At 39.9% G+C, this 72,089-nt stretch overlaps 2 protein-coding genes across 9 annotated transcripts in view; one reads left to right on the top strand and one right to left on the bottom strand.

Annotated features, from left to right (window-relative positions):
- Positions 1–16,861: 16,861 nt before the first annotated feature.
- Positions 16,862–66,645, top strand: col11a2 (collagen, type XI, alpha 2). Of its 8 annotated transcripts, none has more exons than XM_044334973.1 (65): positions 16,862–17,361; positions 31,325–31,486; positions 33,082–33,292; positions 33,495–33,657; positions 34,005–34,127; positions 38,909–40,096; positions 41,464–41,583; positions 43,229–43,444; positions 44,630–44,683; positions 45,395–45,436; positions 45,702–45,764; positions 45,946–46,020; positions 46,538–46,624; positions 46,995–47,051; positions 47,299–47,352; positions 47,532–47,585; positions 48,022–48,075; positions 48,456–48,509; positions 48,756–48,809; positions 48,929–48,973; positions 49,549–49,602; positions 50,197–50,241; positions 50,457–50,510; positions 50,724–50,768; positions 51,359–51,412; positions 51,527–51,571; positions 51,811–51,864; positions 52,063–52,107; positions 52,284–52,337; positions 52,513–52,620; positions 53,663–53,716; positions 53,822–53,875; positions 54,114–54,158; positions 54,486–54,539; positions 55,062–55,106; positions 55,254–55,307; positions 55,505–55,558; positions 56,057–56,110; positions 56,376–56,573; positions 56,775–56,828; positions 57,024–57,131; positions 57,267–57,374; positions 57,653–57,706; positions 57,844–57,897; positions 58,285–58,392; positions 58,524–58,577; positions 58,793–58,846; positions 58,941–58,994; positions 59,129–59,182; positions 59,303–59,410; positions 59,559–59,612; positions 59,724–59,777; positions 59,873–59,926; positions 60,298–60,351; positions 60,683–60,790; positions 60,908–60,961; positions 61,075–61,236; positions 61,358–61,411; positions 61,558–61,593; positions 61,710–61,763; positions 61,860–62,145; positions 62,430–62,542; positions 62,936–63,004; positions 63,177–63,410; positions 64,404–66,645. In XM_044334973.1, the coding sequence occupies exons 1-65, from the start codon at positions 17,244–17,246 to the stop codon at positions 64,548–64,550; spliced, it is 6,507 nt and encodes a 2,168-aa protein (XP_044190908.1). In that variant the 5' UTR covers positions 16,862–17,243; the 3' UTR covers positions 64,551–66,645. The 8 variants fall into 8 exon arrangements, with proteins under 8 accessions (XP_044190908.1, XP_044190904.1, XP_044190905.1 ...); XM_044334969.1 differs by lacking the exon at positions 38,909–40,096 and adding an exon at positions 36,318–36,431; XM_044334970.1 differs by lacking the exon at positions 38,909–40,096.
- A 3,592-nt stretch (positions 66,646–70,237) lies between these two features.
- The window catches only part of hsd17b8 (hydroxysteroid (17-beta) dehydrogenase 8), a 5,971-nt gene continuing 4,119 nt past the window's right edge, over positions 70,238–72,089 (bottom strand). Inside the window, exons 7-9 of the mRNA XM_044335035.1 lie at positions 71,522–71,564; positions 70,613–70,687; positions 70,238–70,499 (exon numbers count right to left, since the gene is read on the bottom strand). Coding sequence (XP_044190970.1) covers positions 70,480–70,499; positions 70,613–70,687; positions 71,522–71,564 — 138 coding nt within the window. The 3' untranslated portion in view covers positions 70,238–70,479. The remainder of the gene's footprint in view (positions 70,500–70,612; positions 70,688–71,521; positions 71,565–72,089) is intronic.

Raw genomic sequence — 72,089 nt, 5'->3', positions numbered from 1 at the left:
TGCTAGGTTTTGGTATATACAGACCAAATATGAGCCAGGGTACACTTAGATGGCTGAACGCGCCTCCTGAGCAGAGCTAAATCTGGGTGAAACTCAAAATGGGTCCCGCATAAAGTATATAATTCTACATCTGAGGGTGGTTGGTCTTGCTTTCTAATCAAGGGAAGATGACAGATAAAAATATGTCAGACTGACAGAGACGCCGACAGAGATGTTTCAGAACGACATCATGGTGCCAGAAATATCAAGGAGATGTTCCAAACCTTAATACAAAACTGGAAAACGGTTATGTATGGAAAATGCGGGATTTTAGGCGTCAATCATGATCCAAACTCAAACATGATGTCACACACGCACATTGTCTGTTTGCCTGGTTCGTTCCAGATCATGTGATTGTGCATGCTACTTCTTAATATGACCGAGTCTCTTCTCTGATGATAAAAGTATGCCTTGTCACTTTGCATGTACACTTTAATGTTCCCAAACACCAAAGATGCAAAAAGTCATCATAATATAATATAGTCAGGGTATCTGCAGGACTTAAAAAGGGCCTTAAAAGGAATTAAAAGGTCTTGAATAGTTTTTCTTGCCTGATGTCGACAGCAACATTAGTTATAACTTTTGTTGCAGGTTGTTGGGAGACGTTATGAACTACATGTGAGACTGGTGCGACAGGAAGCTGTTCCATCGTTTTTTGTGGACCTGTAGCAAATACTGTCACTACTGCTAGTAGCAAAGCAGCTCATCGATCGAATATCGTGTAATTGGTTAATCCATCAGTTTTCTCCTGCGTATCTGCGTCCAGGTTATTTTAATGTTAATTGGAATTATATACAGCTGGGGAGTACTGGCAAAAATGTGAGATAAATGTCAATAAATTCATGTATTATATAATATCATGTATGACCATAAAAAGGGTATTAAATTGCATTCTATGTGGAATTAAAAAGGTCTTAACAAGTGAATTAAATTTGGTGAACACTGCAGAAACACTGATATTACATTGACACATACTACCTGGAAGATGTAAAGAAGCCTGTTGAATCTTATAAAAAGATGTCAGTCTGCAATCAAGTCTGTCGTGAATTTTTCAAAATCATGAAGTACATAATACACATTTTTTGCAACAGTTGACCCACTGACATTTAACCTCAGCATGGATTGTGAAATGAGCTTCAGTTATAAAGTGATGTGACTCAGAAGAAAACTACAATCAACAGCTTCAACACACAATATTCTAGGGGAAATATAAAAACGCAAAGCGTGCAGCAACCTCATTAATGATGTCTTTAGTGTGCGAGCACAGAAGGGAGTGAAATAAATTTCTTGGAAAGATTGCAAAGCACCACCTCTTAATTTCACTGTCATAACAAGAGAGACTGGGCAGCGTGTGTGTGTGTGTGTGTGTGTGTGTGTGTGTGTGTGTGTGTGTGTGTGTGTGTGTGTGTGTGTGTGTGTGTGTGTGTGTGTGTGTGGGAGGATTAACGAGCTCCTGTTTGTGTGCAAGGAGCGAACGTGAGAGCGCTCAAATGTGTCAGCAAGGGGAAACAAGTGTAGACAGAGAAACAGAAAAAGGAAGAGGGAGGGTGGTATTTTTTATTTTGCAGTATCACAGTGATTTATCCCGCCGCCTTAGGATGTGTATGTTTTGTTGGTACAGTAATGGCCCGGATGGGACAGAACTGAAGACAGAGATGAAAAAGCTCTTTGATGGCTCTTCAGAGGACAGAAAGACTGAAATGAGTTCATTGTCACAACAGCTCTGATTGTGTTTATTGCTAGTTTTCACTGGCCTCATTAACCAGCTGTTGTGTCTGTGTACTAATACAGTAGGCTCGCATGTTCAGTCTCCTGCTTTGAAATCAATAATTTGTTTTTTTGTTTTTGATTTTTGGTGCCTCAATTCTTCAGAATCGCGTCTCATCACTCCTTTCCTCTCGGGTGTTTTCACTACTGCTTCCACGGTTGTACTTTCTCTGCAAATTATGTTTGTTTGTTTTTCTTTTTGATATTTCTTCCTTGTTAGATTTTTTTTTTTTTTTTTTACTTTAATTTATGCAGGGAAGTTTTAGGAACACCCTGTTCACTCTCACAGTGTGTGTGTGTGTTGTAAACATTTACACCTGGAAGCCTCCAGTCACATTTGTTGGCAGCAGTCGGGAACTAAATGGTCGGTTTATGCTCGGACAGAACCAGTTCGTTCAACATGTTGGAAATCTAGTGTTCATAGTCGTTCTGAACGGCTACGCTTGAAGGCGGAGGGAAAAGTCAGCCGTCATAGAGAGGCGGGAAGATGTGATATAATTTAGACAGAAATAGTTGAGGAACATTGAAAAAAAACGACTGCTAGAGAGAAGTTAAAACCCTGGATCCTTTCTTACCTCCGCACAGCCGGCAGGTCACGACGTGAAGTGGGTATGAATGCCCCCCCAACACCACCACCACTAGCCGACGTCGAAAAGGTGTCGGGAGAGGGGGTTTCCGAAGCTATAGGCTATATTCGCTCAACCGACAAGCCCTTCTGACTGAATATAATGGTCCCTTAAGGCCCTTGCTCAAGGGCATTAAAGTGGTGGTATTTGCAAACGCTGATCTTGCACTTTATCCACCCAGACTTATCCCGGCCCTGTGAGCTCGGGTATTAAAAAGACTACTTTCCAGGCACACACCCACTTCTATAAACTTTAAACCACCGTTGCCCAAATAAGATGCCTGGTTAAAGGTAATGTGGGCAGAAGGTGCCGTGGGCAGAATTTTTGAACAGTGAATAATATCAGCTCACTTGTGATACCTTAATATCTATTCCCAATCCAGTCCTCAAGTGTCTGTTCGATGAGTTTTTGTCCTGTGTTCCAGATTTGACCCAAATAAAAGGTTCACATTTTCATGAACGCATCATAGTTGCTGAATTGATCCAAATTTCAATTAAAATTGCTGAGTTTATCAAACAAGTTCAACAAAGACCCGTCTGTTGTTACTTAAACCATTGATAGTATAGACAGCAAATGTTTAAGCTTGGTGATTGAGCAACATTTTTTAATACATCTCATATACTAATTATTCTACTGGGATCATTTTAAGCCCTTTGAAGTGTTGGAAAGGCTTAAACGTCCAATCATCTAAAACTGTCCGTGGGAAAATAAATAATAAATTAATTTTTAAGTATCTAGGTGCTCAATAAAACCCTGCCCACCTCTACACTCCATTTGTTCATATCCTCTAACTTGCGTTCCTCACTCTGCCCTCTTTCTTTCTACCACCTCCCAGGTGTCATTTCCTCCTCTCACTGAGCTCTTTTCCCTCCTCGGTGCACTTTGTCCTCTTCCCCTCAGTCACTTCTTTCTCCCTCGCCATTTTCCTCATATCGTTTCTCTCTGCTCCACTACTGTACCCACAGAGAGGGCCCTGGTCTCAGCAGCTTCCTGTCTCACAAAAGACCCCTCTGTCCCCCCCCCACCTCCCCGTGTTTCCTCCGCTGCCACCCCACCCCCTTCCTCAACACCCCTGTGGTACATTCCCTCCCTCTCCCCTGGTGCATTCCTTATTGACCTCGGCCGGCTGAGGAGTCACTCTGTCAGCGGGCCTCTGAGAGTGGAACTGAGCCTCCACTGATCTGTGGAAGCAGCTTTTAGGGTTTTCTGTCGACTACGAGTTTGTCAAAAGGCTTTACGTTGCAAAACAAATCTCACATTAGCCATACACTGTAACTTTTCAAGATGGAGGTCTGTTGGCGTGCTGGCTGTGTTCATGTAAGGTACATTACCTAAACAAAGTTTGGAGGGCATCGGTTCATTCAATAACATTACAACACAAAGCTCGACTCCAAAACGCTGGTGAGTTGTAGCCATTAAGTCTGAATGAAATGTTGGTTTTTGACAAAATAACCAATATAAGTACTGCTTCTTGCAGCTAAAAGCTTTCTTTTCAGCTTGTCTACTCTCAGATCTTTTAATACAGTGATCGCTGTGTCAACTACACAACAGTTTGACACCAACAAAAAGAAAACTTGAAATGAAAAAAGTCAGAAAGTTCCCATTCAGAATAAGCAAAGGAACTTTTAATTTCATTAAGTGCGCAGTATAATCAAACAGATGAGGCTGAGGTGTAGAAACTTTGTCTTATTTGTTATCTTCTTCTTTGAGACCCCTCAAAGAGCACTATCACGCCTATAACTTGGCCACGTACCAAAAGAAAAAGGGAAGTTATCCAATTCTCATCCTTTACCACATTAGTTTGTAGTCAGTGTAAAAAATTATATTGGTGAGCAAAAATAGGAATTGTTGCTATGGTTACCTACACTTTAATATACCTACTGCACTGACTTATAACAGCAATTAAGGATTAACTTGGTGTCCCAAGTAATTGTACTGTGAACTCTTAAATAACCCTTTCGTTCATGTTGCAGCATCAGTGGCCCATTGATAAATCAGTTGACTGTCCAGGGCAAACTTTGTAACCTGACATTTATTCTGCTTTTACCTTGACAAATGCCAAACGCTGTTTGTTGGGGGAAGCTGTGGCTCAGGAGCCACTAATCAACCGGTGGTCGGTGGTTCGATCCATCGTTCATCTTGTCTGTATGTTGAAGTGTCTTTGAGCAAGACACTGAACTGAAGTCGCTCCCGATGGGCAGGCCAGCGCCATCAGTGTGTGAATGTGAATGTTATTAATTGTACTTGTTCTTCTCCTGCTTTGACATGTCAAAATGTCTGCTGTAGAAAAATGTATGTTGTTGACTTTGCTAAGATCTAATGTTCATCTTTGATTCCAGCTACCATTGACTTCTTTGTACTGTAGTTCATGTGTTGCTTGATTTTCAAGAACTGAAGAACTGAATCTCTGTTAGTCGCCTGTTGCTATTAATATTTATACAAATTTACCTAATGGTAAATGTCTCATTTGGAAGGAAACATCTCTGCAGTGTTGTTATATAATCAATTCCTCACGATCAACAGTACAAAACCTCAGGTCACCTCAGCCTAGAAAAGCCCAGTTCAGCAGCCGGTGTGAAAAAGGTCTCAGATCTCCTGGTCTGCTGCTCCGGCTCCTGTAGGGGTTCTTTGTAATGGTCAGCGCGGTCAGGTATAGCAAGGTGTCACACCAACGCCAAAATGACCCACCTGACCTTCGCCTCGACCTCTCAGTGTCCAGCTGACTAGTCTGGGTTACAGCCGGGCTTCGCTGCCCTCTGACCGTTCACCGTTCAACCGACTGAATACTTTCAATACTTCACATACTTGCTGCTTCTCCTCTTTCATCTCTTACAATGAAGAAAACCCACAACAGAGTCTTGTTTGTCAGTCAGAATCATCTCTTCCTAAAAAAAAGGCTTTCCTGTCCTGGCAGAGTCCACAAGGAGATCTTCCTTTACCAAAACAATATGTTATTTTTACAGGCAACTTGTAATGTGTGTTGGAAGCATTCAACATCACCAGGTTTCTCATGAATCCTTTGAGCATTGGAGATTTTTTTTGTGTGTTCAGGATTATCAAAGTAAGTTTATTGCTTTTTCCTCTGAGTGGAGTTTTCATGTTCTCTCTTTGTTTAACTGTGTTTCCTGCAGATCAGGTGAGATGAAGAGTCAAAGTGTCTGTTTGTTAGGATTGGCCCTCTGATGCAGGTCACAATCCGTCCATGATGTTCCCTTTGCCTCAGCCCAAAATATGCTGAGTTAAAGGAAACTCCAATGATTTTACGCATCAAGGTCTTTTTGCAGCTGTTGAAGAGTGCTACTGTATAAGTGGATAAAGTTGTATAAAGTTTTTTTTGAGGCTCCAGAGGGAGCTGTGCAAAATCAGATAAATTGCTTCAAGTGATGTCACTTGTCGATTGAACGAAATCAGGGTGTGTGAAGATAGAAAGAGGTTAGTTTACCAGACAATCTGTAGTCCGCTCCACATCTCTGCTTGAGGCTAACAGCTCCAGTAGCCGCTCCTTGAATGACACACCCGAATCTCCAACCTAACTCTTGCAGCCAAGTTGCATTGTGGGTAATGTAGGTGCCAGGTTTTGGGATAAAAAAGACTCTGATTCTGCTCCATCGATTTACATCTTTTTTTTTTTTTTAAACAGTCCATTGTGAGTCTGACAATGTTATGGCAGTGCAACGCTAAATCGGTGGAGTACTTTTTAAGTATTATTTAAAGGTTCCATGAAATGGTGTTGAGATCACAGTTTCCTTAGCTTGTTGTTCTAACATAAAATAGGTGAATGAGGCAGAAGTTGCGGTAACATTGTGAGGGACTTGTTCAGAAAATAAATTTGGACAAAGACTGGAACATGGAAACTTGCCTGAGCTGTGGAGGGTCCCTCAGGACAGACATGAAGAACTTTTTAAAATCTTGGGCGTCAAGTTAAATATGTGTGCGCCTTTTTATAGTGGAGGCAGCGGATGATTTGCCACAAGAGCCAGGTGGACCGTTAGAAATGTTTTGATTCTTAAAGAAAGAGAAAAAGATACCAAAAACAATGTATTTTCATACATATTGTCCATATTTGAACAGTATAACCAGAGATAACAACACAGAAAAGACATCTTTTTGATAATTTCATGGGACCTTCAAGGGCCTCCTTTGAACTGAGTTGACCTTTGCACACTCATTCTAAGGAAAACTCTGCTCTAAACTTTACTGTAGTCTACTGTCTGCAGCACTGACAGCTGTTTAGGTGACTTCATTTATGGAAAAACCTGCGACTCTTAAGACACAAATATGCAGTTGTGTCATAGTCCCCCATGTCCCACCCAGGGTTTTAGTCAGTAGGTCAGTTAGAGATGCTTCCCTCCATCTGTCCATCCACCTTTTCCTTCCCCTACCTCAATTTTCTTCTGGAGTCTCCATGTGTAAATACCTTTTGATCCCTCCTCTCTCCCTCTCGCTCTTTCTCTCTTTCTCCCTCCCCTCACCTCCTGTCCGCTCTCTCCCTTCTTTATCAATGGCCCTCATTCATTCCCTCTCACCCTCTGCATGCCTGTGTGCCCCCCCCCACCCACCACCAGCAACTCTGCCCACCCTCCTCCTTATTCCCTCCTCTCTCTCTCTCTCTCTCTCTCTCTCTCTCTCTCTCGCTCTCTCTCTATTTCTATTCATTCCTGTGATTTTTCCTGCCTGTACCTTTCCACGGCACTAACGTCCCCTCCCAGGCTGCAGTTTCCTCAAAACTTCATATGCGTCCTATCTCTCTCTTCCATCTTTTGGCTCCGTTTCATTTCGGGGATTTTGGTATTTAGATGCAGATCTAGATGTGGTTATTTAAGGCTTAGGCAATATTCATTGGCATTTATGAGAAAAAAAAAATGAATGGCCATTACATGCTGGCACGCTTATTACAATTTCAGGTATTTCAGTGCTTGTTAGATATGGATCTCTTCTGTCACTGCCTCTGTGTAGCACAATGAAGCTGTTAGTGGACACATTAATATACTCTATATGAAACATGCTCATCACATTTATGTTGAAATTATTTACTGCATCGTCCAGTTTTTTTTTTTTTTTCCTCTTTCTGGTTCATGCTGTATCACCAGTCCCTATAATAGCCTTTTATTAATACAGCTATTATGCATCATCTGGGCAAATTACCTTCTAACAGTGAGTAATTGTGCTAAATTGAGCAAATCTTGGAGTTCACCGACTGCTATATTTAACGTCAAAGACTAAGGAAGCTGCCTTCATACTCCAAAAAAGAATTGTTAAGTGATGAAAGCTGCTACTGAAACACAGGCACACAAGAGAAATGCTGAAAATGAGAGAGAAGGGAACACACACATTGCTTTTTTTTTTTTTTTTTAAGTTGAGTTTATCAAATGTCATCAAATGACTAGTATACTTTGGCAAAATATACTGTGTGCTCATATATAAACTCACACAGACATGCACTGTTATACATCAGCTGGCACGCAAACTTCAGAGCTCAGAACACACCCACTTGTGTGTACCCTTGCTCTACCCCCCCACCCCACCCCCCCTCTCCTTTGCTCCCTGCCTCTCTGCCCGTCATCACCCCTTGTCCTCCCTCCTCCTCGCCTGCCTATTTCGAGGTATGTGGTTAACTGGGTGTGCTCGGTGGCCAGATTCAAAATCACTGACCCATTCTCTGTCTAAATTCCCTTTTTTACCTGGCGCTGCACACCTCCAGCGGCTTCACCAGGCCAAGCTGAGTGTGTATTCATTACATACACATACACACACTCTTTGACCCCACTGTTAGTGCTCCCACTCCCTTTCTCCGTTTCCTCCCAGGCCAGCCCCTGCTCTGATCTATTTCAGTGTGTTGTGGCTAGCAGGGTGTGTGTGCGTTTGCGGCCCTGCCCAGTAAAATACAGACTTTTCAAGGAAGTCAGCAGTATAATATGGCCGCTTTATTGTAATTACAAGGTTCTCCTTTTGGAAATAGTGCACAGAGAGAGCTGCCCACAGGCACTTGCTGAATCTGTCTTCAAGAGCTGATGCCATCTCTTGCTTTTCCTTATGCAAACGCCCTTGTCTCAGTCTCATCCACTCTTGGAGGCTCCTTGCTCGCACTGACCCAGATCTTGCCACACCAGTGCCAGCTGGATATTAGTCAGCCTTTGACATTACAGCCAGTAAGGATTCCAGTGCCGTCTGACTGGATGATGTGTCAGAAATATGTTTGGTGGGTGGCCACGTGTGATGGAGCCTCCCCGCAGGGAAACTTTGTGGGCTCAGAGTTCTTATAACCCTTAAATTACTGCCCATAAAATTATAGGGGTTTATTAATTCCAATATGGTTGACATTGAAGCTAAAATGTGTAATTGAAGGGTTCACATTGACCTTTTGGACGGATTTTCTTCTAGACTGGACAAGTGGAAGCACCTGCCTTTTGATGTCAGGATGTTTTAGGTTTTTGCAGCCTCACCTCTTGGTGAAGTGGTCAGTGGGATGTTTGTTTGAAGGATGATGAAGTCACGCTGCTGGTGGGGGCACACGTGCAACTCCACAATGTAGATGCTCAGCAGATTGTGTGGATTATACTGTTGCTAAGGCAGGGTGCTGCATACTGTATTTGGTCAAGGTTGTGGGTAAAATGGCATTCAGGACATATTGGATACAAAAACTGCACATGGTCAGATTTTAAAGCCAAATGCTTCCATCTAACATGCTGTAACAGCAGAATAACGTTGAGATGGTGTCATAGGTAGCCATATTTAACCAAATAGTGTTCGTATGAACATTTAATCATCTAACTGTGAATATGCTGTAAGTATACTGTTACATCTGAACAATTATCTTTTCTTTCCATTTGGACAATACACAATATAAAGTTGATTAGCACAGATTTAATATATAAGTACCTTTATTTCACCTGCAAAGTTAAATGAACTCAGGCAACTACCCCTTGTACCAAAGGCATAGTATAAAACTGGGCATCATTTGACACCATCCAGATGCTACTTTTACATGTAGATGACCCAATCTCTCACTGTCGCCCAGTAGTTCACACTACACTACAATTGTACTTCACAACTGTAACTGCGGTTGTGATAATTTGTGTTTGAAATGTCCAACAGACACTTGTTTTCCCTCCATAGTTCCACCAGCTGCATCTCCACTGGTCGTTTGTCAAAAACAAAAGTGCATCTTTTTTTTGTATTTGCAGCAGTATTTAGCTCAACACAACCATAGTTATATTGGTTCTTGCAAAAATAGGCTGCAAAATAAATACATCATAAAATAACACAACAGATCGCGTCACCAGGGGAACACACAAGTTCTTACATAACATGGATGGGTTTATTTTATGTTAAGGGTTACTTTCCCATATTTCACATGAGAAACAAGTATATAATACATGTTTATTAAACACAAACAAATCAAAAAAGTCTTCCTCTTCTTCCCAGATTTAGCTGTTAATAATCAATAGATGAAATTTCATGTCCTGTCTGGTCAAGCTGTGTACCTGCAAAAAAATAAAAAAGTAAAATGAAGTAGAAAGAAAAAGATTACATTAAAAGAGGGTTAAATGAAGGCCACTTCAAGTCCATTACAGTTTAAACTTTAAACTCCCCAACAGGCATTCAAAAAGGAGAATTGGCCCAGTCTTCACTTGTCCATTATGCAAACAATTCCTGCATTTACTCCATAAAGAAGGAGGAAATAAATTAAATAATATTAATAGGAAATAATAATAGTACAGGCTTAGTACAAATGCCAAATCTGAGATAGAGATACACATGCAGTCTTGGCTTTTATATGGATGAGAGCAAAGTTAACTGAGGTTGTAAAGAAGGCGTGTAGAAAAAAATGAAAGCTAAACAAATATATCAGTGAATAATGTTGGCGTTTCATACTTAATATTCTATTAAAATCTGACCCCCATGACTGTTTGACCATTTTATTGCATATTTTCCTCTTAAAAAGCATGGCACATGGATATCTGATTTGAGGTGCTTGAGGTCTAAATTTGTAACTCGAAGGTAATAGCTCGAACACCAGCTGTCTCAAATTCACTGGAACCAGGAGAGGAACAGACGGATGAAATAATTTTAGCATCAGCAGCTCTTTGTGGCAGAATGACTCACCACACTTCTTAGAGAGAGAACTGGCAGCGTTACTACCTTTTTAAATAAAAAAATGAATTTACCAAAGACATTAATGGATTATTGAATAACTGTAATACATTCAGATAAACTCTACTCACATGACCGCAGTCTGTAGTGATTCTGTAGTAATAAACAAACAACAGGCAGGACAAATCCCAGCCAGACAACCACTTTCTGTTGTGTCCCTGTTAAAACCATGGATACAACAAAAGAGGTGGTTATGATCCTTGAATATGAATCCTTTGGTATAAATGATTTTTTTTTCTAAAAAAGTGCATACAGTACACACACATGTGCAAGTCTAGCACAAACACATACCACAGATGTCTCTTGGGGTGTCTCTTTTTACACTCTGTGGCATCTACTTTCAGAGCACAAGGAGGCCAGAACCAAACATTCTGTCTTCAAAAAACACTCAGTTCACTGTTTCCAGGAAGCCAAAATAAAACCCAGAGATGCCACACTGAGGGAGCGTTTCCTGGACGAATATCCTTGCAGTGAAAATAACATCTCAGTTGTGAAGCATATACAGTGTGTGCAACAAAAAAAAAAACCTCATAACTAGGCATTTACACAACTGACAAATTCTGGGGTTTGTATTGTTTCTGTTTTTTTTATATTGTTTATTCAATCAAATGCACCGATATTTGGTTTTCTACTCCCTGCTTTCTGTTTTTTTCCACTTTCCTGCTGTTGTGTTGACCTCCTCTGTCCTCGTTTTCTATTGGTTCTGTTGTTTTTTTCATCCCAACAACTTTTATGTTGTTTTTTTTTTTTTCTACATCTGAGAACATGAAATTCTATATTTTCCTTCTGGTCTCTAAATAGTAAAATATAGGTATAAAAGCTATCCAAGCCCTTTTTTCTCTTTCTGTCTTTATGATTTCTGATGGATAATTGCTGCCTAGTTAATGGTTTCAGAGAATGATCACACGACGGCCGCTCCTTCTCATTCCGCATACATCAAAGCTCACCCCTGTACTTTCATATATATGGTAACGTTTCTTTCTTTTCTTCTTTTGGCAGCCTCATATGCAAACTCATGGACATTGCACTACCACTGAACACAACCTAAAACATGCCGAGATACTTATAGCGTGTCCCTTTTCCCCACGTCTGGAATTTACCATCCAGTTATATGTGTATTCTGGGTAAATTATGGGTCCAAAAGGATTTCACAATGCATCAAAAAAAAAAAAAGTGGCTGGCACTGGCAGAAACCTGGAGAGTATCCATGCTGCGGCTTATGGTATATACTATAGTTCAACCAGTGTAAAGATATTGGATGTGCTAATTTACTTACAGTTTTAGATTTAAGCTTGACCATCTTCATGCTAACATATTAAAAATATTCATAATTTCCTTCCTCATCAGTGTAGAAAAGCCCCCCAGAACAGCATTTGGACTCTCCACTTGAAGCCCAACTAGTGAACAGTAGGCAGACCAACCACGCCAAGCCAATGTTAGGATAGATTAGGCTTTTAACTGATGACTTAATTCACCAAAACCATGATTAAACAGTTGAATTAGTGATATTAAAAGAATGTGTCACAGCATATTTTACAAACTTTTTATAAAGTTTGACCAGCATCCATCTAAAAGTCCAAATCTGCTAAATCAAACTGAAATAAGCCACCTTTCAGTCTATTTATTGTGTCATATATGTAATGTATGCATATTTTATCAACCTGATTGCACAACCCTGACGGATCCCTGACACTTAATTTTACTATAATGAGTTAAAGCATTAAAGCCTCTGATTATGCTGAACTAATGTCTGTCCTACCAGACGTTTACTGTTCCTCTCAACAGCTACAACACAGATGCTACACTGACACAAATGTTTAGTTTTGAATGTATACTTGTTTCATGTTTATGTTTAGTCTGCTGTCACAGTTCACCTCTTATCTCCACTGTAAGTGGGGTCCTTCTCTGATTTATTTCTCTGTATGCAACTGACTTGCAATGTGTTCACAAGAAGTAACTCACATATGTTGGACACTCAAAGAGCAGCTTTGGCCACAATACTGATGATGCTGAAGTCATAATGAAACATTATGAATACTGTGAAGCAATGCACTAAAACTTACCTAGCTGCAGGTCGGTGTAGATAAGAACATTGGCTAAATAATACAAAAACGAGCCAACGAGCCGCCATCAGCTCATCACGCATGCCCATAAATGGCTGTCTGTTCCGTAGCCTTGGTTGCTATGGTTGTTGCTAAGGTTTTTGCATGTGTTGTTTGCATGTCCACTCTCATATTTCGGATAGGATTTCTGTTCAAACATATACAGATGTATTTGAGAAGCTGACATTTCGAATACTGAACAGAAAAAAGTGAAATCCTACTACTATAGTAAGTTTATGTAGCTTCTGTAAGTCGGCTGAGGGGAAGCTTCTGGGGGCTAAACAATCAGAAGAGAGTGGGACACTTAAAGAGACAGGAGCTGGAAATGTGCATAATATGTCCCCTTTAAAAAAGCCATTTGATAAAAATATGTATGCATAACTGAATTAAAAGAAGATCTATATTTTGCAAATCTGAGTTCATCAGGCAGGTCCTTCCAGAGATGAGGTGCCCTAACAGAAGATGAGATTATTTTATGACCCGTCCTACACATATACAGTAGATCCAGATGTTTGACAGATCATGATGTAAGAATCATCAGGAGTTGTCTGGTGAATGCACACCAGTAACTAGGTGCTGGTCATAGTAATGGCAAATATCGAAAGGAAGACAACCGCATGCAATCAATATTTCAATCACACTTGGTCTTGTCAGTGTCAGATATACACATCTCACACCTGGCACTCATCCATAATCAGTGACATCATCAACAAGTTACAAGGGTTCACCTGAGTTCATCACAATCACTAAACACTAGAAAAAGTTACGCAAACATGTCAACATTTCATTCCATTTATATTTTTGACAACATGCAGACTATTCTTTTTGGAGTATGTCCCTAAAAATGTTCAGATGCCTCAATCACTTAAAGAGGACAATCTAAAAGTAAGTATTCATGTAGCCGTTACAAAAAATGTATTGTTAGGGGCCCAAGCTGTAGATAGCTCATGATGTAAGTCCATTTTGTAGCTGGTGCAAGTCTGAACTCTGAGTGCAGCTCCACACTGGTTACCTCATCAAAAAATGATACCTGGCATAATACGTTTTAATACGTTTTACATGCATACAGACTTTTTTGCAATTTTTGAGGTTAAAAATTTTCAGAACAAAGAAAATATTTAACATTGCAGTGGTTAAACAGCCTTCTGAGTCGCCTTCACCTGGAAATTATTGTTTTTCTGATATAATGTAAAGGAAAAGTTTTATTCTTTGTCTTTATAATGTTTTCTCTTGCTACTAAAACCCTCAGAGAGAATGAGATTAAGGTTATAACATATACGTATACCACATCCCCCTTCATTACCCCTCAGAGAATCAGACAGAAATCAGGGGGAATGAAATGAAAGGTAGTGAGAGAGAACGAGCGGTATAGAGCATCAAGGGATAATCATGGTTAATTACTGCTTTCTGGTTGTGGAGTCTGCATTCAAAGAAAGTGACTAACCATGGGCTGTGTGACTTTAGACAAATTTACAAGGCAGACGGCTGGGTACGTCTGATAGCTTTGAAATATAGAAGATGCTGTTAGCTGTTAAGGGGCAGGTAGGGATATGAAATGTGCTTTGAAATTATGAAAGGAATGTCTGTTTTAAGTTTACTACTAAAGTTGGTTTAAAGTTTATGTCCCAGTGGTTTGACATCAGTACCAATAAGAATCATTGGTTTAAAAACTTACTGTGACCATATTTTTTTCTTTTCCAGGTAAGTATTGTTTTTTTCAGATATGACAAACAGGATGTCAGTAACACCAGTTGTGTTCAAAATGTTCAGTTATTGTTGAGTCAACACTGGTCATCTTTGAGATTATAGCTTGTTGTGTTGTTGGAGTGCATTATCTTGTAAGGCAGGACACCACATATGGTTGCTTGATATGTAGATTAGGTTGCAGGATATCTTTAAGACAGATACAGTATTATTTGTCTAATTTATTTTAAATTTCCAAATATTAGAAAGGTTTCAAATATATCATAATTTCTATCAACCAGCCAGTTTGATGCATTGCTGTTGGGTTAGAATGGTCATTGGGAAGAATGTTCTGCCTTATTTGAACCCGAGTGGTGCTTGGTTATTAGACTTTTGTACAAATGATCAAGTACTTGTAATTTACTTGATTTTTTCCATTTTCTCAATACTTGGCTCTTCTACTCCACTTCATTTCAGATGGAAATATTGTACTTTCTTCTTCATGCAATTTGTTTTAAGATATATACTGTACTACTAGTTATTTTTCAGATAAGATTTTGCATGAAACAAATATGATAAAAATATAAAATGCATTTTTACAGTATTCAGCCAGTGGCTCCCAACCTTTCTGACTTGTGACCCATCATCATGATTCAGCTGTTTCACCAAATTTACTGTTGGTCATGATCATTTTGAGACCTAAAGATGCTGTTAAAGGTCAGAAAATATTTAGAAAACAAAATATTATGTATTATATTCTATACAAGACCACCAAAGCTTATGCTTTTGGCCAGCTGTATAACCTAATCTATTTGATCATCATAAAACATGGTTTGTTAGATATCGTGTCCTTGTAAATAAATGATTTTGGCTGTACTCAGTTCATGCCGTCAGTCCACAACTACTGGATGGATCTCCATTGAATTTGGTGCAGACTTTCATCGTCCCCAGAGGATGAACCCCACTAACTTTAGTGATCCTCTGACTTTTTCTGCAGCACCACTGTGAGGTTGACAGCAGCACCATCATCAGGTAAAAATTTCAATGTTCCCAATACTTTGGTTTATGACCAAAGAGAGCAGAGCTGATGGCATTCCCGTCAACCTCATCTGTACTTTGTGTTTATTCCTAATTAACAAATGTTAACATTCTAACATGTTAAACTAAGATGGTGAACATAGAAAACATTATACTTAAGTACTGTGAGTATGAGAAGACAATGAAGTAGAAGCACTGCTGGGTCTTTGTGGTCGTCGCATACAAGTGCTCTTTGAATACTTCATGTATACTGTGCTTATTCCATCTTGTGAAGGGCTCATTACATGGGTGTATATATGGTCTCAGTCAAAAATGTAAAATGCAAGTCTCCTTCAAAACGATCCAAGGCACACTGTAGGGTTTGTGCAACATTGAAATGGCTTTATTTTACATGGCAATATGTATTTAAAATGACCAACGCATTGCAACCCACATAGGTCTTTATCATTGTCAGCAGTAGCTTCATTGTGAGTATGTTGGCATGTTAACATTAACTTTAAGCTCAAAGCACCATAATGTCTTTAAGTACAAACTCACAGAGCTGTTAGTGTGGCTGTAGACTTTTAGTCTTGTTAATTTAAGCATGATTGTCCCTTTAAACATAATGAACTGTCAGGTGAAAACATTGTATCTCCAAAATGCAAAACTTTTGTAGACAAAGAAAGAGACAGCTGATGATGGCAGGCACAAGTTCATTACACACTACACTGATTCACAAATAATTATTACTCATCTCTCTGTCTCCCTCTTTCTGCCCACCTGGGCTGAAGCTGCAAAACAAGGCCACGTGGGGCTAACCAATCAGCACGAGAGGAGGGCTCCAAGGATCTAGCTAAAAGGGCGTGGTGAATAGCGCGGACAGAAGCCTGATTGGCTGGCCGGACGCTCACTCTCCTCTGCTGCCCAGCGCGGTGCGCTGTCCTGCTGTCTGATCTACCGTTTACCTGGACAATCCATCATAAAACCAACCTTTTTGAGCCACAGGTACGAAGACAAGAGAGAGGGAAGTGAAAAAGTTGAAGAGAAATACTCTGTTGGCCGTTTTCAGTGAATCGGGATTGTTGAGAGAGAATCAGAGACAAACAGTGACTGCGTGTCCTACACGCAACATTAAGCCACTTGCTCACAGTTGAAAAGAAAGACGCAATTGTTGTGTGTGTGTGTGTGTGTGTGTGTGTGTGTGTGTGTGTGTGTGTGTGTGTGTGTGTGTGTGTGTGTGAGTGAGTGAGTGTGAGTGTGAGGTGAAATATTTGTGTAGGCCTATCATTAAAAAAGTTCAGCTTCCACTCAGGCGCTCCTCCGTACACGTAGATAGACGTGCGCCAAGCGCGCAATTACGCACGCCCTCTCTCTCTCCCTCTCCCCCTTAGCCATTCACTCGTTCACCCTCTCTCTCCCCACACACACATACACACACGCTCTCACTCTTCGTTTGGAGAAAGTAAAGAAGGGGAGAGGGAAAGAGAGAGAAGGGAGAGAGAGCGTGATTCCAGGTCTCTCTCTGCTGCTCTCTCCACTTTGGGTACTTGTACCCAGTCTGACTCAATGGGGCTTTAGCACTAAGGGGTTAAACGTTAAAATAAAAGATATTTATTCACCCCAAACCCCTTTTAGTGTTTAGGTTTTGTGCATTAACATAGACAGACATAGGTAACTCATCAAGGAAAGTCTCCGGGAGAGAGGTAGAGACGTCTCCAGAGGCGTGCCTTTTTTGTCTGTTGCCTCGCAGAAGGTTCAGTCGGGTCCCTCTCGTCGGCTGGCTTTCTGTGAGAGGATAACTTCCACCTTATCCTGCATTTACAGCTCAACCAGGCCGGCAAACTACTGCAACACTATGGATATTGGAGATTGTCCCTTACGGAGGAAACGGAGACCATGGCGCATGGACTTCTCATCCTTCGCCTTGGTAGCCGTGGCGCTCGCCGTGTGCCAAACGACCGTGGTTCGGGCAGGTAAGACATTTTGTCTTATAAATGGTTGTGATGTTTTTGGCCACCTTTAGTGTTTTCCTGTTTAAAACGTCTCCATGTTTCTTCGCTGTTTAACGTGTGTATTAAACATACACTTCATCTGTTATAGGACACTTGCACCTGACATGCTTCTTTACATTTTCCCCAGAAAATAGGGTCAGCAGTTCCCCACCAACTGTCATCCCTTCGTATTCAAATCTGTTTTATTTGTTATGGTGATTTCTGCATATTTGTACGTTTATCTCTAGTTTCTGCACTGCGTCAGACTCATCTTCCCAAAGCATCCCTGGACTACTTGTGTTGTCTACATGGCTCCGAAAGGCTTGAACAAAGCTACCGATCATTAATCAAAAATAAGTCGGGAAATCTGAGGCAGTGATGCTGAGGAAATACGTGTGTCCGATAATGGACCTAGGAGATTTAGGGAATTTTCAGCGCTGTGTCAGTAAATGTCTATCCCCTCAAATACAAACGCAGAAAATAACGACACCAATACTGTTAACCTGTGTGATATTTGTTACTATTTGGAAAAAAAAGTTATCAGGGAAATCTCGTCAGCCTTAACACACTTTGTCCGATAATGGATGTTACGCACATAAACCAGAGGAAGCTGAGAGGTTACAGAAGCTTTACAATCACTTTCTGTTCCAGGAAAACACACAGACGCGTTATTATGTTTCGAATAAAAGTTTGCCTTTTCGGACTTAGTCTTCCTCTCTCAGTGCCTGCACCCTGCTGACAGGTGTCACCTCACCAAATGTTGCGATTATCCGCTGAGCTCAACTATTTCAGCCATAATTTTTTACTAACTTTCCTGACATTTTCCTTTCCAATTTATCCTCCTATTAACTAAATTTCACTATTAAGAATCTCGTTCATTTTTGACATGATGGTGCTGATTTTACGCGCTCCAGCAGCCCCCCCATCCGGAGGGGGCCATGGGATAGGACGGTGCGTAGAGCTGCTTCAGTCGCTTTTTGAGAAGATTTGCGAGCTAATAATCCCACTTAGGAAATGTGTTGGTTTTTTTATTATTATTATTATTTCTCGGAACTGAATGTTGGCCTGTGAGTAAACTGATCTGCGCACATAGAGGCTGCAGCAGGGACTGTGGGAAGTTGGCTCGGTGTTTACCAGTTCAGCCTGTGCACCAGTCCATCCATCACTGCCTCCAGGGAGGGATTTCTGCATCTAGTTTGCAGGATGTGACAAGACGTCTGTGGAAAGTTGATTTTGCGTTTTTTCCCTCTGTGAAGAACGAAAGATTATATTTATAATAGTTTTATGACGATGATATTAACAATAAGAAGACTAGTAAAGATGTTACATAATACTGACACCTTTTAAGCCCAGAGGATTTGTTAACTTTCTTCCAGTTGGTAATTCTTAGTAACCTGTATGTATGTTTTTGTAAAGTTTAGTTCCCCTTCACCTCTCCGCATCAGTTATCCATCATAAAGGAATGATCTGTATGTGCTGCAGTTCCCTGACGGACCGCTAGTTGCAGTGAGTTATTTTTAACACAGAGAATCCATTGATTCACCTGAGTCCAGATCAGTTCACATCTTGATTGAGGACGTTTGATGCGGAATGGTACTGCGTGGAAAGAAATAAAATGAAAGAAAAAAGCATTTCAAAAAATTCTGGAGGCACGAAATTATTACCTTTAGTACCTGTTATATGTTGTTTAAATTCTGAACTTGAGATTTTAGTTGAACCATAGTGGATCTGAAGCTGGTTGGAAAATATTTTTTATCTTTTGGCTATTTTTTTTTTTTAATCGTTACACAACTTGTCAGAAGTAGAAGCGAAGTTTGGCTGCTTTGGCTGAGACGCATCATGCAGATTTTGTACAGAAACTCCAAACAGGTTTAGTTTACACAAACCTTTGGAGAAATAAATTTACTTTAGCACTTTCACTGGACAGACGGATCAATGCCTCTTTATTCTTCGTTTGGACAGTTGCTGCAGCTTACGGACCAAGGGGGCTTTTGTAACATAAATTGCCCTCCTTCAGTGTATTCTTTGGCCCCGTTTCCAATTTCAGATTGCGAGAGGCGATTGCACCTTCCCGTCGTCTCCCGTGTGTATTTTGGAGGCGGAAGCCTGAGACATTTTTGCTTTTTATGAATAGGTTATTATGCGGCGGAGCAGCTCGGTCGCAGAGGTTTGCGAGTGAAAGCGTTTAGTGTCTCCGTGTCTATGTGCGCTTTGTACAGTTGTGTTTGTGTATATGCGTCTGTAGGCTATGGATGTTTTTTCTCAGTTCAGGGTGTGGAAATGTAAGCCACATCTATGTGAATGTGCCTCTGTGTGCAACACCTCGACCAGGCTGCGTTTCTCATCTTAAACGATGCTTATAGAAGCGCTGTGTGGAAGAAAGTTATTTTTTGATGATCAGACGCTGTGATAATGTCTGAGTGACGAAGATAAGACACTCCCTTTACCTGTAAGCGCGTGCCCGGTCCCTTGCGTGCGTGTGCACACGAGCGTTCCTGCACGCGCACAATGCATGGCACGCCAGTAGTTGGCCAGACGCGTTGGACCATTGCGTGCACGTATCTGTGCGCGTCCCTGTGCGCACAGTGTGGTGCAGCAGCAGATGTTAGTGTAAACTATAACAGCGCCCCACCCAGGCTGTGAAAGACGGATTTAGAGAAGAAAGTGGTCAGATTCTTTCATGTTTATTCTCTCTTCCCTGGGAGAATGGAGACTTGGAAAAGACCAGGAGGAGGAGGAGGAGGAGGGATGGATGAGGCGCAGCCATCACCCAGAATGCAGTGGGCCTAGAAAGGCATGAAAGCCGGGTTTTGTTCAAAGGTGGAGAAAATCGGAGGGCAATATTTTCTTGACATGGATGTTCCTCAGCCTCATTTCAAAGCAGAGCACTCCTCAAAGGGAAGTCTGTCTCAGTTTGGCTAAACATAACATAACCCTGCGCTCTCGCTCTCTCTCTCTCTCTCTCTCTGCTGGTGAATAGAGCTACTATATGTGGTGGCAGCGCAGAGTTTTGACAGTTCATTCCTGTGACTGTATGGAAGTGTGTGGTATTTCAGGCTTCTGTTGGACACATGTGACTCACTCTGGCAGCTTTAACCTCGTCCCTTTCATTTTGCTCTGTCTTGTCGTCATTCTCATATGGGCCCTGGTGGTTCTGGTAATCCACATCCATCCTCTCTCCTCCTTTCTTTTTAATATTCATACTTTTGCATAGATATTAGACGCTCCAGGATAATGTGTCCAGTTAATCTTGGTAGATCCCCGACAGATGTCAGCACTGCACCCAGGGCCATCACCAAAGTTAGGATTTCAGTAGTCTGTCATCTCACCCAGAGCATCATCTAATTATTAGGTTGATAGGAGTTGGTAGATGACCAACCAACAAGCCACAAAATTAGATGTAATTTGTTTAAAAATACCTTGTGTATCACCAAACTTACAGATGTCCTAAGTGTTTTGAGTCTTTTTGCCCTGAGTTTAGCCTCCCAGGCAGACCTCAATCTCATTCTGTATTGAACTTCCACCTCCTTCTCCATGACTAACAGACCTCAGCCAGAACTCAACCCTAGACTTAACAATGTATAATGAAAGATTGCAATATTGGTTTTAGAACATAATCCTGTGCTGGCTGGGAGGCCTAGTTCAGAGCAAAATATTCCTGTTACTCAAAGTTATTGCCTGTTAGTTTTTAATCTTCACCAGTTTACAGACTATCAACAAATTGGACAGCTGCACACTGACATAGTTACCATGTCAGTTTAAGGCTCAGTATACTAATGATTTCATTATAGATTATTTTGGATGAGAACGTAGATTACTTACATTAGTGTTCATATTTGACACACTTCTCTGTATAACTCTGTAAATCTCTCACAAAAAAGCTGAAGCCTTGAAAAAGCAACTACTCAGGACTGTCAAGTGGCTCAGCCCTCCTTCTGCAAAATGATATTGTACGGTATGCACAGGCAGATAAGGCCCAGACTGTCGTTGTTCTTGACTAAAACACAGAAAAGTCAGTGCTGAGATAAACATGCAACACTTCTGACGCCTCTAAATGTGAGTGATGTACCGAAGGACCTCAGTTCTAAACCGTGACAACCCCTCAAACTGTGAACTCATAAAATCCTCTCAGACAAAATCGCATTAACACAGCAGACGTAAGGGAACAGAATGAATAGAAGATTCCTTCATCCTCAGTTTCATAGGTGATGATTTAGTGGTTTGTGTGTGTGTAGATAGTTAGGCGTTATTCCTCAGAGGTTTTCTGTTTTAGCAGATGATGTACAAGGAAAGCAGGAGAGCGTGCCAGCTTTATAATGACAGACTATAGGATGCTATTCCTAGTCACTGTTATTTTGCTGCTTCTAGGAAGTCAGTGAAGGAGGGCGTGGAGAGACCAGCTGTGTGCTTTTTCATATAATGTTAATGTACATCTTTTTTTCCAGACATCTATACAGTTTATCCAATTTGAAAATAGTTTTAAATGTTGGTTTTAGCTGTTTGTGTATTTAGACTTGAGTGGAAAGTGTTTGTTTCTGGTATGTTAGAAGATATGACTAGAAAGCCTATTTTATATCATCTTTCCTGCAGTTTAACTATTTGCACTATCCTAACGCAGTAAACCAAAATGATCTGATAATATAATGAGGATACAGCCTTCCTTCATTCATTGTCACACCAGTTTCTTTCCCAGCATGCATTGGGAGCAAGTCAGGGAAACATCCTGGATAGAGTACACATATAGATAAACAGGTTAAAATAAATAGCAATGATTATTTTCTAACACACCTTCATAGAGAAACTATGTAGAGGAAACAACCCAATCATTGCATCCTGTAATATAAGGAATACTAATTTTAATAACCAAATACAACAGGAACAAAAACCGATGCACAAGTTAAATACAACAGGATTTGTACTATTCACTGTGTATGAAATTTACATAGTTTCCAGACATTTGATTTTCTTCCACTGTCTGCAAATAATTAGGGTTTTTAATTAGCTGAAAGTATGAAATGTTCCAGTCCTGAGGGAGACTCGCAGTGCATCTTAGGGATCCCAGACGCAGCACATCACAACCTCTGCAGCTTTATCTATCTTTATCTATCCATGCAGTTAAATTACACCTATAAGGATCCCCAGAATGCAGTGGGGATTTCTGATGTGGGGATTTCCACGCTGAAAAGGTGTCGACATAAACAGTGATGATGATAGTTTATTATGCAGCGCTGGCCCGCTGCTGTTCTCTTTATTTTAAGTCTGACTTGTCACCTCTGACTAGACTCTGGGATAAACGTAGGTATTCTGATGCCGCTGTTAGTGAGGATGTGTGATTCAATATAAATATGTAAGTTTATCTTGTAGGATGAGAGCAGTAGGTTTGGGAAATAGTGAGTGTATGATTTTCATCAACATCTTTACAGTAATCTTATCTTTAAAAGACCAAAGTGTCTTTTTGCATGTTTCAAACAATTATCTATAATCTGCATTAGCATTTACCAGTCACCGTAGAGCAGATTATATTTCTTTTTTGCACAGTTTTGCTGTGAAAATGATCCAGTTAAGACATGCAGAATATCAACTATTGGCAGCTTTGAACCAATTATATTGTCAGCAGTGACTCTTCTGTTCAGTCTCAGAGGTGAAACAGTTCAGTGTAACAGATGCTTTTCCTTTTAAAGTAACATATGGAGACTGTGTTTTTGGACTTTCAGGTTTTCTAAGTTGAATGCAGTCAGAGCTGAGCTGTGAAAATTCAGCACAGACATGTCAGTGGTCTGGTTTCTAATTTGTGCCCTTGCTCACTGTCTGTCCCATATGATAGTATATTATAAGGAACCACTGACTGTCTCCTGGTCAGGGTCCCGTTGTCCCGTTCAGGCCTTGTGGTGTCAGTATCCACCCTCAGCTCCAAACTGAGACTGTGGCCTCGGGCCCTGAAACCGCACGTGGCTCCAGTAAGATACACGTTGGCAACATCAGTGCAGCACACACAGACAGGCACAGACCACATAATGGTACACAGGGGACAGTAGAGGACTTGGGCACATGCTGGCAGCAGCTCTTCTGTGGAAGGGAGTGATATGCATGAAACCACAGAAAGCTACAACACACTAAATGATGGCGCTGGTCTGTAGTGACGGATAAACCACATGGACTGTGAGATTCATAATACTCTAAATTTAGAAGTGATAGAAGCAAGTGTAAGAAACTATAAAAAGAGGAGAATGAGCTTCAGTAGCAAGGAAAAGAAACACTCTTAATGTGTCAGAGATTATTGATGTCATACTATGATTGTTTATAAAAGTGTGTAACTCACATTTAGTAAGAGAAAAAATTTAAAAAGACAAAAAGTTACCTTCCACTGCAGGGATTCAGGTTATTCATTAAGATATAATCAATGTCACTTAAGTATTTGTTACCACTCTTGGACACTTTTTGGTGTTTATATGCCAGGTGTATTAGTAACAGACATTTCACATTGAGACAAATAATTTTCCAGTTCTCCTTTAGTCTTGTGTCCTTGCTAAACATTTCCCAGTCCATTAAAACCAACTGATAGACATTCAACGGAAACTTTGGACTTCTTCAATGGTTGTAAAGTTAACTGTTCCTGCATAAAGCACACCTGTAACCTGCATGTCAAACTGCTGTGTGTGAGGGAACAACAGTGATGTTATATTCTATTAAAAATGTGTGTTTGACAGTTTTTCTAGCCAGCCTCTCTAAGTCTCTTCTGTCTTTAAAGCGTCACCATGTTCCAAGTCGAGGTCTAAAGACAATACATGAATTGTTCTTTGATTATTTTACTAAGTTTGTAAGATTTGGATTGGATATCTCCTCTCTGTGTTCTTTTGTTTGGTAAGAGATCAGTGCCAGTGTCAGTTTCTGTTTGAATTGCAAAAAGTTTTAATTGAATTTGACAACACATGATGTTTGATGTGATTCTGACTTTCAGTTGTACTTTTAAATTCACGTCACGCTGCTGAAACGCGGTCTCTTAGCTGCTGCTGCCCTCCGGGCTCTGAATGGTTTCCCTCCTGAACTGTTTCAACTTTTATCTAAATCTATCTTACAACTTGCTGTCGAGTTTTCTTGTGTAATCAGAGGAATTCGGTGAAACATTTGTGAGGATTTATTGACATTTATGTGACACAAAGGATAGTTTTGTATCAGTCTTTTGCCCTCTTTGGCAGCCAGTCACGCACTGCCACACTGTGTAACATCTACATGATAATTAACACCACACTGACAGACCGAATCCTTATTTTATATCATATAAATAATCTGAATTCTAATAACCTCTTTTTTACAGCGTGGCTACACATAATGGATTTTATGTCTGTGTACAGTAGACATTATAAATAAATTATAACTATAGAGCACCATATTGTAAATTATAACCTGCAGTCAGAGTTTAGCCCATCAACTAGCCATCATGGTCAGCGGTGTGGATGGAGCGGCGGCGGGTGATTGAGGAGCAACTGGAGTTTAGTTTCATGGTTTTCAATGTTGAAATTATGTTTATATTTAACTGTTAAGTTGTAAGTTATGATACTTATTGGAGATCTTATGATCATATTTTTTTCCCGAAAAAACCTGCCATCTTTGTGTATTCTTAGAAATGCAAGGAGACTGAAATATTGAGGCAGTAAATTAGCGTACAGATGGATTTGTGTGTGTGTGTGTGTGTGTGTGTGTGTGTGTGTGTGTGTGTGTGTGTGTGTGTGTGTGTGTGTGTGTGTGTGTGTTTGTTTATCTGTGGTCAGCTTTGCGAGTCCTTTTCACTCTGTGTCTCTAACAATGTGGTCGTTGTGTAAAGGTGAGAGGCGAGGGGTCAACATGTCAGCTGGAGTGTGTGTCTGGTATTTGACACAGCTGTACCAGTAGAGGAGAGGGTACACACACACACACACACACACACACACACACACACACACACACACACTCACATATACATTTACACACACAGAAATAGTTAAACAGAGCATCTAAGACAGATTCAACAGGGGAGGAAATAAAGGTTTTGCTAAGAATCACACAGTTGTCACCTCAGTCTGCAGTGCCAGTATGACCAGTATGATTAGTGAGTATACAGGGCTGTCACTGTGATTGGACAAGTTTCAACACATATAAATATGTAGAATATTTAAATATCACCTATTACTGTAAACTGCATACTGTTTTATTTTACATTTTTGACATTACTGACTTAACGCATACTGGGATCGGCTTCAGACCATTGAACAATTACTGAATAAGTGTAGAAAATGGATGGAATATACCGTATTGGCCCAAATATAAGATTATATTTTAATCTTGAAATTACATTTAAGAAAGTGGGGGGTCATCTTATACTACTTATATACTACTCTATTTCACATACAACCATTCATAGGAGTCCATTATTTCTACTTGTTAATCTTTTTGGGTTGTTTAATGTTTCATTTTGGCTCCATGAAAAACTCAATAAACTCCTTTTATGTGCAAACTGATTCACATTCAGATGTTTTGTTTGCATACAGGATCTAATCTGTGTGTCCAGCTGCTTTGTGCTCAGATGGCAGAGTTGTGTGTTTTCTGTTACTGTGTAGGCTAACAGAACTTACAGACTCACTGTATTAAAGCTTCAACACAGGTTAATAGTTACTCTCTCAGTGAGCATTAGCATTGTTTATCTCTCACTCCTCTGAGTGTGTGTGTCTGTTTGCATAGTGTGTGTACATGTAAACACCTATGTGTGTGTTTGTGTGTGTAACATCATGTGGTTTCAGCCCTACAACAGACGTTGACTGTTAACAGTGACGTCTGTGACTGAGTTAATTAAATCTATTTCAGCTCCATCTAGTGGCGGTTGAGGGGAACTACAGTAATACGGACACTGCTGAGACATACTGCAGTTTTAACAGCAGCGCACCTCGTTTTACAGTGTGACTGCTAACCTGAGCGTCACATATGTTTTCTATCAGGTCGTAATAAGGTGGTGGTCGACATGTTTGGTCAGTTGTGGTTCTGTGGAACTGAGTGGGTTCGAGTATAACAGTGACAGGATTGTTTCAGGCTTGGGGCACCTGTTGAAAAAACACATCCTCCCCCATAGTACAGTATATATATACCAAACAGCGTATCATTATATCAGATAATTGGAACTTAAATTTACCTGTGATTTACACTTTAACTCAACTGAAGGATTAAATTCTCTTCATAAAACTTGGACTAATGAAAATCCATGAACTGATTAACTACATTATTTGGGGGTCAAGGTGAAATGGAGTCTCTTTTTCTACATTTCTGAAATAATGGGAGGTTTTCACTGAAGATCAGCAATTTATTGATACATATTTGAACTTCTTTTATCACTGTCACCTCCGTAAATGATAAGATTATAAACTCAGATTTGCCTGCGGTGTCCAATAGTAAAAAGTTTAGGTTATGTTAGGTTAGATTAGTTGAGGCTTTTGCAGTTAAGTGGTAAAATAAATACATAATATAAAAATCAAAAGAAGATTCACAAATGAAGATGAGGGAGCTTATAAAAGATCCTTACCAATTTGCAATTAGCAACATCAGGTAGACAAGTTTTAACCATTAATGCGTTGTGACACACAGTTTCATAAAGTGAGCAAAATGGCCTTTTTCATTTGGACTTGAGCCAGTGCTGCTGTCAGGAGGGATAACTGTACCAGCTACTGTAATCTTTACCTACAGCACCGGTTGTAACTGCCCTCTCGTGCCTGGGAGCCCTGTTTCCTGTCTTAATGACAGCAGCGTAATTGGCCGACGTTTACATCAAAAGGCTGCTGCCATCTGTGAGCGCTTATGGTAAGAAAGACCGATGGAGCGAGAAGAGGGAGAAGAAAGAAAGTAAAGAGAGAGAGTTTGTGCCCCACGGCTGTCTGTTTTCCTACCTTGTCTGGTTTCATATTTGCCACTCCTCGTCTCGCGAGGTGTATCGGTGCAGGTTTCCCTGCCCGGGCCGTGTGAGTGTGTACCTCTGTGGCCTTGTGTGTTATTTTTGTGGGTGTGTTTTTGTCGTGATTGTGGTCCTCCAGGCAGGAAGGGCCCCGGCTGCAGATGTGAGCTAGGCAGGCAGCGGGGGAACAGAGCGGCACATTGTACTGGGCGTACTGGGGGAGCACGGGCTGCAATCTGATCCAGTATCCTGCCATCACAGAACCACGCTGTCTACTGTCACTGCCTGACCCCCCCAAAACACACACACACACACACACTCCACCTCCGTCTGAACCTCTCTCCCTCTCCACCTTCCTCTCATCACTCTCTCTTTCTCATTCCCAGCATTCCTGTGCAGATTTGCAAAAGTCTTGAAAAGTATGACAAATAAATCCAGTGCTCTACAGTTATTACAAGGTTTAAAATTTTGAAAAATTGCACAAAAGGTCTGGAAAAGTTCAAATCAAGACCATTTATAAAGACCCAGTCTAAAGTATGGGAAATAGTATAACATTTTGAATGAGTGAACATTAATCTCTGTCTCTATCGCTCTCAATATTCATTGCTCTCTTATTTTTTCTCCCTCTTCTATATCTTCATCTCTGTTTTGATCTCTCTCATTTGTCCACTTTCAGAAACTTATCTCCCTCTGTTCATTTCCGCCTCTAAGCAGCTGTTTCCAGGGAAGTTTCTATTTTGGCTGGTTAATGTAGCATCACAGTAGCACTCAATCTAACTCTCACTTTCCTTCCTCCTCACACATTGCTGATTCCCAACTCTCTCTCTCTCTCTCTCTCTCTCTCTCATTTCTCACACCCATTCTCTTCCTCCTTCTCCACTCCTCTTCCCCTCTGCTGTAGAGTGATGTTAATGGACTGCGGTCTAGACACCCTGCGGCAATATTAACGCACCATTTGCTCTGTCTGAATAAATATTACCATCTGTTGGCCAATGTGAGTAACTGTTAACTCTGGGTGTCACCTAAACACAAGCACCACAGATGGGATCAGAGTGATTTTTAGACAGAAACTACAACATTGTCTCTCATTTGAGGCTGTTATAAAACATCGTAAGTAGAGGAAGTGAGATGAGTCAGTGACTGGGGGTCTATAAGTGTGACGAGAGCTAGGAGAGTAGCTTAAATCTTACTGTGATGTACAGTATGTGTGCCAGCTGGTGTTCATACATGAAGATGGACAGCTGTGGGCATTGATGACTTGGCCATACATTTGCCAGGAAACATTTTGAGAGACTTGAATTAACGTCAACATCACCCAAAGTGTTGCCTGGTGCAGATTAAGCCTGCATATCTCCCTCACTAGTAATAAGTAGTATTAGTCCAATGGGTTAGGTATCAGAAGTTTCGTAATTTTGCTGACACAATAAATAAGATGGATTTCAACTTTTGAACATTGTACAAAACTAGTTGGGTGTTTGATTTTGACCTAAAACTGAACTTTTTTGTCTTTTAGCCCTGAAGTTGTAATTTTTTCTCTCTGTAACACTGTGGATTTGAAACTTGAGTCCCAATCTACTTATTTAAAAACACAGGTGGTGCATAAGCTGCATCTTTTGGTGGCTTTGCACTTCATTACAACTTACTGTACTAGCAGGTCACACATTTAGCAGCGGTGACCTCAGTCGTGCAGAGATGTCTCATGTTGTTAGAGTTAGTGCCATGTGCTGTTGCACGTGCTCTGTCGTGCTTTTCAAACATGCTGAGGTGGACATGATTACACAATTTTTGCATAAACATGCTGCTTTTGACAGTCTATTTATGTGGCTGGTTAATGATAAATTAAAACAAACGTGTAACTTCATAGGCTTCATCACGGGAGGGATCAGTTGTAATCTTTTCATCAGCGCTGTAGTTTTTACCAGAGCGATACATCACTGCCACCATAAGTTTATTATGAGAAGTGCCACAGTAGGGCTGGCTGTAAGTGATTTTAATTGGCTGTTAACAGCAAAGTTAGCCCTCTGGTGCACTTCAAACACAGGGAGGAGAGCCAAGACTTAGGGAGGATAATTGAGTTTAGAAAAATGTGACTACTGGGTGTTGTTGAAAACTTTCGCTTCAATAATAAAGGGACCTTTTAATGTGTTGTAATTGTCTAAGGTGGACTTGAGCTCTCATATTGTGAAATATTCATACATGTGAATGCAATACCTCAGACCAGGATTTGTGTCATGCAGTTAAAAGTTAAGATCTATAGCACAAGATAGGCAGATAGTCTTATTAGTGAATTACTGAAAATTTGCATTTCACTAGAAACACATTAAACAACCAATTTTTGAATAACCAGTTATCTCAATAAACATGGTTTGGACATGAAACAACATACAGCAAGGCTGAACCTAAGCTGATAGTGTTCCTATAAGGATTAACAGTGTGCTGCTGTTTTAACAAGCATCTCATACCGTACCCACTGCATTTACCAGGATATTGTTCTGTAACAAGACAGTACAAGTCAATGTCTGATGATGATGATGGATGGATGAGTAATTAGACATCCACCCTTTTCAAGATGTTACACTTACAGTGATGAAATAAGTGTTGACATGTTGTATTGCTACTGTTGATTTCCAGCTGTTTTGTAGGCGCATACAGATGCAGGTACAGTATTTATTTTAGCATTGCGTAACCCTTAAGGGTATCAAACTTCAAATTCCAGAGGTTAGAGCGATGCATCTGATATGAGATACACAGATTGAAACTGTGCCTTTGAGCAATGTGAGACAGTGAACAAGTTAAACCACAGTGCAGACTGAGGGTGGAGAAACAGACTGGTTGACCTCAGCGTGTGAAAGTGGAGACAGGATGTGAGACTGGTGGCACAGTGTGTGTGTGTGTGTGTGTGTGTGTGTGTGTGTGATGTTAGGATTTACATACTGGATCTGGAAAGTGTGTTTCTGTGTGTGTGCGACTGTGCGTGCATACCTGCATTTTTGTGTGTTTGTGTATGTCAGGTAAAACTGTGAAATGCTTGTGTGTCCTCAGACAAACATTAATTTGACTCAGCACTATCACATCAACAGCCGCTTGTGTCATTTGCTTGATAAATGTAAGCAGAATAGAAGGCACTGTCTCCACTCTGATTTAAACTGAGCTTTACTGTACCTGCCCTGCAGTGGTACATATATGTGGCTTGGACTGTGGCCCATTTGCTCAGGCACAGTGCTTCCTTTCTGACATTATACCTAAATGTACAGTGGTAGGCACTGTGGACATCCCTGATACTTGCTCCTATATCACATTAGTGCTGCAAGAACATTTAAAAAAAACACTTTCAAGATGAACTTGTTTGATCCTCTGGGCAAAGTTAGCTCACTGCAGCTGCAGAGATTGGCTGCAATGAATAAAACTGTCTTCTATTTTGAATATTTGGCAACAATACAGAAATATAGGAGTAAGCTTTAAAAAATATCTTGACTTTTAAAGTGATTCTTACACATCCTGTAGGATGACGGGCCTTCTGAAAAGCTGTTGGAGAAAACTCTGGAATATATTTGAGCCTGCAGAAGTGTAATTAATCTTCTTGATATATTGTATGTTGATGCAAAAATATACAGATATAATCTGTTTAACTCATGAAGTAAAGCTGCAGTAAGGATTTCATCTGATTTGTGTTTTTTGCCCAAATGAAGAATCAGAATGTACATCTCTACATCCAGCGTTACAAATGAAAACCTGAGACTGAAATGAGCGAAGTGCTCGAGAGAAAGCAGGACTCAAAATTAGATGGATTAGTAATTTGTGTTTGTGTGTGTGTGTGTGTAATTTACTGATGTAACATAACAGGATGTCTCCGGTTTGAAGTCTCAGCTTTGACATTTTCCCTTTTGTCAGTTGTTTTGATTTCAGTTGTTTTCAGTACTTACTGAATTAAGCTGCTCTGTCCGTCACATGCTGAGCAACGAGTCTAATTAAGAGGTTGTTGACAGTTTAATGAAAATTCTCTTGTCTTGCTTCTCTTTCTCTAATCCTCAGATCCAGTGGACGTGTTGCGGGCTCTGCAGGTTCCCTCTCTCCCCGAGGGCGTGAAGAAAGTCCCCGGCTTCTGCACATCCCGTCGCTCCGGCACCCCTGACCATGCCTACCGCATCACCAAGAAGGCCCAGATCTCCGCCCCCACCAAGCAGCTCTTCTCAGGTAGGCTTCAACGGGTCGCAGTGTTTGGAGAGACTGTTCTGTAAAATGCCACAAGAGTGTTGGACCAGTCTTCATCTCTCTAACTATAAATGCCAAAAACTCTGTCTGACCTTCTGAAATCTAACTTTCATGTTTGTTTTTCTTCACATTACTTATGTCATAATAAACTAGGTTTACAAAATGGTTTAACAGTAAAACAACTAATGAAACAATCAGGTTTTAAAGTGGTTGTTTCCTAAATTTTGTTTCCTCTTCAGTATTCAAACTCAAATTTGCTTTATTGTTTTGACTATAATTAAGTGCAGCAGTGTCAAAGCATGTTGTACAAGGTTTACAATGTAAGTATGATCATCCAGAACATCATAATTAATATGATGTTTAATGATTAATAATTTAAAAAAAGGGATATATAGGATATGATAAGATGGGTAAAAGAGTTTTTTCCTCAGACTGTGTCTGTCGTGCTCATATTTTGTGATATTTTGCTGTTTTTATGGCAGTGTAGTTTTTCCCCCAAGCAAGTATAGAGTTTTGTCTTGGTCATATAGTTTGATCATTTTAATAAACTATTGGTATTTGAGCTTTATTTTGGTCAAGAACTCGGTCCTTACCAAAAAAAGTTCTTTAATGGTTTGCAATGTGCAACACAATTTGAATTACCTCCTCACTTGGTGTAAATATGATAGAAAATACTCCTCTCTGATTATCTTGCAGGTGTCTGAACCAGATACCAAACGTTCATGATTTAAATCAATTTGCAAGAACCAGTTAACTGCCATTGTATCCATAACAACAGAGCACTTTAGTCATTAAAAATTAAGCCCATATATTTAATATTTACAATGAATTCCAGAGTGCAGAAAGCTACAATCATCATTACAGGTTGCTATTTATGTTTGGGTGTATTTTAAACTGAGCTCTCTGGAGTTAAGTGTGGCTGTTATGCCCTGTGCCAGATTGCTAAGGGATATAAAGTATAATTATGTGCTGCAGTGCAGAGAGCTGAGTTAAACAGTGTGGGAGAACCAAAACAAATTAACTTAAGAATGCTGTCTGACACCCCGGAGTGAGGAGAGAAAAGAGAAAGTAGTATTTATGTGGTTGTGAAGAAATACTCAAAAGTCAAATCTAATTTTCAACTCGTTTTCTGAGGTTTAGGCTTCCCTCTCCAGCTGTTGCCACCTGTTATTATGTGTCCTCACCATTTATACCAATTTCATATGTGACTATATTCTGATATTTCGTAATCAGTTGACACATCTCTTTAATCACTTTAAGTTCATGTCATTTTCACATTTTCTGCTTCATCTCCCAGTCTAAACTACTCTATTCTTGTCTCCCTTCCTTTCCTTGCCAACTCTTTTTCATTTGTCCCCATTGAACCTTATTTCTTTCTTCACTTTCTCCTCCCTCTCCTGCCTGCCTTCTTCTGCATGATAAATAAATTTAGAAGTGCAAGGTTTACTGCCTCCTTCTACTCTTGTTATTTTACTACAAGCCCACAAGCCAGTCTAGCAATGACCAATGTTTATGATTTACCCCTTACCTTCTTTTGTTGTTTCCCCCCTCCTATCCCTCCCTTCCCTCATCCACAGGTCGTTTCCCAGAGAACTTCTCCATCATGGCTCTGGTAAAAGTCCAGGCTGGTCTCCAGGCCTTCCTTCTCTCCATCTACAGTGAGCAGGGCATCCAGCAGCTGGGCATTGAAATGGGACGTTCACCTGTTTTCCTGTACGAAGACCAGAATGGCAAGCCAGCCCCTGAGGACTACCCGCTGTTCAGAGGCATCAACCTGGCTGATGGCAAGTCAGTAACCAGCAACAACCAGTTTGTGACTGGTTGAGATGACACGATTGGGGTCATGTGGGTGTGAGTGGTTGGGAATAGTATGAGTGTGAGTGTTTGTGGGAATGTTTTTGATATTTAGGGGATGGTTTGATGCCTTTTTAATCAGGCCTGTAGTCACATTACACATTTATTCGCCTTCGGTTCCTCTTCTTGCCTCTAGGTGGCATCGCATCGCTATCTCTGTTTCAAAGAAAAACGTGACACTGCTGTTGGACTGCAAGAAGAAGATGACCCGTCCACTGCCTCGCGGCAACAACGCAGTGGTTGACACCAATGGCATCACAGTGTTTGGTGCACGTCTCCTTGATGAGGAAGTTTTCCAGGTGAGGACTTCGTAAGCATAACATGCAGAGGACAAACTATTCTGTTGTTGGTTGGTTTGCAGTGACAGTGAGTACCCTCCACTGCAGCAGTCTGCAACTACAAAGTTTGAATAGAAAATGTATTTTTTGCTGCTTTGGTTTAACTTTTTTCATGAAGTTACTTTTCTTTTTGGTCATTTAACACAGGTAGCAAGTTCACAGGTAGCAAGGTAGTCTTATGAATTAGAATTGATTGAGATTAAAAATAGATTAATACTTCAAATGTTTTTATCAATCCCCATAATAGATGGCACAACTCTACAGAGTTTTGTTAATCTGTGTTTTGTTTGTTTATTGTTCCTCCATAGGGAGACATCCAGCAACTCCTGATAGCCTCCAACCCCCAGGCTGCCTATGACTTCTGTGAACACTACAGCCCCGACTGTGACTCCCCTCTGCCCAAGACCCAAGCTCAGGACCCCAACACATACGTGAGTAATACAACCACAACACAAGTTCTTACAGAGTCGTTGCTCTTCCACACAAACTTTTCATCAAACAAATAACCTTATCAGTAAAGAATTATCTTTGATACGTCTTCCTGCAGGGCACAATAACATCACACAACCTGTTCCATCTCGCATAAAGTTTACTGTGGGTTGTCATTTCAGTGTAAGAGGACTTTCACACAAGTTGTTCACACAAAGTGAATACACACCCACATAAATCCCATGGCTCTTACAAGACTTCTGAGTAGTCTACCGAGCAGTGTACATTACAGTGTCAGCACTATGCTAAGACTCATTCATAACTTTGTAGGCTCATCTGTAGCTCCGATAAAGCAGGCCCAAACAGAATCGGAGGACTTTTTTTTCCTTTTCTGTGGCTCTTTTTTAAAGAATATATCCAGAAATCATAAATGAAAAGAAACATTCACTGGATCTAGACTGAAAACATCATAAGGTCAAGGAGAGATATGAAGGAAAGGAAAAGGCAACAAGAGTATCAAAAAATGACAATTATCCAATTATCCAATTCCTGGACTAAGACTTTGTAAATGATGGTCATGTGTACTCTTTGGTCAAAGAGATAGGAAAGGGACTGAGGGCCTTTTTACAGTGCTTAAAGAGGTCCACCAGCCCTTTTCATTGCTTCCACTTACTACACACTTTGGGGTCAGTTAATTTTTTTTTACTTTACCAGTCTGGTACAATTGTGAAGAGGCAGTGTGGTCCAGTGGTTAGCACTGTCGCCTTTTAGTAAAAAGGTCCCTGTCTGGAGTTTGTATGTTTTTCCAATGTTTGCTTCAGGTTCCACTGGATCCACCTGGTTTCCTCCCACAAAGGGATGATAAAATCAACTTATTTCCGAAGACTAAATAAATTGGTCACTGAAAGTAAAAACAAAAGCCACATTAAAGCACTAGTCCTCTGAAAATGAAAGAAAAGTCCTCAGGTTCAGTTTGGGTCATCCAATAATGTCATCAAAGTGCTGCCCTCCCTCTCTGTCTTCCTCACTCATCACTGTCATCAGCAACTGTTTGTATCCATCCACTTTCCTCCTCACCTCCTCAGTCTGTGTGTCCCTGAGGTAAATAAATAAAACCGGAGGCATTCTCATATCATATGCCACCATAACTACACCTCTAAAAATGGATACATTTCCATAATTTCATACACTTTGCGTTGAAGAAGGATAAGTTTGAATTGTTACAGCAGTGGGATAGTTGTCACTTTTTCTGCTCTTTTTTGCTCTACTGCAATGAAACACAGAAAGGTAGGGGAAAGAGGATGATACAGGCCAATATCAACGTCTTTATCCCATTATTTGCTCATGGATTGAAAGAGAGAGAACTTGTTCAGTATATAAAACAAATTAAGTTAAATTTTGATTGGTTTTCTGGGTAAATTGAAATATATCAGGATTTGGCATGAAGATGGCTGAAGGTGGAGCCTCTCTTCTTACTGAGACTGGTTGTGCACATTACATGCATTACAACTTCCTCATTCTTTTTCTCTCAAAAACATATTGATATTTGGGAGCTGACAGTTCCCTGACACCAGCTGCATCACAGAGCTACAGTAGCAAGTAATTTTCATCCGCATTCATCCATCCAAAGTACATGATCTCTGTTTTACAAGCCTGCATGCTGGATCTTTAGTCATTATAAATTGTATCAGTCACTGTACAGAGCTCCAACAATTTGTCCCAAACCCTGTCATGTTGATGCTATTGAGATGACTGCTTTCTGAATGAATATAAATCAGTGTGGTTTTATTCATTGGCTTCACCCATTGCTTTATTATTTGCTGTTTTTTTTTCATTCATCAAGGTCGTCTGTGTTTGGACATTTTTTATGTTAACACCTTTTAACCAGAAGCACAGACTCCTTCTGATGAATGGAAAAATAATTTCTTTGCTGTCTCTCGCTGTCTGTCACCATGTTTTATTTTTTGCCCCTTTTGCTGCTTCACCCCAAATTCACCCCTTTTCTGCTTTACCTTTGTTTATCTCTCTGTGGCCTCTGCAAAACTTCTTCACCTCCCCTTGGAAATCCACTCTTCCCTCCCATTATGCATTCTTCTCCCTCCATTCCTCTTGCTTTCATGTACCTTTCTCCCCCCTACCAACCCATCCCTCCCTCAATCTTTCCCATCTTTCAATCCTTCCATCGCTCTCAGTACTTTGATGAGGAGCAGGATGACCATGAATACCCCTATTATTATGAGGAAACAACAGGCGTTCCCTCCTCCTCTCCGTCCCCCTATCCCCAACCTGGGGCCCCCACTCAACAGGTAAAGAGGGAGCAAGAAAGAGGGAAAAAACATGAGCGGGGTTTGAGAAAAGGAAAGGGGAATGAGAGAGAGGTATGAAGGCAATAAGAGAAGGCATCCTCAACAAAATTTAAAGATCACATTTTCTAAATTATGCACATTCTGTATTGTGTGTTTTACTATCATAAAATGCATATTTGTTTGAAAATGTACAGCACATTGTCACTTTTATCACTCTATATGCCTCTCATCCTTCATCCCTCAGTCCTCATCACTCCGTCCCTCACTCGTTTTTATTTACATCTCACCTTTTTTTTAATCCACATTGACCTCTTACACATCCATCTAATCGTCACACTGAATTAACACTGCTCCTTGTAATTTTTTTTTGTCCTCATGTCATTTACGTGATGTCGTATATGTATGTGTGTCTAGATAAGGCCATGTTCTCATGGTGGGGGCACTAGGGTGACATAGGTGCAGCTGTGTTGACATACACACGTGCACATATTCTCTCTTATTCTTTCCTACTTACTTCTCCAATCATCCCTCCTACCTCATACATCCCATCCTGTTCCACCATAAACAAAGACAAAATATCTTTTTCCCAAATATGGTGAAAACCTTGCATCTCTACTCAAAAAATCAACTTTTTAGGATTAACATACACAAAACTGTCTCAGCACATAATGGACTGTGCAAGTAAAAGGTGAAAGTTGTATCACAAACCCAACAATCTCTGATACCATCATGGAAGTGTACTGGAGATTTTTTGTGCTAAAACAAAAGACAAATAGCCTGACAAGGCAAAATCTTTATATAATTTTGATTTTTTTAGTTCATTTGGAAAGGTTCTGTTCAGACTAACTGCAGAGGATCATGAAAATGACCACCAGATGGTGAGTTAAGCAAGTGAGACAGATGAAACAGGGATTAAAAACCATGCTATTTAATTAATATCATCTTTGGTTTCAATTTGTACATCTCATGATTGAGTGTTTTGCCTTTGAGGATTAACTGAAGACATGCAAGGACAAGTTAGCATTGTAAACACTGGGTGTGCCAGATCAACTATTTCTTTATCTGACTTCGGTCAAATAGTCTTTGTAAATAAGCTTTGCTTTAATTTGCGTTGGGTACAAGATAGGCAGGGTTTGTCACACAGTGGTGAGACAGAAAATGTAAACAGTGCTGGATAAGTTGATAATCACAGAATAGCATAATTAAATTGACCTTCAAGTGCTTCCCTGTGATGTCTGAATTTCCTGGCACTCGTTGCATGGTCTTTTTAGTCAAACCCCACCTATTTGCCTTCAAAGTTGATTACAAAAAACAACAGACAGATTTGCAACACTATTTGACCAGGGCATGTGTCTGTGTTGTCTTGTTACTTGCATGATTTCTTGATTGTCTTGGAAGATGTCACCGCATGCACCTACTGGACCTCTGCATCAGTTTACATATCACTTTTCAGTCAACATGGGAATATAAGTGCACATGTTTATTTTTTTTCTTTGTATATGCATTCATGTTTGTACATCTCACTGCATACATAACATACATGTATGCCACAGTCTGTCTCTTTTAGGTCTTTTTGGTGTTTCATATTGCATATCTGAGGAGTTTACATTCACTTTGATGGCCTGTTTTTCCTTCATCCAGTATTATTTGGGTGACATTTTTTTTCATTTTGTTTACTGTCAATTTGCACGTATTTTCAGGATAGCAGCATGTGTAATGACAATTAGTCATGTAGAATAATTTTCATGTTGTTTTTATGTGACTAACATGCATTTGCATGCAAGCCTGGCATCAATGCTCCTGCTTTTGTATGGCTGATAAGCAGCAACCTCCTCTTACTGGTAGTTTGACGTCTCAGTGCAGTCATAAACTGTGTGTTTGTGTGTGTATGTGTGCACATAGCAGGTCAGTGCATCCGTTGTGTGTATTTTTGTTTGTGTGTCTGTACAGTTTGTATGTGTTCAGCACCAGCTTTACCTCACCAGTCACACCCTCAGTGCCTCTGCCGAACCACAGGCTCCAGTTCTTATTAGCACAAAGACGCTGCTTTGTCATTTAATATTGAGAATGGCATTACTGGAGAGATCAGCAAAAATTACTCTCATTTGGGTCAAAGACATGAAATTTCTCAAATGTCTTATGCGGATTTGATTTTGACAATTTGTTTGAGTACTAGTATTCTCAGTTGTATATTTATTCACCATTTTAAATCTTGAAATAATCATCTGCTGTATCCAGTAATGCCTGTACAGTCTCAGTCAATCATCCAAGCCTTAGCCATCTTTATGTCATTGTTTCTCAAAACATCCATTCTTGTCTTTCTCTCTCCTTCTGTCCATCCCTTGTTTGTGCTTTTCACCCCCCTCCCAACCCCTCCACGTATCTATGTCTTCCTTCATTCTCTCTCCATGTCTTTGTCAATACGCACTTTTACACACTAAATAACATTTCAACCAAACAATAAACACGGATATTAGAAGAAGGCGCTCAATGGAAAGGCAGCCCCCACTAAATCTACCCCTGTCAAACCCAAACCCGCTCCAGTAAAGCCAGCCAAGGCTGGAGCAAGCAAACTTGTAGTCAAGCCACCTATGCCCACCAAAGCTTCCAAGTCTTCCACTGCCAAGCAATCCAAAGCAAAGCCCACTGCAGTAGAGATCCTCTTGTCTAAGATCAAGCCAACTGCAGCAGCTAAATCTAAGCCCACAGCTGCCTCAGCTAAGAACGGCAATGGTAAACCAGCTGCTGAGAAGAAAGAAAATGGCACAGGTAAAGCCAACGGCAATGGCAATGGAAAAGCTGCTGCAGCAAAAACTAATGGCAATGGCAAAGCTACAGCTGAGGCCAAACCTACAGCTCAGGCTAAAGTAAATGGAAATGGCAATGGCAAGGTTGTAGCTGAGAAGAAAGTCAATGGTAATGGAAAATCCTCAGCAGATAAGAAAGCCAATGGAAAGGTCACTGTTGTGTCTAAGGTTAATGGAAATGGCAATGGCAAAACTGTAGTAGAGAAGAAAGCCAATGGAAATGGAAAAACTACCATTGAGGTTAAAGAGGTTAAAGTCAAAGTTAATGGAAAAGCAGAGAACAAAGTTAATGGTGAGGCTAAGGCTAATGGCAACAGCAAAGTTATTACTGTGGTAGAAAAGAAAGCTGGTAATGGTGCTGCAAATCAGGCAAAAATTGAAACCACTACAAAAGCAAAGACTGAGAAAGTTGTTAAAGTAGAGAAGATAGAAAAGACTGTGGTCAGTGCAGCTAAATCAGCTGCTAAAGTAGAAGCTACCAAGGCACCTAAGCCCACAAAAGCACCAAAACCTGAACCTACAAAAGTGGCAAAGGCTGTGGCCACCAAAGCTCCAGCAGCTAAAACTCAAGTGAAGGTCAAAGAAGTCACCAAAGTTAAAACTGTGGTCACCAAAGTCCCCCTGGTCAAATCAACGGTGAACAAAGTCGTGAAGAATGTGGTCGAAAAGGTTCCCCTACTGAAGAAAGTAGTCTCAACATCAGCCCCTGTCCGGCCAACTCCACCCAGACCCACGAAATCCAAGGTGGTGGTGGACATTAATGTCAAATCCCAGCACAAACCTTTCCCACCCTTCGGAAAGACTGCGCTGAGTGGAACTACAGTCCCAGCGAAGAAAATTACCAACAGTTATCAACAGGTACAACAGGAAGGCCCATGGTCAGAATGTCCAGAACTGTATGTCCCATCTATCCCATCTGGTTGACAGGTCCTTCCACCATTCAGGGTCTGCAACAAAATTTTATGAATCTTGTTTCTAGGATTTTTTTTTCTTTTTGGGTCTCTTTTTGCAAATAGTTTGGTCTTTCAATATGTGGCAGTCTGTAAATTTTGAGGTAAATCCTTGATGGTGGACAATCTGGTCTTCAGAATGGAAGTTGGTTCATACCAAGCTGGGCACCTTCTCCTCTGTTTATATATCATATGATCTTCATGATCATCCAAACTTCTCTATATGATATGATACAGCGGAGCACATTGAAGCATGGCTAATTGTACGGTTTCATTGTTCTTTACTTCACTTCATACTCCTACCTTAAAGCTGCTGAAACTGGATCTCAGAACCTGAATATACTCCAGCACTCCGTCTCTTTCTTTTCGGGAAACCATTAACGAATCAGTCAAATGAATGAGCATGGATTGTTATGGTACAGAAACTTAACCTGAGAAAACACAAATACTATCACATTCTACACACATGCAACACAACAAAACTTTCCTGTCACTCTGTCATTCTCTTTCTTTGTTTTTTTTGAAGTACCTGTGTTTTCTCTCCAACACCTGTCTCCGGTCATATTTTGTATCAAATATGAATAAAGCAGCCTCACAGAACCAAAAAAGCAAGCTTTTACATCAGAGCTTGCATTTCATTCAATGTGTATGGTTATCTTCTATGAAGCTTACTCAAGGTAGAGAAACATTGGGAGGTTCATATTTATTAGTGGGTTCTGGGAAATTCATACCATGATTTGACTTTTACAATGAATTAACTGAATTCTGTTCTGTGAGGCTGTTGATTGGGTTGTCGCTTGGTTTTCTGGTCTTGGGTGAAACTAGACATCCCGAAGCATCAAGTCATGATGTTTTCATCTCAAGGGATGGATAGAGGCTCTCAGCCCTGTTTCCAGTAAGAGCAGACTTAACCCTTTCATGAATCTTGGCTTTGTGAGCTTCAAAAAGCAAAAATTGCTCAACGATACAATAAAAAGAAATCTCAGCAAAGTAGTCTCAATGACTCCCTAAATCTTGCATCTGGCAAAATTTATAGTCATCAAGATTCTGAGACTACCTGGAATTTCTTTTCTATAATGAATCTTTACAACTTTAAAAATGTGAGTTGCCAGTGAAAATGACTTTGCCTTTGGCAACCACAGTTTTATGATGTGTTTCGTTCTCTTCTTTTAACTCATCATTACTTACAAGCAGACTTTGAACTAACCAAGCTCTTCCAATCAAATCTGCTTACTTCCTCCCTGCTCCCCATTTCCTGTCAACTTGACCAATCAGGATGTAGACACTGAACATTCCGAAGCTGGCCACACCCCTACAGAGACTGATTATTACTATGAGGAGACAGCCCATCTGCCAGAGGGTGAGATGACTGGACAAGAAGTGATCCCTTCACAGGTAAAAAAAAAGATAAACACACAGATCAGCGACATAGATCAAAGAGATGAAAACCCCAAGAACACGGGCAGATCAGATAACCCTTATAAAGGACAGAAATTAAACACCAAATTGTCCGATAGATTTGCAGAATCTTAGAATATGAAATCAGAGTGATTCGAGGATAACAATTAGGATAAAGGGACAAAAACAAGAATAAATCATCATCTCAGTACAAGAGGCTTTCATCACCAAAGGAAGAAGACGGTGTAATGCCTATGTGGTGGTGAGCCCAGTCTTTGTAGTTTAACCAAGTAGTTTTAACTGTGTCTCTCTTTACACTTTTCTAACCACACATCACTGTTTTGTTGGCACCGATGCCAAGAGACAAGACATAATGAAAAAAAACCTCTCTCAAAGAAGAATGCACCACATCCATCTGCTTGTATCATCAAACATTTTTATGTGGCTCCCCTTTTCCTTAACAGCAAGATTGGCGTTTTGTTCTCATCTCAAGATCCCTGGTTGATCAGGTTGTGATCTTGAAATAAGAGCAAAAATCTTGTGAAAAAGGGATTCACACAGGAATATTTGATATGCAGTTATAACCAGAGCAACAAAGGGAGATGAATATAATGCATTCTTCTTTGTGAGAAAATCTAAATGAACTAGAGAATACAGTAAATGCTGCAACTGACTGAACAGCTCTAAACTGTTTCTCATAGTTTGCTTCTTTTGGCAATAATGTTTATTGTCATCATTAACATTTCATCTGTATTAGCTGACTTTGATGACTTTGTTATGTTTTCCAATTTTGATACTATGAATGTTTATGCTTCTGTTTTTGAGAGGAATATGTTATGTGCTATATGGTTTTTTCCTAGGAACAAATGATAATATTATCCAATCTAAGATGTATTCAATATTTTTTTTATTATTACTTTTTTATATGACACACCAGTCCAGCGTTATTCCCACTGGATTCATATTTGTTTTTCAAACATCTATGGTAAGTAAACTAGAAAATAACATGGTAGTAATTGCTTTGCATAGCATAGCACATTGCCGCAGCTTGTTTACACAAAGTGTTTCATATCAGCCTTGTGTGTTTAAGGATTTTGCAGGCATTCTGAGTTTTAATATTCTCTCTTTAACTTTTAGTATTTCAGATTTAAAACATGCTTCATCAAATTTGGAGAACTCCTTTGGTTACAGTTCATAACACACAAGCTGATGAGGATATGCTTTGGTGGAAACACATATTATCATGAGCAACAATAGATTATTAACAGAAGACTTAAGGTAGCAGAATAAACCTGATAGTCATAATTCACTTGAAAAAGTCAGACTGAAGTTACAGTGTGAAGGACTGATAGAGTCCCCACAGTCTGTCTGTCAGATGCCTTTTTGTTTTTTGTCCCTGTGTCACTGTTTATTTGCAAAAGGTAAGACTCACTTCTTTCTATATATGCCCTCCTCTTTCACTCTCCCTCTTGTTTCATCCTGTATTTTCTCTCCTTTACTAACATTTCCTCATCATAAATACCTCTCACCTCCTCCTTTCACTGTTCCTTCTTCCTCTTGCATTTTTCTTTTCTTTTGCTCGATTCATCCTCTCCTGTCCCTTCATCTATCCTGTCTCGTGGCTTTGATAAACCCAAACCAGCCCCAGGAGCCGCCAACACTGGTGGGAGAGGAGGTAGATGCCACCAAGGCAGGCGGTGTGGGCGAGGAGGCCTTCACTGAGGAGTATGTGACTGGGGACGTGGGAATGAGGGAATACGACTATTCCTACAGGGACTACAATGAGCCGTTAACAGACACCAGAGATCTTGATGCCAACATGGGCCCCGCCCTGTCCGCTGTGACAGACGAGGGAGGCGTAAGTAATTTTGCTTCAGAGGCAAAAAAAAAAAAAAACTAAATAAGTTCATTTCAACCAACTCTGAATCCTAGTCAAATTGTATTCAATGTCCTCTCAAATGACTTGTTTGAGTTTGCCGTCTCTCAGGGGCTATATTGGAGAGACATTGGTGTTTTTCTGTGTGTTTTGTTTTTTGCCACTCTACACCTATTGACATTCTTACCTATGGTGGCTAATTTGAACATGGTAGGAAATTCTACCCGAGAGACAATATAGCCATAATTTCCACTGCTTCAAATAAGTGAGGGCTTTAGATAAAGCTAAAAGTAATAAAATTAGTTTAGAAATCTCAGGAGGAGCAGCTACAACTTCAGCTATAGTTAGATACCTAGTCTTGACCTTTAAAATTAACCTTCAGACTATCCTTCCACTGGATTCATTGGTTGTTAAAACCTGTTTTATTTTCCCAACCCAAATGTTCAAAATGGCCACCATACTAGTAAGGTCTAATGATAGGTTACATTTTATGCCGGCAAGCTCAATCAATCGCAGAGGAACCTATATTTGAATGCATTTCCAAGACCTAGTCCCTACATCATTGGTTGAAATGAGATTTATTTTATACGGTATAAAGTCAGCAACTTGGGACCCCTGGAAGAATAGCTACTACCATCGTAGACGCTAATGGGGATCCTATCATAAACATGCATACAGTGCATAAAGGGGCATTTCAAAGTGCAGCAAATAACCAAATTGCTGCATCTTTTGTTTTGAATGCCATTTATCTCAGTGTGTGGCTTCATTTAGCGCTGCTAAGCCCAGATGATTCTCTGTATCAATGCTAAAAAATCTCAAAGTAATGGACCAACAGTTTGGAGAACCATTGAACCAACGGTATTTGGACGAAAGTTTATGCCTTTATCACAAGTAAAACAGGTTTTAATTTTATCATTTTATTTTCTACATCGGCATATTAGTGTTTAATATAATGTAGTAAACATACAGTATGTGGGTGTCTTTATGTAAGTGTGCATCTACTGTACCTGTTATCTAAATGCTTGGAGCCAACCACTATTATCTGTCACATGGGTTCTGTTTGTGTGTTTGTGTTTGTCTTTAATTTGCTTTGTATGTGTGTGTGTGAGTGTGAGTACCTCTGTACTGACTGTGCTGTGTTGTTGGCTACATGTGTGTTTTCCTCAGGCTGCCATCAGAGGCCAGAAAGGAGAGAAAGGAGAACCTGCTGTCCTAGAGCCTGTGAGTTACTGATTGTCTTTAAGCAGCTTTTATCTGAGCAGGTAGATGTAAACTGCCTCACTCTGTGACAGAAAGGAAAGGCTTCCTCCAAAGGTCCAAGGATTTGCACCAGCAACTCTCTAGTCACAATATTGCTTCTCTAACTGTGTATGTGTGAACTCACCATAAAGCAGTTGCTCATCATTCATGTTCTGTATCCAAGGTAATCCAAGATATAATTACCACATAGATAGGAAGGTGTGATTTAGATGTAAGACTTATTCACCTTTTGGGATTTTAGAACCATACCCGTTCTGTTATTATATCATACAACTGATCTATGGCTGGTAACTTACACTGTTCCCTATTCTTTGGGAAACATTATCAACGCCTTTGACCTAATTGACCTGCTGTTAATTTTTCAAATGGGGAACTTGGAACAACTTCAGCTTCTTGTCCTGCAAACAAGTTGAAGAGCTGAGCATGTTTTCATATTTGATCTAAACTGAATTGTTACTGAATGTTTTATCCCTCCTACAGTTCATAATTCAGTCCCAAAATGCTGAAATAAGTCCTTTAACTTCAAATTTTAAAGTCAGATCTTTTTACTGCATCAAATATGTCTTTTTAGTTAAGAAAATTGAATTGAAAAAGTAAAGGTGCATTAAAACAACATTTAAACAAGCTTTCTACTCCTGTATTACATTTTTAACTTTGTTTGGTCTTTTGCAGGGTATGCTGATTGAGGGACCCCCGGGACCTGAGGGACCTGCTGTAAGTAAATAATGGTTATTCTTCTATCCTTCTGTGAGCTATGAGTTATGTCAATGGGGGTAGTGTAATGTCTTTGGTACCAATATTAGGTAGCTCTCTAGCCAGTACACTTCTTTATTGCAAGGTTATGACATTAAAAATTGTTTAGGGTATGGATTTCCTATGCAACACTGTGATTAAACCTCACCAGAATTTATGGAAACGGCTTTGCTTATTGTGACTGTAACCAGAATATTCATGCACTCTCTCCTCCTACCTCTTTCAGGGTCCTACTGGGCCCCCTGGCCATTCTGGACCTCCTGGCTCTGTCGGTGACCCTGGCGAGAGGGTGAGTCTTTTACTTTATCTGAAGATGTGCAGGTTTGTCAAGACATTAATGCTAAATCTCTGCACAGACACAATTCTGCATCAGTACCAGTCATTGAAGATGCGCTTTGCAAAAAAAGCGCATTTCATTTCTACTCTTCCCTTGAACTTCCTGGTCACTGCTCCCTCTCTCCATCCTGTAGGGCCCTCCTGGTAGGGCTGGTTTGCCTGGAGCTGATGGAGTCCCTGGACCTCCTGGAACCTCAGTCATGCTGCCTGTGAGTCACCCTTAATCTGTGATGCTTACTATACATGACTAATGTCTGAATTGGTCATAAATGTGAGTGACGTTTAATCCAACTTGGGCAAATGTTTTATGGATGTCTTTAGTGCACCAACATAAGATGTGACATTTGCCCCTTCTGTATAGTTCTGCATGTACAATATACATACATACATACCCCTTAGCGGGTTGAGGCTGGCTTTTCATTAAATAATGGATATTGGCCGGTCAAAGACGTCCACTACCAAAATGATGGAGGTTCCTCCCTATTCACAGTCACGCTATAGTCTAGAAACCTGCCATCATATTCATACTTGCTTGTCCTTTTTTATTTGTTCAAGTAATTGTTCAGCAGTGTTTTTTGTTGATAAATTATATTCATTTTATCCTACAGTTCCCCCCTACCTGTCCACAGGCACAGTGGGGCTCCCCATCTTAAAGAGCCTCTAACCTTGAGGATTTACATTATCTCCTAACATAATCTAAATCCTTTTTACCTTTTCTTTCTGCAGTTCCGTTTCGGTCAGAGTGGAGGAGATAAGGGTCCTGCTGTTTCTGCACAGGAAGCCCAGGCAGCAGCCATCTTGTCTCAGGCCAGGGTGAGTTATTACTTCACATTGCGTCTGTGCAGTTAGTTTGCTTCAAGGACCATCATCATTATAGCTTTGACTCTCACCTCACAATTTCCTTGAGATCCTCACTGTCTGTTATAAACTTAGTGATTATAGATGTGTAATAATGTCTAATAACTATAATAAATGCAGATATGATTTTGTGGATTTCAGCCTTCCTTAGTAAATGTCAGTTATTACTACAGATGTTGAAAAAGACACTTCATGAGACTTGAAAACTGGTTAATTCACTATGGAATGGGTCTTAAACTAAAATTAATGCATAGGTCTACATCTTAATTATTTCAAGCAGCCATCTGCATTCATCATAGTTTATCTTGTGATGTGTTGTCTCTAGATGGCACTGAAAGGACCACCTGGACCAATGGGATTCACTGGACGCCCTGGACCACTGGTATGTAACGTGAAACCTCCGTCCTTACTTGAACATATTAAAAGTTTGTTGTTGTCATCGCAACACTATACCAAAAATGTTGACCTATACAAGGATTTTCCCTTTATTCACTTATTACTATATTTTATGTAGGCTGGTGATCTTGGTTGAGTCTCTTGTCTCTCATTTTATGTGACATCATTGTTAAGGGGCATGAGAGGATAAATAGGTCAGATGATGATGGTGATGTTGATTGTGTCTGTTTCAGGGAAATCCAGGAAGTGCTGGTCTTAAGGGAGAGAGTGGAGACCCAGGTCCTCAGGTAAAAACATGTCCTATACCAAACCTGACCTCACATCACTCAGAGCCAGAGTCAAGTTTTTTTAAACCATTTATATGTCAAATGTAATAAACTGACCCTTTTACAGCACATCATTATATTATAATTGAACCTTGGATCCATGACAGGCATTTCTCACAGACATCTAATTTATTTGTCAGGGCCCCAGGGGACCCCAGGGTATGATGGGACCTCCAGGAAAATCAGGAAGAAGAGTGAGTATAAAAAAAATCCGACATGCCTTGTCATTGCATTTTTGTTAATTTTTTTATTGTTTGTTTAATCCAAAGTACACAGGCAGGAGGTAACTATTGTTTCTCCAAGAGGCTCATGGTCTGCTACAGGTTTACATAAATTCCATAATAAATATTATAGATGTTGACAAGTCTGTCATCAGAAAGTGTTAACTTACTGCACCTTTGGAAATTTCCAGCTAGGGTTACGTCAAACCAGAAGTTCCCTCTGCAACACTTGGACAAGAAATCATCTTCTTCCATAGCTACAATGCTCCTATAGTCCTGTTTAAATTCTCTCTATCTTAGCCAAGCATGTCCTATCAAAAACAAAACATGGGTACCAGAAACTGGCAGAACTGGGTCTGATATACAGTAGTAATTTAAAACATGTTCTTCCTCTGCTCGTCTCCCACAGGGCCGTGCTGGAGCTGATGGTGCCAGGGGAATGCCAGGAGAGACTGGAATTAAGGTAATTTCTATCTGGTGTCATTCCTTAATGGACATATTGGCTTCTGATTTTCAATCTTAGTTTGTAGCTGACCTTTTCCTGTGGCTGGCATTTCAAAAGTCCTGGAACAGATCCCCATACTTCTATAAAACAAAGAAACACTAGTGTTATTTAAGTGTCAATTCATACAGACTGTAACTGCAATTCCAGCAGTAAATATTTTATCTTTTGATGCATTTTGTTAGTAGTGAATTTATAAAATGAGAAATGTGCAACCTGGTAGGCTTCAAGCTTTTACTTGGTATTTGTCTTGCTGGGACAAATCGAATCAAAAGTTAAACTCAGTATTAATGCATCAACTCCACTAATAATAACTAACATGTCTTGTGTCTCTCTTTCAGGGTGACCGTGGGTTTGATGGTCTTCCTGGTTTGCCCGGTGAGAAAGGACACAGGGTGAGTCAAAAACAAAACAATCACAATGTCACATATACTTACCATCCAATGCAAAGAGACTGTGTGGCAGTTTAAGTCCACAAGTCGACAAACTATTGTTATTATTATTGTTATTATTAGTAGTAGTAGTCATAGTAGTAGAAGTAAAATACTATTCATCATCCTTGAATGTTTATCAGATATTTAAATACATAAAATATCTAAATAAATATTTATCTTAATTCTAATCCCTCATCATCTCCTCAGGGTGACACTGGAGGAATGGGACCCCCAGGATCTCAAGGAGAGGACGGAGAGAGGGTAAGAAGATACGAGAAAAGAATCTGAAACTACTCCAGGCAATTTTCAAAACATCTGTCCTCATGTCTCTAATCAGCGTCTTTCCATACATGACATACTGTTTCCGTTTGCGTTTTCAGGGAGACGACGGAGACATTGGACCCAGGGGTCTCCCAGGTGAACCAGTGAGTGTTTCCATGACAACACAGCTGATCCTCTGAATCTATCTGCTTCCATCTGTAGCACCACTGCTACCTCCACACCTGTTGTTTCTCACGATATCAATAATGACTGAGATACTTCCTCACTGTAATTACATGCAGGGTAATGATGGAGAGGTAGAAGGTGCAGCCAAGTGCTGTCAGGATCACAGGTGTAGGGTGTAATGGTTTTTACACAGCAATTACCAACACATGTACAGACTGAAAAGCCTCCTGAAAAGTAATAGCTCTCAATAAACAAGAGTAAGACACCTGATTAACACAAGAGTAAGCACAGCAACCATTAAGTTTTTTTCTTATCACTCACCCACAAGTTTTTTTTCTTTCTACATACTATTATTTCGGATGTCAATTCCTGTCAGTTTCATTTCAATTAAGATTAAAATATAAAACATGTTACAAAGTAAAAAATAGTTATAAATGCATAGCTTGTATTTATCAAAACAAACAATAACACTCATTACAATACTCAATATAAAGTCTGTCTGCATACATGTGTTGCTCTATTTATGTGTCCTTTTGTGTGTGTTTGCCTTTAGGGACCTCGTGGTTTGCTCGGACCTAAAGGTCCTCCTGGAATCTCTGGACCTCCTGTGAGTAAAAACAATTTAAAAACCACATAGTGCTGCCGAACTTTTAGCAGTATTATTGTATCCTTCTGTGGCCACTGAACACCCACAGTACTTGAAACAACACCCTGTGACCTGATATAAAGAAGGGGATATCCAGTAATCTAAAAGTGAACATGTAATGTTCCCACAATCACCTCAAAACTATACCAAGACACTCTTACATGGCCAAGTCTCAAGTATCCATTTGGAAACCATACATTATATTTATATATAGTGGAGTTGTTTGGCTGAAGTGAAGCTCTCCCCTTTAGCAGCAGGGTTTAAGCGCCTGCTGATTCACACAAATCTTAAGGTATACACTAGCATCATCAATAAAGGCTGTAACTTGCTGCCAATGGCACAGAGCAAGGTACTAGCAATGATAATTTGTTTTGTACTGCAGTCAGAACCTGACTTCCTTTTGCTGTTTATTGTTAGCAGGATATACAACATCATCATACTAAGTACAACAGTTTTTGAATTTTTTATATCTATTCTGTTGATGGTTGACATCAATTTTGTTCAGATTTCCATCCTGATTTTGAATTTTTCTCTATTTATTCTCTCTTCTTTCAGGGTGTGCGTGGAAATGATGGGTCCCAAGGTCCCAAGGGAAATTTGGTTAGTTTCACTTTATGTTTTCTAACATGTTATCACGTAACCTTGTTCTTCTGAAATGACAGATATTTAGTATCACTACCTATTACATTGAAAGACCTCTCTTATGAGTATTTCTAAGATGTGATTCTCCCTCCCTTGTCTGTCCTCTTCTCTCCTCTCCTTCTATTTGCTTTCCATTTGTCATCACTTCATCTTTTTCCATTTCTATCTCTCAGGGTCCCCAAGGAGAGCCAGGACCTCCAGGTCAGCAGGGAACCCCAGGAACTCAGGTGAGATAGAAGACAACTGGTCAGGACAGGGGACATACTTACGATATTAACTCCACTCATCAATAATTTCTCATCAGTAATTATATGCTAAAGAACATAGCCATGCACAAACATGCTCATGAAAATAAAAGGAAACAGTAATGTTGAGTCTGTAGGCATTGTATACAGTGAACATAGTATGTCTCATGTGTTTTGTTGTTTCTTTTTTTGCAGGGAATGCCAGGACCTCAGGGAGCCATTGGACCCCCAGGAGAGAAAGTAAGAGACCAAAAATACATATAGCTAGTCTGTATCAAAAGTACAAAAGGAATACAGGAAGTTAAATTCTCCAAGGAAAAATAGTCAATAAGCAACAGTCATGAGATAAACTGACCAGGACAATCAAGATGAATTTTGTGCTGCGGCAGATTCAGTTCTTTGAGAGAGATTCAGTATTGCAATGAAACCACATTTGCAGAGCAAAACATTTGTTTTACTCATAGTTACCCATTTGTTTTCGTTAGTTGATGAATAGCTTTTAGCTAGGTAGCTAAACTGTTTTTACAAGTTTTCCTTCGTCTGGTGTTTTGTGGCAGTTACTTAATAGATTCAAGTGTATTACAACCAACCTCCAGACTGTAGTAGAGCACACTCAAGAGAGAGTTTTGCATCTAGCTCATGAGATTCGGCCAACAGACAGGCATATTGTATATGGTTAAGTGTAAATTGACATCCACTAAATTCTATCTTTAGTTTACCCAGATATGAGACACTTGAAATGAAAAGTGTAAATGGAGCCTTATATTTACCTCCCAGGCCACTAATTTGTTTGTCACTTCAGCTCATGACCACCTTGTTTTCTCCTCCAGGGTCCCACAGGAAAACCAGGTCTGCCAGGAATGCCCGGAGCCGATGGCCCTCCTGTAAGTTTGTCTCCTCTTTTTTTCTTTGTTTATATCTTTACAACTGAATTATGTTGAATCCACCAACAGTGGATATCCTTCCTGGGGTTTGAACTTTCTGTCCTCCCTTCTCAGGGTCACCCAGGAAAGGAGGGGCCTCCCGGAACCAAAGGAAACCAGGTGGGTATCAGTCATAACCCCATCACACCGCATCCCCTCCTTACAAACTCATTTCACCTATTACACATGAAGACAAGTGAAACATATTACATCTAAAAGAGTTTCAATAAAAAGGCACATTTATAGTAAATTTGCTGGTGCAGTTACTTATATCTTTGTGATTGTAGTTGTCAACATATTTATGTTATGGTATTTATTTTGTTGTAAACTTGTCCCCCTCTCTCTTTGACCTTTTCCAGGGCCCCAGCGGTCCTCAGGGAGCTATTGGCTATCCTGGCCCTCGTGGCATCAAGGTTAGTACAGAAACCAGCTTTTAACCCTTAAAAACTATTCTATTGACATTTTTTTGATTATGGTGTCAGTTTGTATTACCTGCACAGTTTGGATGACTTTTCTCTCTTTTGGATTTTGCATTGCATGTGTACAGAAACTGTGCCCCAAATATTCCTTAGCTCATCAATGATTTGATCAATTTAATGCTTTGATTGCAGGGAGCTCAAGGAATCCGTGGACTGAAGGGCCACAAGGGAGAGAAGGTAAGTTATTCATTTTAGTTTAATATTTAATACTTAAAAAATACACATCACTCATCAAGAAACACAGGACATGTTCAGGTCTTTTTGATTTTTAGGGCAAAATGCTTTTAGACAAAACGTGTTTGATGTATTTTTTTTGTTGAGTATTTATGTTTTTTGTTTGTCTGTGTTTGTAGGGAGAAGATGGTTTTCCTGGAATTAAGGGAGATTTTGGCGCCAAAGGAGAGAGGGTAAGATGGGATGATGGAGAAATGATTGAATGATGATGATGAAAGATGATTTGTTCATTAATGGAAAGATGGATGAATGGAGGGCTGGACTGATTGATTGATGTATTTTCATTCTCCATATACATTGTTTTAATTTATCTTGATGGTTTTACTGTGTCTGTTCTCCTGCTGACAGGGTGAGCTTGGAGTATCAGGCCCCAGAGGAGAGGATGGTCCAGAGGGGCCAAAGGGTCGTGTAGGACCCCCTGGTGAGATCGGACCCCTTGGACTGGTTGGAGAGAAGGTACGACCTGATGATTGGCTCTTAGTAACATGCAACAGGTTACAGATATTCTTGGTTTATCCACTGTTATTATTATGTTTACAGGGGTATTCTATTAAAACTGAGGTTTTACTCGCTAATTGCTGACATAGGGATATTCTCCCAAGTTTTTTGCGATTAGTGAATAACCCCATCCTTGTTCAAACATTAGGAGAGAAAAGGTTATCATGCCGCCCTCTTGTGGTGGTATTTGCTGTTAAGTGAAATCCCCTTTTTAAACTCATGGACAGCACCTCTAGGAAAACAGGAGTAGCTGACAGAGGCGACTGTATGGTCCTATTTAGCAAAATTGGACAGTCAGTTTTTTCTGTGAGAGAAACAAATCTTTGGAATACTCTGCCTGTAACTGTAGCTGTGCTCCATACTGCAATTTTACTCAGCATCTACTCAGACATGTGTTCTTGTATGATGTAGAATTAACTCTAACTTGTTTGTAGTGTTTTATACCTGTCTGATTGTATTGTTTGTTAAAGCTTGTTAAGACAAGCAGCTGTGATACATTTTCTTCTGTTTTTTCCTCCTGTTTTGATTGTAATTCTGCTATGAATGAAGTGTTTTATCCATTTGTCAGTCAAGACTACAGGTTGCACATTTACATCATTGTCACCTATAGATAAACAAATAAATAATAATATTGACATATGGAATTTGTTTTATAATTATATTATGCATTTAATTTTCACATAAAGCAGTTTTTTTTTGTATTATACTTAAGTGTTGGATATATTTTAATTTGCTGCAATACATTTTTGCCATGAACTTCACTGCATGATAATCATGTGATTGTAGTAAATCTGAGCACAGTATCAGAAGTGCTGCATTTTTCCTCCTCAATATTATGGCATATATTCCTGTTAATTTACCAAACAATACTTGTATATTTCATGTCAGATTAGAATCATTGTTGATGTGTAACAGGTTGATGATATTTAAACAAACTTACAGCTATTGTGACCATTTGGGTTTAAGGCTAATGATTAATGGAGTCAACATGTAATTTCAGGGTAAACTTGGTGTACCTGGACTTCCTGGATATCCTGGAAGACAAGGACCCAAGGTAAGAACGACACAAACATAGTATATCCCATCATTGAGCTAATGATTGATTGATTCATCCAGGTGAGAAACAGTGCTGATGTTGAGATATCATTTTGTTTTTTAGGGATCTCTTGGATTCCCAGGATTCCCCGGATCTAACGGCGAGAAGGGAACAAGAGTAAGTTGATGGTTCTGCAGAAGATTTAGCTTCACAAATCAGAATATCAATATTCTTGAGACTGTAAATGATTTGTAGTCAAAGCTGTGATCAGAGCGAGAGTTGCTGTGTCAAATGATGTTTCTGATTTATTGTCCACACAGATAAAATAGATTACTGGATACATTAAGTTAGACAGAATACTTAAGTACAGTTCACCTCAGTCTGTTTGAGTTTATGATCATGTTTTTTTTTTCAGGGTCTGTCAGGCAAATCAGGGCCAAGAGGACAAAGAGGACCAACGGTACTGTTTGTTAATTTATGCATTAATTCACATTATATTCATTCAATTTTTCAGTCAGCTTGTAAAATCTATTCTGCTCAGAGGATAAAGATTATTTTATTTTGATTCTTTCTTCCACTTAAACTATTGAGCACAAATGGATATACAGTATCAGTCAAAAGTTTGTGTGTGTCCAAACTTTCTACTGGTACTGTAAACCCATATAAACTCACTTTTTTGTGCTCGTGGTATTAAACACTGATTTGATTCACAGATAGCATCACTTTTGCATTGTTTTTGACTGATGGAGGCTTCTCACTAAGTAAGTTTACTATTTTTGTCCATCAGGGTCCCAGAGGTCAGAGAGGACCAAGGGGCGCGACCGGGAAATCAGGAGCAAAGGTTTGTCTACTCAGTGGATTTATTCTGATTACACTTTGAATCTTTGTTCGCAAACGTGCTACGCAAGCGCCATTATGTTGATTTTTTTAATGATGATAGTTGGTGTTGATTATCATGTTGACATTGTTAATACAATTGTCTATATCATTATCATTATATATTTATATTGATGGAATCTAAACTTCATAAACAGGATATATAGATTTTTGTATTTAATAACTCAATTTGAATTTGCAAAACCAACAGTTTAAATAAAGACACAGGGCAGTTTTTTTATGGCATGTCAGGAAAAATGTTTCAGCTTACTGCATACAGCATTTGCCGTCTTGCCTGAAACACCTACCACCTGTTATCTGTGATTTATTTACATGTTTCTTTATATCTTTGCCTTAAAAGAACCTGGCTCAAAATTGCAGTGGAGGCCATATCAAGAAGCAAAAGATATTGAACAACAATAGTTTGTTATCCTATTTTTAACATTTTTTTTTTACTGTGTGTTTTTCTTTTATTGTTGCCTATTAGGGAACTTCAGGAAGTGATGGCCCTCCTGGTCCTCCCGGAGAGAGGGTGAGCTCTTATTTTTCATTACAGCAAAGCACCAACACCAGTGCTGATGTCCTGCTGGGTAGCACTTGGTCAGAGCCTTACATTCAAATCAGTACCTCATGTTGACCCTGCATGTTCTTATCATATCATATGTTGTTGTCTCACCAGGGATTGCCCGGACCTCAAGGAGCCAACGGTTTCCCTGGACCAAAGGGACCTCCTGTAAGTAAAATGTTTTAATACCAGTTACTAATTAACTGAAACAGTGGTATCATGTGGCTGTTCATAAGAGAATTGTTATACATTGTTCCAGTGTGGTCTGGGGTTTGGGTTTGGTTTTCCCCTCATGCTTGTAGGGAAAGCTCTCTTAAGGTGGCGATTTAATGAATATTTGATGGTTAATTGATGTTTCCTTACAGGGACCACCAGGAAAGGATGGACTGCCTGGACACCCTGGCCAGAGAGGAGAAGTTGTAAGTTTTTCACTCCTCTTTCAGATGGCTAAATGTTCCTCTTTTATCTTTTATCTTGACGTCCACCACGGCTCTCTTGAAGGATATAGACACTCAGAAATCATGTCAGTGATTAGTGATTGTGATTATTAAGGTTGAACTGCTTACTCCGTTGTTTGTTGTTCCTGCTGCAGCTGGCATCCCAGAGAATAGCTATGCATTTGGCTATCTATGGACCTGCTAAATAGTTTTTCACATGCTTATGTCATGTAAACTGGAATGTCATTTTCTGTTCATTGAGTAGACAAATCATTGGGGCCAAACTCTCTCTACAAAATGATTGTTTCATTGTCCACTTCAGTCATGAAGCTAAGATAGTGATGAAGGGGATGAGAAGGGCTGAGTTGTTCTGACGATCTAGACGTGACTTAGACGCATTATGATGCATCTCAACAATAGGAAGGTTGTCAGATATGTTGTATATTTTCAGTGTGTCTTGACCGAATTTCTCTTCTCCAGGGTTTCCAAGGTAAGATGGGTCCACCTGGGCCTCCTGGAGTCGTTGGACCTCAGGTGAGTTTCTTCTTAGTTGTGCACAATTTTCTCACTTATGATAAAATATTCAATTCTAAAGATAGAGGGTGTTGTATACTGGACATTTTTTAAAGCCCTCAGAGGCAAATTTGAGATTTGTGAAATTAAATAAAAATTGAATTAACTTGAAAATGAGTGACAGCAGTTTTCACAACAACACAACTTTTTGTCTTTTTTCCCAACATCATCTTCCCCCCTTTTACCTTCTCCATCTCCATATCCATCTATCTCTCCATCCTCTCAGGGTCCATCTGGAGAAACTGGCCCCATGGGCGAGCGTGGCCACCCCGGACCCCCAGGTCCACCTGGAGAGCAGGGACTCTCTGGTCCCTCAGGGAAGGAAGGCACTAAGGGAGACCCTGGACCCCCAGGAGGCCCAGGTAAAGATGGGCCCCCAGGACTGAGAGGTTTCCCTGGAGAGAGAGGACTGCCCGGAACCCCTGTGAGTATGACTCAAAGTAATATTGCGTAGATTGTCAGGTAGATACTTTGAGCCAAACTATAGGCTGCCAGTTGATTTTACGAAATGATTTTAAAGCTTATATTGATCCCTTTAATCACAATAAATTGATCTCTGGAGAAAAGTGTCCAGCTTAGGTGAAAAATGACTAACTGATCAACTCTTTCTTGTCTTTTCTTCCAGGGAGGTGGAGGACTGAAGGGAAGTGAAGGACCTGCCGGACCTCCTGGACCTGCTGTATGTTTAAAACCACATGAGTTCATTTTCATCCCCCAAATTCAAATTTATGGAGTTTACATTTTTCAAATATTTGAATATTTCATTATGACATGTCTTTATGAAATTGTTCCAGTTGGTAATCATAGTATATCTCACTTCATGTATGTATACCTGCTGTATCAGTACTGTCTTTATGCTATTGTACCTCTCTAGGGATCTCCTGGTGAGAGGGGATCAGCCGGTACCGCTGGACCTGTTGGACCTCCTGGCAGACCAGGCCCTCAGGGGCCTCCAGGACCCGCTGGAGAGAAAGGAGTTCCTGTGAGTATCTGTAGATGTTTGTCCAATGTATAGTAGGGCTCCTGACTCAACATTCAAAATAAGGTGTTGTACATCCAACCAAAGCTTAAATGTCAAATATTCTTATTGTTATTCTTGTCTTTTTTCCTCTCTCAGGGTGAGAAAGGACCTATTGGCCCTGCAGGTCGTGATGGTGTCCAGGGTCCCGTGGGTCTTCCTGGACCTGCCGGATCACCAGGAGTACCCGGAGAGGATGGAGACAAGGCCAGTAACACTGAGTAACAATCTTAACAACCCAAAGTTGTGTTGGAGAAATGTTGAATCTCCAAATGTGATGCATTATTAACTTGAGTCATGTTTAACAGTATATCATGACATGCATTGTCATATCATCCTCAAGGTTCTAGTTTGTAAAACAAAGGCCTAAAATGCCTTAGATATACTTCAGAATAATGGGTCAGATAGTTTGATGGTTTTTGAGTTGTGCATCCATGTTTTTTTCAGACTCTTTCCTGTAACTTGCTGTGTCTTTGTCATCACAGGGTGAGGTTGGAGAACCAGGCCAGAAGGGCGCCAAGGGAGGGAAAGGAGAGCACGTGAGTGAAATTAAAAAGATCATCAAATCCTAAAATTTGTTTCTGATGGGAAATAATCTGAATTAAAATTTGAATTCAGATTAAATTATTAATATTAATTAAATTATAATTATTGCTGTTTGCTTTTTCTTTGGTAGGGTCCTCCTGGTCCACCCGGGCCAATGGGTCCAGTCGGTCAGCCTGGTCCTGCTGTGAGTACAGATTTTATCTCTTTGAGGACACAATCAGACAGTTCACAGTTACAGTTGGTTGTACTTGTTCCTAAGGGTATGAACTACTAGTTTGATGCAGTAGTTGCAGTTCTTCCTCTGTTTATTTCAAACAAACCAGAACATGAAACACATCACTTCCTGTACAGCAGGAAAGTCACTGTTTTTTGTATTATACAGGTGAGAGAAATATAATAGAGGTAGTGGCAAAGCAGAAGGTTATGACTATAATATCCTATACTATATATGTTTTAACAAGTGAATCAACTAAGTAAGACAGGAAACATTTAATAACCACCGTGAGTGATTACAATCATGGCGACAGTGTTGTCAGCTAAGTCTTTATTTCTCTTTTTTTCTGTTGTGTAGGGTGCTGATGGAGAGCTTGGACCTAGGGGCCAACAGGGGCCATTTGGAGCTAAAGGTGACGAAGGATCCAGAGGATTCCCAGGAGCCCCAGGACCCATCGGACTGCAGGTAACATTAACAAATTCACTCAATTCTTTATTATGTTTTTATTTTTAGACTGCAATGTAAATATTGAGATGATGTTCGGAGCCACATTCTTATGTTTGTTTCTTTGTTTAACTCTTGCCTTCGTTCTGCAGGGATTGCCAGGACCATCAGGCGAGAAGGGAGAGACTGGAGATGTTGGACCTCTGGTGAGTTTCAGGAATACAAGCCGATATAAACTTCTGCACATTTTGTCTTTCACTGGCTTTAAAATTTTAAGAAATTATAACTTTATAATGCTAACAACTATGAAGACAAACTGAAAGTGAGTTCATTATCTGTCTTAATGTTCACTGAGGGGTTCAGTGACTTCTATCATGATATCAGATAAATGATAAAAACATGAGTCTGTCTTTGTTTTCAGGGTCCTCCAGGCCCTCCTGGACCCCGTGGCCCTGCCGGACCCAACGGTGCTGACGTAAGTGTTACAGCTCTTATTTTAAAAATGACAATTGTATAATTTAATATGGGCCACAGTACAAAGAACTGTTGTTTTTATGTGTGTTTTTCAGGGTCCTCAAGGTCCTCCTGGTGGTGTGGGTAATCCTGGACCTGCTGGAGAGAAGGTGCAGAGATAAAGAATTTTCTCTAATATGAACGCAGTTTTTCTGCATATGTGTGATGGCTCTCAAAGTAATAAAAACAAAAAAAAATATTTAAAATTTGTCCTGAGAACTAACAAATACTGTTTGCTCCATAGGGAGAGCCCGGTGAGTCTGGACCACCTGGAATCGGAGGAGAGCCAGGAAAGAAGGTGAGTGGCTGAGTGTCTAACCCTTATACCTTGTGCATCAAGATATTGAGAGACTGTGCCTTTACTGACGGGTTCATACCATCCACGAGATAAGAAAGTGTTCTATGTTCCCATCGGCAGGGTCCTCGTGGAGAACGTGGAGAGAAGGGAGAGGCAGGACAACCTGGAACTGCTGGACCTGCTGGAGGAAGAGGACGACCTGGAGATGACGGACCTAAAGGAAACCCTGTACGACACTCACAGTCAAACACACACACACATACTGACATCGCCACACAGATCAATGACTTTAGACTCCACTGCACAGTGAATGATCTTTGCCTTAAATTCAGATGACATCTCAATCTCTGAATTGTGTTTTTGTCACCACCATCAGGGTCCCGTTGGTTTCCCTGGTGATCCTGGTCCCCCTGGTGAGGTTGGACCCAGAGTGAGTATCATTTTTTTTAAGAATAGACATCAGCATCCTCTTTATAGACCACAGCACTAATATATTCTGTTGATAAGATTTCATAGCAACCGTGTTCTGCTTCACTCTCAGGGTCAAGACGGCGCCAAGGGAGAGAGAGGAGAAGATGGTGAACAAGGAGAATCTGTAAGTCAAACACTATCATAATGCAAGTATGTGAATTAAAAATTGTAAAGTGTCTGTCTCCATATTGATCTTGTCTGCTCTCCGTCCCACTACAGGGCTCTCCTGGACCTTCTGGTGAGAACGGACCACCTGGCCCACCAGGAAAGAGGGTAAGGTCACAATCTTCATCTAACAGGAATAAACCCACCACCTATCTTTTATCCAAACAACCATTATTGTATGCTTTGAGAGATGAAAAAAGAAGGAACATTTTAGTTTGCAAATACTTGGTGGTGGGGCGCCAGTGCAGCAGTAGTGCAGTCAGCATCCAATAATAAGCACAAACAGTGATGTTGTATTCAATATGGATTCTCTCTAGTGTCAGAAGAATGCCCTGAAATGCTTTGAATGGTCTATATTTGACGTTCAGCACATAATCCAGTTAAAAGGCATCTTTCTTGCTATAGATAGGATCAAATTATAGATTAAATTTAATTGGATTTATGATTGAATTATATTTTAATCATGTTTTATTTGCCAGGGCCCTGCTGGAACAAGAGGACCAGAGGGACGTCAGGGTGAAAAAGGAACCAAGGTGAGTCTGAAGATTTTGAGTACATTTTCATTATTGTAATTTTGTCTTCAAGTCCACATCAGCTCACTGTGGGTCTGGGTTGATCATTTAAAGTCTAAACCCATGGCTTACAATAAAGCAAAGAGTAATCAGATACTAAAGTGGACATCTGATGACTATCTCACTTCCTGGTGATGACAATGATCCCAGGATAAATTATTAACTCTGTTTTAATTATGAGAAACAATCTGAACGTGTATTTCTCTTCCTCTGAATCAGATGATGCGTAGAATAACTTTTTAAAACATGCTGGTTTTCAATCATGTTTCTTGTATACTTCATTCCATCTCAGGGAGACCCAGGTGCTGTTGGCCCCCCTGGAAAGACCGGCCCCGTCGGCCCCCAGGGTGTACCAGGAAAACCAGGAACGGAAGGTCTCAGAGGACTCCCAGGATCAGTGGTCAGTAAACATTCAGATTCATTTTTTGTATTTGTAAATGCGGCAACTAAACAATAAAAATTCCACAAGTAACAATATGTGTGTACTGTATACACTGAATGTGTTTCTGTGTTTCAGGGAGAGCAAGGATCTCCAGGCCCCGCCGGACAGAAAGGACCACCTGGACCTATGGTCAGACAACTTTTTATTTTTATTTACACATCTACTCTATACTTTGACATACATTACATTTATTAGACTATGAATTGCTGTCCTCATTCTCTCCTCTTCCTCTCCTCCTGCAGGGACCTCCTGGTTTGCTCGGTCTGCGTGGAGACCCTGGTTCCAAGGGAGAGAAGGGACACCCAGGTCTTATCGGTCTCATTGGACCCCCAGGAGAGCAGGGAGAGAAGGGAGATCGAGGTCTGCCTGGCCCTCATGGATCCACCGGACCTAAAGGAGAGACTGTAAGTCTGACTTTTATCACATGTGCTGGAGAGGTTCACATCATCTGCCATTATTTTCATTGGTTTTGATAATAACATATGAAAACTCATCTCATTTTTCAAATGTCTTGTGTTATTACAGGGAATGGCTGGAGGCACGGGACCCATCGGCCCTGCTGGTCCTCCTGGTCTGCCTGTGAGTGACTTTACTGTTTCATCCCATTAAAAATGCCATCACACTTTGTTCCCAAGATGTTTTTGAGTGTCATATTGATTAATGACAGCAGTAAAACATTGAAGGATGGTGACCATCATAAAACTAAAGTCTCACATCTTTTTCAGGGTCCTCAAGGTATCAAAGGAGCTAAGGGTTCTTCCGTGAGTATACCTTAAGAGTGCTTGTACCACAATATGAGTCCGATTGTTCATGAAAAGTATATTGACATTGATCTGATGGTCTAATAATTCTTGAACTCTCTCCTGGCTTTGTTTAGGGAGGAGCTGGTCCGAAGGGAGAAAAGGGTGTACAAGGACCTGCTGGACCTCCTGTAAGTACTTTCCTTCTTGTTGTGAAAACTTCAGGAACTTCAGGCTTTATCAATTGATTGTGAGTTAATTGATTACAATGTAAACTTGCTTTTCAGGGCCCGCCAGGTGAGGTCATCCAGCCCCTGCCCATCCAGAGGAGTCCCAAGTCCAAGCGTTCCATCGATGCCAGCCAGCTGCTCTCCGAGTCCGATCCCGACATGCCTGCATCTGATGCCACTGGCACTGAGTTCCTGATGGGCAATGAAGGCATGGAGGAGATCTTTGGCTCACTTAACTCGCTACGACAGGAGATCGAGACCATGCGTTTCCCTCTGGGCACCCAGGACAGCCCTGCCCGTACCTGCCAGGACCTGCACCTCAGCCAGCCAGACCTCAAAGACGGTAATGAAATGTCCCTAAAAATGTTATCTTGCTGACCCCAATGAGTCATGATTTCTCCATCTGGTTTTGTTCTCCTATTAGGTGACTCTTATTGTCATTTCATTATGTGTATGATGCAAGATTTTTTTTTAATTAAATAATGCATTTATTCAAAGTAAAGATATTTCCTTGCCAATATAACAATAAAGAATTTAAAAATTGTTTGAAAAAATCTAAGAAAATACTGAGACCTTCAGTTTTCTCCCAGTTTTCTCCAATTTCCCTCTCTCTGTCGCCCCCTGCAGGAGAGTACTGGATTGACCCCAACCAGGGCTGCTCCAGAGACTCCTTCAAGGTCTTCTGTAACTTCACTAATGGAGCAGAGACGTGCCTGTACCCCAGCAAGAGCATCAACACGGTCAGTCCAGCGATTCAGCAACCCCAAAAAAGCTCCTTAAGATTCAGTTAAATCAACTTCTCCCAACACTAACTGCCAATGGTCTGGAAAAAAATCCACAAAACAAAATATGTTAGGGAATCATAGGAATGCATTTGGGTGTAAAAACAAATGGGAGTATTAATCAGCATAAGTGGAGGTTTGTATTCTCCAAATGCTCTCTTTCTAGAAACTAATTTTGCAATAGCATCTGCACACTAAGACCTCTCACATTTATAATAAAAGATCTCTGAATGGTCTGATTGTGAGGCATTTAGACCATTTTTCAGTAGCATTTATTTATAGTGCAATAATAAACCTATTTAACTAAACATATCTGACCATAATATCTGATGTGGACAATTCTGGTGGCAGGTGAAGATGAGTTCGTGGGACAAAGAGACTCCAGGATCCTGGTACAGCCAGTTTGCCACTGGCAGCAAGGTCAGTAACACTCTGTGACATGAAGGTTGTTTCCAATCTTTTGTTTTTACTTAAGGACCCTCTATTTTTATTCACACCTTCTATTTTCTCCTTATAACTCCTCATTTTCCGTCCTCGTCCATTTTGCCTTGAAAACCCCTCCAAACCCCATTCTATCACCTCCTCCTCCCAGTTCTCCTACGTGGACTCTAACGGCGAGCCAGTGGGCGTGGTCCAGCTGGGCTTCCTGCGTCTCCTGAGCGTCCAGGCCCGCCAGAACCTCACCTACCACTGCCACCGCTCAGTGGCCTGGTCCGACCGAAGCGCCAACAACTATGAGAGGGCGCTGCACCTCCAGGGTGCCAACGATGAGGAGCTGAGCTACGAGACCAACCCTTACATCAAAGCTTTGGTCGACGGCTGCTCTGTGAGTTAACACACGTGAACTGAAGACCTCACTTCCTGGAAAATAGTGCTTTAGTGCTTTAAATCTTTAATATTGACTATATGATATTTTTGACCCTTGAAAACTCACTGTGTTGTTATCACTGAAACTACCTTTTAATTTTTACCAGTGTTGCTGTTGACTTTAAAAGTGTAGTGCAGGACTTTTGTCTCCCCCTTCTGGCAGTGAGAGTAATTACAAAAACACTGTTGACACGTGTTTACATCATAGGCTCTACCATAGCCGACTCCATCACTACTGTTGCAGCTGTAAAATGGTGGATAAATTGTTTTGAGCGTCACGCAACCCCCGCAAAATGATTCATTTCACTATCAGAATTTGATCCATTCGGTCCAATGACATTTGGAAAGTCCAGAAGAGCCACACGATTAAATTAATTTAGCCCCATTCAAGCATTCACGCATTTGGTGGTGATAGGCTTAATCAGCATTGTGTGAACTTGTTTGGTAAGGGCTTGAATGTAACGGACGTTCATTTAAATGTAAAAGTTCCACACTTTAACAGGATGTAATGAAGCATTTAGCTCAACTAGATACTAAGATACTTGAGAAGGGCCTATTTTGATCTCAAATGTATTGGATAGAATACTGTCTTGAAATAGTAATGCTACACAGCTTACTTGTACATAATGAATGAGAATGATAAATCATAAACTGTTTGATCTCATCAGTTATGAATTCTAACTCTCTTTCTATGGTGTTACCAAAGTTATTAATGCGCTAATGAGCTTAAAAATATCAACAGAATTCAAACAATACAAGTAACTTTATTGTGAGACCAATATGCAGGAGTTTTGACCTTCTCCATGTACCTTGGAAGTAGGTGAAGTTGTGCCAGAAATCCCTTCTTTACTTCTACACAACCACAAACAAACTACCTTGTTTACAAGTGTTCCACCTGTAATTATCTTGATGCTATTTTCTGACATGTGTCTATCTCTCTGTGTCTCTGCAGTATCGTAAGGGCTTTGACAGGACAGTCCTGGAGATCAACTCACCACAGGTGGAGCATCTTCCTCTGTTGGATATCAAGGTGTCAGACTTTGGGGAGAGCAACCAGCAGTTTGGTTTTGAAGTGGGACCTGTCTGTTTCCAAGGCTAAAACACACACATACACACACCATGCAGAGAACAACACATGCAAATACTCACACACATGCACTTAGAGACACACTTACACATGATAAACATACAAGCCCGGTAATTTGTAAATTAACTTGTAAATGATATGAAACACACACGCACACACACACACACACATACCCACAGACAGACACACACTTCCACACGCAGATGCTGTTGTGAGACAAACACGCATTCACACTCAAGTACGTGCCTGGGGAAAGCAACATCCTCCCGACAATTAATGGACGTCAAAAAAAGTAAAGAGGAGAGAAATATTTAAAAACTCGCGGAGAGGAGACCATCGACTGGGCGCACGACCGCGAGAAAAGGAAGAAAAAACCAGAAGAGAGTGTTCTTCGGAAAATAAAACAGTGTTTTCTTTACCAGCATTGAAAGGGGCCGGCCTAAGAAAGAGAGCAAGCCGGCAACTTGAGGCCTGAAGCCCCCTGTCTCTGATCCCCCCTCTCACTCTTCACTCCTCCCCGCTGTCTCTCTTTTATTTCCACTCATCTCACCTGCTCTACCTCCCCCCCTCCTACTCTTAAAAAAGGGTCACACTCTGACATCTTTCCCATTTCTTTCATTGCACGTTTATGGGCGAGCAACGTGGTTGGCGGTCACTCTTTTATGACCGACAAGAGGTGCAAGACGCTCCTATGTAGCTGTATGCATCTGTGAATACAATCATTTGTTTTGGTTCAAAGGTTTTTGAAAACTGGAAGGTCTTAATCAACTTTTTTATCCCTTCTGCACAGAGCTTCTTTTCATGAACCAAAATAGATTCAGTAGATAAACAGCAAACATCAAAATAAAACTGGAAGATGACGACTTAACGGTTAACTTCTCTGGTCGTCTTGTTCTGTAAGAAACTTGTAGTGACTTGTCGATCATGTTGCTCACACTGTAAACGCGGAGTAGCTATCAGCTCTTATCTCATTACATTAAAAGGAACCAAAGAATGAAAGCCACCAGTTTACACCCAAAGAGGGAAAATGACCGAACCAGCTGGGTCTTGCTCTTGTTTTTGTCTTTTTTTTTGAGTGAATTTTCTACTTTGTCATGTCCTCTTCATGACCACCTTGTAATAAACCACCTAAAAATGTGATACACAGCTCAAACTGATGATGAAAATCTATCTGGTGTTTTAAATTGAGGGTAATGGAGTCTAAGAAACTCTCCTCAGCCCTGAGAGCAGCATAAACTGTGTTTGAAATGTTCATTGGTTAATGTTGGAGAAAATCTGCAAGTGAGGCAAGATAGAAGATGTGTCTATACCTAGATCAGTGAATCAAAAGCCATTATTTTTGTAAACTGTGCTGAAATTCATGTTATTGTACTTGCATGTTATTGGTGCTTTTGAAAAGGTCTGATTCTCTTTAAATCATGAATCACGCTGCCAGGCCCCCTACTACACACCAGTCCAGTATTTTCTCTTTGGGTACTTTGAGTTTTGTTTTCCATCCAGAACACATTTTCTGATTTCTCATCCAAGTACAGAACATCATCAGGGTTTAAATATGTATATGAGTTTCAAAGTTCCCTCCTCCTTTTTTCCTAAAACGGTGAATAAAATGCATGCGTTACTGAAATGAAACTGTGTGGCAAGGTGCTAATTATACCAAAGCATAAAAATTTTAGTATTAACTTTGAGTCCTCCATTTTCTTTAGTCTCTTTTACAATTTCATACAGCTTTTTACTGGGGAAAATGTGCATTACATTTCATTTGTACAGAAATAGTGATATTCTATTGTATTTATTTAAAACAAACAGGGTGCTTTGAGATTAAAAAAAACGACCACCAAATATTCCAGTCAAATGTGGTATATTTCATTTGTATTTATTTCCTGTAGCTGTCACTTGAAGGTCAAGTGAAGTGAGTGACTTGCATGTTAAACTCAACTGCCAGCCTGAGTTATGGTGCTTCTGTTCACGCCCTGTCCAAACTCCTTTTGTACAACCAAAGAATCTGTGGCCATATTTTATTTGTAATATCCCTTTTTTAGTGTTTTCACCAACTGTACTGTGCTGTTAAATTTTGCTTCCACTGTAATGATTAAATGGTGACTCTCCAGTTTTGTCACATTTCCTTGTCGTTGCTACTGTTTGACTTTGGCGTGTGTTGGTTTCATTGCTTCGCTGGGCTTTGAAATGCATCACAGAAATACAGTTTACTGCGATGATCTAGATTAAGGTGCTAAAAATATTAACACATAATTCTCTGATCTTCTAAATTTCTATCTGAGACTACAGCGAGTAGGAGAAAGGTTGTGAGAGGGAAGCGAGAACTCTGTCAACCACCGTGGGATTAAAAGTAATTAATTAGATTAAGGGGTGATGTCATTCTATGGCTCTGGATTTATTTGTTTATTTTTATTTCTTTTTCTTTTTTTTTAAATATAGCAGGGAAACTGGGCGGGATGGCCAAAAACCTAAAAATAATAAAAATCTGCCCTTGAAATTCTTCAGAGAGAATGACCTCAAATATTTGTTTTAATTGTGTTGAAGACTAACATTTCAACATAAGAATATGGTGCTTAAAAGAGAAAAAAGTATTATTTTATAATGTGTGTAAGTATTTTTTTTTAAATCCTTGTTTCTGTAATATATAATCTTTTTAAAAAGAGCTGCTTGACTCTTGTTTTTCTTCCAAACCCCATCATCACGGGTCCTCCTTGCGTTACTGTAAATGGCCACAAGATGGTGCTGTTTCTCACTTAGTTACATGAACAGGAAATTCTAGTTTCTTTTGTTCGTGGACGTTTAAACGAAAACTTTTTATGTTTATGCTCCTTTTTTTTTTTTACCTTTTTGTGTCACGTTGGGAGAAAACTTCAGACAGTATCCTGCATGTGTGTGTTGTGTTGTTGTGTTTATATTTGTAGTATTTCGTTATAAATCTAGATGTGAAATATACAGTATGGTTCCCCTTGTAAATCTTTTCTTTTTTTTCTTTTTTAATGCCAAGATGGAAAGTTATTTTAATTATATTTGACGCCACAGATTCAAGCAGTATTTTTAAAATTATTTTGATAATTGTTCCTCACAGAAAAATTTACCAGTAGTAGTCATTGACTGTAGCTATATAAATATAGACGACGTGTCTCCACTTCCTGCTACTATGCAAAAGTGAAGCCAAAATATCTCTTCTCTGGAAGCTGCCGTCTTGCTTATGTGTCGTCCATATTTATATACAGTCAATACTGTCCAAGTAACGATTGAAAGTGACATCACAAGTTTGTTGGTTACTCCTGTCAGTTAGGAAAGAGCAGCCACGGTATTAACGGCTAACGTTAGAGCTGGGGTTCAGTTATGTTATCGTCGAAACAGCAACAACAATTCTGGTTATGTTTTGGACTGAAATTCGTAGATATAGCTCATGTTTTGGCTGTTGAACACAATTTTATGTTTGGTATCATTTACTAGAGAAACATATTTTTCGAGAACAGCTAACAGCTTGTTTCTGCTTTGTTGGCTTATTTGTGGGCATGATAAATTTGTTCTTCATGGAGAATTACTACTTAATGTCTTGGAGGTGTCCGAAATTTTATCCTGGGCTCCGACAATGATCTATCATGTTTCTATTCATTTTATTGTGGTTGAGATGTGATTTGTGCATGTTTCTACCACTAGCTGTTTTTTTCACACAACAAAACAGCGCCATCTTGTGGCCATTTGAATTTCTAGCAGCATCTAGCAGAACGGACTTGGCAGAAATGGAATATAATATTCATAAACAAGTATGTTTTAATTAGTGTATAATCACCTGAAACTAAGAATTGTTGTGTTTTCATTACCTTAGAATGAGCCCTTTATATCCACATAGGGAGTGCGTCCTCTTCCACAGAGCCTGCCATGTTGCACCGGGTAAGTTAATATCAGGTAGTTTTATTTCACATGCAACATTAAACTTTGTGCATGCTAAGTCACTATGAAACTGAATATTTTACCTTAATATTCCACTAATTTACCCATTAATAATGATGGAATTGAGATATTTATTACAAGGTTTTATGTGGATAATTAATGGGTTGAAATAGGCATTTTTAATGGAATATTTGCACGGTTTAAAATGGACCAAAACCATGAAAAACACCCCTTAATGTATACCTTAAAATGCCTTGATTTTCTAATTAAGGGGGAAAATTGGGTGTAGTTTTCATGGGTTTTGGTCCATTTTAAGGTTTTTTACCCCTTAGATGGACCAAAGGTAAAGTCCCCCTTAAAATCTACTTAATTTCTTTCCTCCAATTTCCTCCTCACTCAGCTGACTTTTGATGACCATAAAAGACATCTATGGAAAACTTCTTTATACCATCTTAAAAACATCTCTAAACTCTGCCTCTCTCTAACCCTGTCAGATTCAGAGAAACTTGTCCAATGCCTTTATCTCCTCAAGACTGGACTACTGCAATGCGCTCTTCGCAGGGATCCCTGACAGGAGCATCTGGAAGCTAAAGTATATTCAGAACAATACTGCCAAGATCTTAACAAGAGTGCAAAAACAAACATATAACACCAATTCTGTTTTCATTGCACTGGCTTCCTTTGGGATTGACTACAAAGTCCTGCTACTCACATACAAATCCATCAACAGACATGTGCCTCCTACCTACTGGAACTGATAATACCAAACTGGCTTCCTAACCATCTAAGGGCAGCACTGACCCTAGGCTCTTTTTAAAAAGGCTGTTTTCATCTTAACTCATACTACTGTTTTCTTTATGTTGTGTGTTCTATGTTCTTAATACTAAAGCACTTTGAGTTTCACTGTGAATGAAAAGTGCAGTACAAATTAAATGTATTATTATTATTATACTTATTAAGGGATTTCAATTTCCAGATCTCTGGCTATCATACTAAACTTCTTAATATTAGATTATTTGGTGTGTTTTCAGAGTCAAATTAAGGAGTAATTAATGGTATAGGCAGGTGCTGTAAGTGTTAAGGAGGTATTAGTTTGGCTTTTTGCAGTGCCTGAACAGAAATCTTAATTTTATGCAGCCAAATGTTTAAATTATGAATTTTGGCATCTGCGAACGTGTAAGACAGTTTTTTCTCTTTTTTTTCTCAGTGATGAACCCTTCTTCACCTTTACACGGTTGTTTTCAAAACCCACAGCTATTTTGGAAAAAGGACAAAGTAAATTGTTGTTTTACTTGGTGGCTCAGCAGAAATAATCTATTACACAATTTTTGGGATTATGTGCCTACCAGTATCCAAAAACCTACAGTTTATTGTGAAATGTACAAACACAAAACTGCTGTGTTTATGACATTTAAATCGGACTTTGGTTTTAGCAAAGCAGCCAGAAGAAAGCCCGGCAATTAGAGAGCCATTTTAAAAGCCAACACCCAGGTGAAATACTGAAATGCTTGTTGAACGTGTCAAACAAGCAGAGGAGCTTGACGGCTCAGTGAGTTAAGTTCAAGAGTTCAGAGGTTCAAACCCTGCTCAGCCCTTTAATTTCCAGCAGGCCAACATCCAGAGCATATAACGAAAAACTCTTAGAGAACAAAAGAAAATGTGAAGAGGCTCTGGTGGCAGAGTTCTCAACATAAACCTCTGAAAATGTCTGTAGATCTGGAGTGGCCGGTTCAATTCCTACTTCCCCCAAACATGGATAGGAAAGACACTGGCATCATAGACATATGAAGGAGTAAACATGACTTTAACTCAATTTTATAGATAAATATTGAAATGCATTATGTACAAAAACATTACAAACACTGGTAGTGTTTATTGGCACAAAAAGTAGCTTCATGCTGTACAGTACATATTCACAACCAGATTTATAAAACATAATCATGACTGAGCAGCTATGAAAAGTAGAATCACTTTAACAATTAAATTAATTATGCAGAAACTGGCCTCCTATTGGTCTTTATCAAAGTGACGGACAGCTGATTTATCCAATGAAAAGTCCACCTGACAGAAAGAGAAACATAAGACATAAATGAAGCTGATAGGTGTCTGCAAACATACTGAGAAAACAAATATCTTAACTTTGGTCATAAAGTGAGAGAGTTTTTTTATTTTACCTGTAACCTCTATGCTGGCTCCTGTGATGTATCGAGAGTCATCTGAAGCTAGAAAGGCACAGACATCAGCGACCTCTGGAGAAAGACACCGAAAGAAACAAGTCAGATGAAGTCACAGCATGTCAGACATGCATCCTTCCTGGTATTTCACTTCACAAACCTAAAGTATAGGTTCACAGTTTTCAAGTTTGCCTTGAACAGTCAGTTGTCCAAATGAACATTGAGATCTCATCCAAATACACTTACTATCCAAGTGATGGGGGACAAAATCCACAGTCCTCGTTTTGAGCAAAAATGCATTTAAAAGTTTATCTGAAGATATTATGAGGCTTCAGCCGTCCAAGTTAGTCATATAAAGTGGATATCTACAGTCTTTGTGTCTCAATGGCCAGTATTTTCTTGTTAAAGTGCAGTGGACAGATTGTAACAAAAAGTGGGAATTTGGCACTAAAAGAGACTTTGGAAACTTTGGACAGCTGACACCTCATATACGCTTCAAATAAAATTTTAAATACATTTTTGCTTGGAAGCAAGGCTGCTGATTTTGTATCCCATCACTTACACTGTCAGTGCCTTAAGAAGGGATCTTCTAATGGCCAGTATGAACAGGAGGAATGACTACAGCAAGAAAAACATGTCAGCGTTCATTTGGGCTCCTGACTGTTGTTTTAGGACATATTTGTGAATGCGTCCTTTAAGTGAGATAAAGATGATCAAAGGTTTGGGTGAGGAATTAGGAAAATCCTTTGGAACTAGTTGAGCTGCAGCTGATACAGAGAGAAATCTGAAACCCACATTCAAAATGTTGAAGCAGAAAACTACAACAAAACATTTAAAATATCTTTTTAAAAAAGGGAATAAAGATTCGAAGTCAGCACAACTCTGTAAAGATCACATGTCTTTACTGACCTGCAGGCTCACCCATCCTCCCCAGAGGCACTAAGGACTTCATCTGAAACACACACAACAAGACAAGAATAACACAAGTTTTATTTTAGTATAAAATAGTTCATAATGAAAAACTGTTATCACTGAGGTCAGTGTATCATCCTGACTAACCTCAACATCGTTCCTGGAAAGACAAGTTACTGTTGAATTTAAATATTTAATGAGTCTTTGTGCAGCACAGATGAACCTCCGTTGTCTTGGTGGCTGAGGATTTGTGTGAACTGACCCTTTAATAAAGACTTCAATCAAAGTAAACCTTAAAAGATAATCTGGACCCTCTGCTCTTTCTCCTCCCTCACACTTCTGCTCCCCAGTAAAACAACAGTGACGTCCTCTTTAACACTGTTTTTTCTTGCACTTTCTTAATAGTTTGGATGAAATGACCCTTTAACGTTTACTGCAACAAAATAAGGTCACAATTTCTAGGAAGTAAAAGTTTTTAGGAAGCACCAATAACTGCATTTAAACAACTTAAAATACAACAAGATATAGCAGGTAAACTGAAGTAATTTTACATTTTATTTAGACT

The sequence above is a fragment of the Thunnus albacares genome, chromosome 19 (genome assembly GCF_914725855.1).
Source record: "Thunnus albacares chromosome 19, fThuAlb1.1, whole genome shotgun sequence".
NCBI lineage: Eukaryota > Metazoa > Chordata > Actinopteri > Scombriformes > Scombridae > Thunnus > Thunnus albacares.
This window is presented reverse-complemented; position numbering and strand designations above follow the sequence as displayed.

What these genes read in the sequence shown, in the direction of transcription:
- col11a2 (XM_044334973.1), top strand. Translation starts at nt 17,244, where the DNA reads ATGGATATTGGAGATTGTCCCTTACGGAGGAAACGGAGACCATGGCGC. An exon ending in CTGGCCCTCGTGGCATCAAG is followed by an intron (nt 51,865 to 52,062) that starts GTTAGTACAGAA and finishes CTTTGATTGCAG; the next exon opens with GGAGCTCAAGGAATCCGTGG. An exon ending in CTGGACCAAAGGGACCTCCT is followed by an intron (nt 55,308 to 55,504) that starts GTAAGTAAAATG and finishes GTTTCCTTACAG; the next exon opens with GGACCACCAGGAAAGGATGG.